General features: G+C 44.1%; 2 protein-coding genes across 4 annotated transcripts; both read right to left on the minus strand.

Annotated features, from left to right (window-relative positions):
* Positions 1-12,639: 12,639 nt before the first annotated feature.
* On the minus strand, positions 12,640-42,408 carry IMPA1 (inositol monophosphatase 1). 3 transcript variants are annotated; one of them, XM_030215944.1, is made up of 9 exons: positions 42,163-42,408; positions 40,313-40,381; positions 33,564-33,697; positions 28,977-29,081; positions 24,382-24,427; positions 22,978-23,086; positions 22,777-22,885; positions 22,070-22,221; positions 12,640-12,874 (listed from the first exon to the last, which is right to left on the minus strand). In XM_030215944.1, exons 2-9 carry the CDS (start codon positions 40,373-40,375, stop codon positions 12,768-12,770), a joined length of 825 nt encoding a protein of 274 aa, XP_030071804.1. In that variant the 5' UTR covers positions 40,376-40,381; positions 42,163-42,408; the 3' UTR covers positions 12,640-12,767. The 3 variants fall into 3 exon arrangements, with proteins under 3 accessions (XP_030071804.1, XP_030071795.1, XP_030071812.1); XM_030215935.1 differs by having other exon boundaries at positions 42,328-42,405; XM_030215952.1 differs by lacking the exon at positions 42,163-42,408 and adding an exon at positions 42,140-42,162.
* A 6,686-nt stretch (positions 42,409-49,094) lies between these two features.
* Positions 49,095-50,522, minus strand: SLC10A5 (solute carrier family 10 member 5). Its single transcript, XM_030190182.1, has one exon. It carries the CDS (start codon positions 50,471-50,473, stop codon positions 49,187-49,189), a length of 1,287 nt encoding a protein of 428 aa, XP_030046042.1. The 5' UTR covers positions 50,474-50,522; the 3' UTR covers positions 49,095-49,186.
* Positions 50,523-57,903: the final 7,381 nt, after the last annotated feature.

The raw sequence follows: 57,903 nt of genomic DNA on the forward strand, positions 1-57,903 counted from the left end.
GACGTGGCGTCACCCACTTGTGAGAATATCAGCCTGCTTGTCTTTGGAGAACTCAAGCTACACTTTAGTAAAGGACCCCCAAAGTGTTTAAATAGCCAGGAGAGGCTCCTGGCCACTTGTGGGCGCTGTAGAGGCGGAGATAGGCCACAGACAGAGCACTGTGGAAAGCTAACTAGTTAGCAGAGATTTTCAATATGCTAACCAGCTGAGCAACTGAATAAAGTTAGGACAGAAAAAAGGCTGTCCTAACTTTGGAGTCCTTTTACCAAGCCACATTAAAAAGTGGCCAGTGCAGGTATCAGCGCATGGGTTTCCTACGCTCTACAGCCACTTTTAGCATGGCAGTTAAAATGGCCATCGTGCTAATTTCCCTATTAGCACATGGTCATTACTATGGTGGGAGCCCTTATGGCCACCTATTCAGGAGGCAGTAAGAGCTCCTACACTACTACCCCCATGGTGATCAGGTAGTGCACAGTAATGTGCCTGTGCTACCCGATTAGTGCAGGCATGCCTACTCTCCTCCCATGGGCACGCCTCCCACGCTAAAAAATAAAAAAATGTTTTCCAGTGTGGGATTAGTGCATGCTAAGTGGGAAACTACCATAGGATGCTTCAGTGCATCCCATGGTACTGCCCTTTTAGCACACGGTAGGCCCACATTAGGCCTATACACCTTAATAAAAGGGCTCCTTGATGTGGTGAAGGCAACCGGCATTGGTCTGAATATTAGCTGGTTTCCAGTTATCAGCCAGGTAGCAGCTCCAGCTGCCTCACATCCCGAATGCCCCTCCCCTAGCCTGATCCCCCTCCTACCCCTGAAGGTAAAGGACGACAGGCCTGGGCCCTCCTGCTGCATCCCCAGGAACCAAGAGGCAGGCAGAGCTCTGCAGTCTCAATGTGTGGTTGAGACAATGGTGCAGGGATGAGGGGTTTAGATTTGCTAGGAACTGGGTAACATTCTGGGAAAGGGGGGGAGCCTCTTGCGAAGGTATGGGCTCCACCTTAACCGGGATGGAACCAGGCTGCTGGTGATAATAAAAAGAGAGATAGAGCAGCTTTTAAACTAAATTGGAAGGGGGAGGGGCAAGTCACCCAGGAGTGCATGGTTCGGTTTGGAGTATCTTTGAAGGATTCTTTTGAAAAGGGATCTTTAGGGAATCCCAATAGCGAGATTTCAATAATGGTGAAAGAAAGCCAGGAGTGTTTAATGAGAGAACAGAGTAAAGGATGCAAATTATCCCTATCAGCTTCAAAGCAACTTGTTGATGCTAGGAAAAACACAATTTGAAGTGTCTATATACAAATGCTAGAAGCCTAAAAAAATCATCTTAGAGACCTGGTGGAAGGAGGACAATCAATGGGACACTGTGTTATCAGGGTACCAATTGCATCACAATAATAGAGTGGATCAAATTGGAGAGGGGGTTCCACTACAGTGGGGGAAATAAGTATTTGATCCCTTGCTGATTTTGTAAGTTTGCCCACTGACAAAGACATGAGCAGCCCATAATTGAAGGGTAGGTTATTGGTAACAGTGAGAGATAGCACATCACAAATTAAATCCGGAAAATCACATTGTGGAAAGTATATGAATTTATTTGCATTCTGCAGAGGGAAATAAGTATTTGATCCCCCACCAACCAGTAAGAGATCTGGCCCCTACAGACCAGGTAGATGCTCCAAATCAACTCGTTACCTGCATGACAGACAGCTGTCGGCAATGGTCACCTGTATGAAAGACACCTGTCCACAGACTCAGTGAATCAGTCAGACTCTAACCTCTACAAAATGGCCAAGAGCAAGGAGCTGTCTAAGGATGTCAGGGACAAGATCATACACCTGCACAAGGCTGGAATGGGCTACAAAACCATCAGTAAGACGCTGGGCGAGAAGGAGACAACTGTTGGTGCCATAGTAAGAAAATGGAAGAAGTACAAAATGACTGTCAATCGACAAAGATCTGGGGCTCCACGCAAAATCTCACCTCGTGGGGTATCCTTGATCATGAGGAAGGTTAGAAATCAGCCTACAACTACAAGGGGGGAACTTGTCAATGATCTCAAGGCAGCTGGGACCACTGTCACCACGAAAACCATTGGTAACACATTACGACATAACGGATTGCAATCCTGCAGTGCCCGCAAGGTCCCCCTGCTCCGGAAGGCACATGTGACGGCCCGTCTGAAGTTTGCCAGTGAACACCTGGATGATGCCGAGAGTGATTGGGAGAAGGTGCTGTGGTCAGATGAGACAAAAATTGAGCTCTTTGGCATGAACTCAACTCGCCGTGTTTGGAGGAAGAGAAATGCTGCCTATGACCCAAAGAACACCGTCCCCACTGTCAAGCATGGAGGTGGAAATGTTATGTTTTGGGGGTGTTTCTCTGCTAAGGGCACAGGACTACTTCACCGCATCAATGGGAGAATGGATGGGGCCATGTACCGTACAATTCTGAGTGACAACCTCCTTCCCTCCGCCAGGGCCTTAAAAATGGGTCGTGGCTGGGTCTTCCAGCACGACAATGACCCAAAACATACAGCCAAGGCAACAAAGGAGTGGCTCAGGAAGAAGCACATTAGGGTCATGGAGTGGCCTAGCCAGTCACCAGACCTTAATCCCATTGAAAACTTATGGAGGGAGCTGAAGATGCGAGTTGCCAAGCGACAGCCCAGAACTCTTAATGATTTAGAGATGATCTGCAAAGAGGAGTGGACCAAAATTCCTCCTGACATGTGTGCAAACCTCATCATCAACTACAGAAGACGTCTGACTGCTGTGCTTGCCAACAAGGGTTTTGCCACCAAGTATTAGGTCTTGTTTGCCAGAGGGATTAAATACTTATTTCCCTCTGCAGAATGCAAATAAATTCATATACTTTCCACAATGTGATTTTCCGGATTTAATTTGTGATGTGCTATCTCTCACTGTTACCAATAACCTACCCTTCAATTATGGGCTGCTCATGTCTTTGTCAGTGGGCAAACTTACAAAATCAGCAAGGGATCAAATACTTATTTCCCCCACTGTATATGTTAAAGAGGGAATTGAGTCATACAAAATAAATATTCTACATGAAATTGATAGCAGTATGGAACCCTTGTGGATAGAAATTCCATGTGTGAAGGGAAAGAGTATACTGGTAGGGCTGTTGTATCATCCACCAGGATAGAACGAACAGACAGATAAAGAAATGTTTACAGAAATTTGGAAAGCTGGCAAATTGGGCAACATTATAATAATGGGTGATTTCAATTACCCCAATATTGACCGGGGAGAGCTAGGGAAGTCAAATTCTTAGATGTAATAAATAACTACTTCTTGGACCAACTGGTCCAAAAACTGACAAGCGGGGGAGCTATTTTAGGTCTAGTCCTTAGTGGAATGCAGGGCATGGTATGAGAAATAATGGTGTTAGATCCACTGGGAAAAAGGTGCCGGTACTCATTATCGGTGGGGTCACCACATATGGCTCCACCACTGATAGCCACACCCCTTATACCAGCCATGACGCATATAAACAGGTGTTTGATATGAAGTCCATGAAGTGTGATTGGCAGTCGTACCAGTTACCTGGAGGTCTATAAAATAGTACACAGTTTAGGCAATCAAGCAAGGTTGTGTGGTGGATTCTGAGGCGATTTCAAGTTGGGGTGTTATGGCTTCGGCTACAGTTTCTACAGTAAAGTGAGATCTATGAATTAGTGCTATACCTCCTCCTCTTTTTTCTTTCCTTGTCCAGTGAGTGATTTTGTAGCCTGGGGGGCATAGATCTAGAATTATGGGGTCCTTTTGATCGTGGATCCAGGTTTCGGTTATGAGTAGTAGGTCAAGGTTGTCTGCCGTGATCTAATCTGTTATTATTGTTGCTTTGCTGATCTGACATTTATGTATCCCATTTTATTTTTTTGGTATTTGTCATCTGTGATCGGCGTTGTATTGATTTTTTATTAGTTGTCTGTTCTCTTTTGATCTGGGTTTGTTGTGACTTTTCTTTCCTTTGTGTTGATTTTGTCCTCGTGGTGGTCTTCTTTTATTTTGGTTGCTGTTATTTTGGTGGGATGTATTGTTATTTTGGTGGGATGTATTGTATCTTGACAATCTGTTGAAGTTGTGTGTTGTGGGTGTTATGTTGGTTTCTGTGAGAGGGGAGGTTACTGTATAATGGATCAGGGATTGGGAATAAGTTATTAAGAGCAGTTTGACGGTGTTCATTGTGTTTGCTTTGTGTTACTGTATAACCTCTTTAATGGTTGTTTTGTTGGCTTTGTCCTTAGGATATTATCTTTAGAGGTCAGAAGTGGCTCTGAGGTTCAATTATGTTGTTGAGCGGGTTAATTGGTTAGAAATGATTGATTTACTACTCACAGGGGTTCCGTCTGTCGGATCGGTTCAAGTCGTGGTCGGGGTTCCTGTGCCATGTCTGCTGGCTCGGGTCAGGGTTGGGGTCCCTGTACCGTGTTTGCCATGCACGGCCTTTGCTCGGGCACGGAGCTCGTCAGGGTGTGGCCTTGCTATGTCGCCATAGATGGTTTGGATGGTATAGATGGTTTACTCACATTTAGATGTTTGGAAGTGATTCTGTTCAATATATTTGTGAGTGACATTGCCGAAGGGTTAGACGGTAAAGTTTGCCTATTTGCGGATGATACTAAGATCTGTACCAGAGTGGACACCCCGGAGGGAGTGGAAAACATGAAAAAGGATCTGAGGAAGCTAGAAGAATGGTCTAAGGTCTAAGGTTTGGCAATTAAAATTCAATGCGAAGAAATGCAAAGTGATGCACTTAGGGAATAGAAATCCACGGGAGACGTAGGTGTTAGGCGGGGAGAGTCTGATAGGTACGGGCAGAGAGAGGGATCTTGGGGTGATAGTATCTGAGGATTTGAAGGCGACGAAACAGTGTGACAAGGCGGTGGCCGTAGCTAGAAGGTTGTTAGGCTGTATTGAGAGAGGTGTGACCAGCAGAAGAAAGGGGGTGTTGATGCCCCTGTATAAGTCATTGGTGAGGCCCCACCTGGAGTATTGTGTTCAGTTTTGGAGGCCGTATCTTGTTAAGGATGTAAAAAGAATTGAAGCGGTGCAAAGAAAAGCTACGAGAATGGTATGGGATTTGCGTTACAGGACGTATGAGGAGAGACTTGCTGAACTAAACATGTATACTCTGGAGGAAAGGAGAAACAGGGGTGATATGATACAGACGTTCAAATATTTGAAAGGTATTAATCCGCAAACAAACCTTTTCCGGAGATGGGAAGGTGGTAGAACGAGAGGACATGAAATGAGATTGAAGGGGGGCAGACTCAAGAAAAATGTCAGGAAGTATTTTTCCACGGAGAGAGTAGTGGATGCTTGGAATGCCCTCCCGCGGGAGGTGGTGGAAATGAAAACGGTAATGGAATTCAAACATGCGTGGGATAAGCATAAAGGAATCCTGTGCCGAAGGAATGGATCTTCAGAAGCTTAGTCAAGATCAGGAGGCGGGGCTGGTGGTTGGGAGGCGGGGATAGTGCTGGGCAGACTTATACGGTCTGTGCCAGAGCCGGTGGTGGGCAGCGGGACTGGTGGTTGGGAGGCGGGGATAGTGCTGGACAGACTTGTACGGTCTGTGCCAGAGCCGGTGGTTGGGAGGCGGGGATAGTGCTGGGCATACTTATACAGTCTGTGCCCTGAAGAGCACAGGTACAAATCAAAGTAGGGTATACACAAAAAGCAGCAAATATGAGTTATCTTGTTGGGCAGACTGGATGGACCGTTCAGGTCTTTTTCTGCCGTCATCTACTATGTTACTATGTTGCTTCAGGTGCTGAATCACAGTAATGTTAAGAGCTAAGTTTGTGGTTGGAGGTTGGTGTGATCGGGGTTCGGGTGTGTTGGGACTCCTCAGCTCAGTAGCTGTTTCTTGTTTGGAGTTAGGGTGAGAGGCAGTCTCAGGCAGATGGCTCCCGGAGTTCAATTATTGTGTTCCTTCTATTCTTTTTGTCGCTGCCGCTGCTCCATTCATTGATCCGCATGATACCGTTGGCCGGGATCCCGCCAGTTCCGTCAGTCTCCCTCAGGGTTCACTTGCGTTTCATCCACTTCACGCCGGCTTCCACTGGATCCGGGCTCCTCGGTTTTCACTGTCCTTCCACCTCGGTGAACGGATAGAGCGGGCTGAGGTATGGAGAGGTTCAGACGCCTATCGTTGCGTCGGATGGGAGGTGTGGGGAGGCTCAGACGTCTCTTGTTTTGCTGGTGGGAGGCAGGCGAGCAGGAGGCAAGTCTGGATGATGGGGAAATTCTGTGCAAAAGGACTACAAATGACGGTACACAAATTTTACACAGAATTCCCTCAGGAGTAAACAGTGTCAGCATGATACAAACATGACAGCTCTTGCAGAGTATTTAGAAGTGCAATGGCAAGTAAAGTACATGACAGCCCTTGAGAAATTCTCTTTGAATCTATCAGCCAGCCCCAAATTTTGGAGCTAGCAGCTAAAACCTTTCTTGCCACTCCATCCTCTCTATTGTTGCCTCCACCATTGCTGCCAACCCTGTGGATGCTTGAGCACCCCCAATACTGAGCAAACGCCTGTACTGTGACTAGGGAGCATTCACTTGCGTTGAGTTTAGCTCCCCCAATCATTTGATACCTATGGCCTCCACTGAAGGTTAGGGTGAGGGAACAGGCAGCCATATGACTCACTAAGGCAATTTTCCCATTTTCTGTCTACAGGAAAGAAAGTTTACCAAATCAGACCCTTAATATGCACTGCAAAGCACTGGCAAAAAAACAGCAGCCTCCCCCTCCCACCTCTGCAAGCGTGCTGTCAGCAGCATACAAGCACACAGCCACTGTGTCCTTAAGTGTCTGCCTCTTGGCTTCACCATTTAGCTAGACCGGAGTCAGCAAGACCAGTAGGCTATTCCTACACCGCACATCTCAAACTTACCAAGAACTGAGCCACACAGGTCAGATGACAGGACAACCGTGGCAGAGGTGGCCACGATTGGAAAAACTCTGGGCTCCAGGGTCCAATGTCTAGAGGCCATGGTGACCTGGTGCCACCAACAATTTGTTAAGCCCTGCTCCAAGGCATTATTTGGCAATACGAATAGAATTAGCATGATCCAGACCTGAATGCCTAATTGCCTATTTATCTTATCCTTGGTCCCCCCCCCCAAAAAAAAAAAAAAAAAATAAAAAAAAAACGTTGTTCACGATTATGCCATTGAAAACATAGGAGGTGTGAAAAAGAGGAAATGAAGAATAGTTAGAAGAACAGCTGAGTGATAAGGCTGTATGAAAGGAAAGATGATTCAGGACAGAGTATGAAGAGTGGAAAATTGAGGAATGGAGACAGAAAACTGAGAAACATCTTTAAGAGGGTAAAAGGCTGCAGTGAGAGAACAAAATGGTGATAGAAAGTGAAAAACAAAGTGGACAAAAGAATAATAATTTAACATATTCAATTTGTATTCCAATCAATGCAAACTGGTTCCATAATTTACTCCTAACTGATCACATAAAGGTGAAGGCTCTGCCTGTGACCTCAGCTGTGCGAGCTCCTGGTCTGAAAAGGCCCTTCCTCTACCCTTACCAGAGCTCTGCTTGACCAACTGCTGCTTCTTCTTAAATTATGTTTCAACAATTTTTATTGGTGATTCAACCAATTAAACAATCGCCACTTTCAATATGCAATACAAAGATACTTTGTAAACAAAACCATCTAAGTGCAAACAAATCAGTGGTTAGATCATCAAATATTTTTTAATCATTGACGCCCTCCCCCCACCCCTCCCTCTCAACTGTATTTTAACAGTGCTTATCGTAATGTGGCTCTTATCTACCTCTTGTCCCACAATTTCGTGAATTAATTAACCTGGCACATCCAGGCCAACACTGGCCACAGGACCACCACTAGAGAGATACAAACAAGGCAATGGTCCTGGGTCCCACAACACTGAAGGAGAACCAAATTACAGGTGGACTGAGGCCTCTTCCCCAATTTCTGCAACTGGGCCCCAGCATGTTTAACAATGGCCACAAACCCATTCACTTCCAGATCAGCTCCTTACTAAACAAGCTTTCATCATACAGAACATGATCAAGCAGGCCCACTACATCTATCATTCTATACCTGTGTTGCAAATTTGAACTTTTTAACCTTCTTTGAATGCCCCCTTTACACAGATCTCGGGTCCTACTGTCTGGAAAATGTTGGCTTAGGTGCTCATTTTCAAAGCACATAGACTTACAAAGTTCCACAATAATATATGTAAGGCTATGTGCTTTGAAAATGAGCACCTAAGCCAACATTTTCCGTATCTCAAAAAAGATATAGTAGAATTGGAAAAGGTACAGCGAAGGGCGACGAAAATGATAGTGGGGATGGGACGACTTTCCTATGAAGAGAGGCTGAGAAGGCTAGGGCTTTTCAGCTTGGAGAAGAGACGGCTGAGGGGAGATATGATAGAAGTGTATAAAATAATGAGTGGAATGGATCGGGTGGATGTGAAGCGACTGTTCACGCTATCCAAAAATACTAGGACTAGGGGGCATGAGTTGAAGCTACAGTGTGGTAAATTTAAAACGAATCGGAGAAAATTTTTCTTCACCCAACGTGTAATTAGACTCTGGAATTCGTTGCCGGAGAACGTGGTACGGGCGGTTAGCTTGACGGAGTTTAAAAAGGGGTTAGATAGATTCCTAAAGGACAAGTCCATAGACCGCTATTAAATGGACTTGGAAAAATTCCGCATTTTTAGGTATAACTTGTCTGGAATGTTTTTACGTTTGGGGAGCGTGCCAGGTGCCCTTGACCTGGATTGGCCACTGTCGGTGACAGGATGCTGGGCTAGATGGACCTTTGGTCTTTCCCAGTATGGCACTACTTATGTACTTATGTACTTATGAAAATGAGCCTCTTAATCACTGGTGTAAACAACCATGAGTGAAAGGGGTAGGCAGACTCAGGAGTAATGTAAGGAAATATTTCATCACAGAAAAGGGTGGTAGATACACAGAACATTCTCTCAATGGAGGTGGAGATGATGACTGAAAGCATGAGACATGAACACAGGATCTCTGAAGGTGACAAAAGGATGACACAGCTGAGAAGTGGAGGTATGGGCAGACTGGATAGGCCAGATAGCCATTTTCTGCTATCACAGTCTCTCTGCGTATATGTAAAAGCATATGCTGTATATGTATATTATTGTAGCTTACTACAGGAGTATAATGCAATATATACACAGAATCACACTTTTGATAACTTATTCTCCTTGTAAATTTTCATCATCGCCACAACCCATAAGCTTACTGCTGAACTTCTGATAAATATAGAAAAACTTCCTCTTCTTACTGTAAATTTACATAAAAAAATTAAAGCAGCTCTTTACTGTAAGTGGGCGCAAAAGACCAGGGCAGGGGGCATCCAGAAACAGATGGGGTCTTAAATTCTGAGGCTAGATCTAGGCGGTTGCATTAGTTTGGAAAAACCTATGCCCAGTTGCTCACAGTAAAAGTGTAATTACATCTCAGATACAATAATCCTGCCCCCGCCCTTCAAAAGGGAGCCAGCTATTCTAAATTTGAGATCTTGAGACACCCTAACACACTATTAACAGCTGGAAATGATCTTAAGGTTTCCAGATAGGTAAAAAAAAAAAGGATGCTTGGGTGGATAGGGAAAATGACCAGCAGGAAAAAGGAACTGATAATGCATCTATATAAAACTCTGTTGAGACCTCATTTACAGTACTGTGTACAATTCTGGACACCACACCTTCAGAAAGATATAAACAGGATAGCCAGAGGTCAGATACTAAAACAGCATCTAGGGACAGACTTAAAGATCTCAATATGTATACTTCAGAAGAAAGGCTGTCTGAGGAAGATATGATAGACATTAAATACCTCTGTGGCATGAACACACAAAAGGAAGCTCTGGAATGAGGGGGCAGAGGGTGAAGTTGGAATGGGACGGATTCAGGAGCAACATGAGGAAATACGTCTTCACAGAAAGAGTGGTAAATGGCAGAATGGTCTCCCAGTAGAGGAGACAGACTGTATCTGAATTCAAGGAAGCTTGGAACAAGTACATAAGATCGCTAAGGGAGAAGGGGGGACAGTAGATGGGATGGATGGGCAGACTAGAAAGAAAAAAAAAAATGAAGGCAGATGAAGACCATATACCCCATGTTTCTATGAAAGAACCGGGGCTAAAATCAGATTTAATCCTGTGCTCCCCAGGTTCCTCTTTTACCTGATCTTCTAAAAGGTCTTTACAAATGGAAAAAGACTCTAAAGAAGGTAATTTTGTAAAGTCATTTTTACACTGTGGGTAGTGGAGCATGGACAGAGTTCCCACGTACACATGTAAATTACAAAATATGCTAATTTACAAATATACTTAGATAATCTAGGCACAGCCATCTACACCAGCTCTTCAGCACATGTAAGCATCTGTGCCTGTAAGGCAGATGCGCTGTCACTTACGCTAGTATTTTACAGAGAAACATCAGCACCTCTGTTTCTTTATAAAACAGCCACAATCCAAAAAAGGCTTGTGAATTTCACCCCCATGTTTAAAACCCATTCTTCTTATGTGAAATTCTAATTCAAATACACTCTTATCCACTCACGTTGACTCAACGCATGAGAGGAGGAAAAGACTTCGGTGGCTGAATCGGTTTATAACAGTAATTTTCGGATAGCCTCACAACCGACACATCTTTAAGCTGAAAAACCTCCCCTCACTGAAGACCTGATGCTCAAAACTCCAGCTCTGTTCTGAATAGCATTGTAACAGCACAAAAGAACAGCATCCTAATGCTCAATACTACCGAGATGCAAACATAAGCACGCTCATACTGTTGAGCATTAGGGAATTCAGCGAGAAGATTGTGCTTGGTGCATGCGCAGAAGAGTCCACAGTAAGCTCAGCTCATATGCGCATGCACCTGGTAAAACCTGAAAGTGAAGCACACATTGGCGTCTGTTTCCTGTGGCCTAACTATAAGAGGTTTGTTTGTTTTTTTTTTTAGCTTGGACGCTTATATTGAAATGCAGGAAACAGACACCAATGTGTGTTTTCACTTTGAGTGTTTTGAATTTTTCTTTTTTTTTTAGCATGGACGCTTTAAATTTAGATACAGGAAACAGACACCAGTGTATGCTTTCGCTTGGGTCTGCTGTGTAGCACGAGCAGCGCTAAAGAGTTTGCATGGGCTTCCTTCTGCTTCCAGAAGCAATCAAAAACTGCCAGATTTTGCAGAAAGATTCATGAGAGAAGCATGAGAATCATGAGAAATCCTCTCTTCCAACAGCCTAATGTCTGCTCTGACCTGGTGTTATTTTTTGCAGTTGTAAGGAAGTTTTGTTTTAGGCATTCTTTTTGAGCATTAGGGAGGAATACAAAACAACTTCAACAACATGAACTTGTCTACATTAGCATGCTACTTGCGTTGTTCGGCTACGCGCTTGTTTGTTCCCGCGCTCCAGGCCTCTGAACATTCTGCGCAAGTAAATGTGGGCGCTAATATGGCGCTAATGGCCTCTAGCGCTTGCGTTTACTTTTGAGCATTTGGGCCTTAGTTTAGAGATGAGACCCAGTCTTTTTTTTTCTTTCTATTCATTACATGTGCAGTGTCATGGAATTCAATAACTCAAGCGAAAACAAAAAAAGGGGTGGGGAAAATAGGCTCTATTCAAACAATGGGGCAGACGTATAGATTAGTTAAAAAAGATGATTTTTATTGTGACTAGGTGACTCAACACAGCCGTATTTTGGCGCCGTAGAGCCTTCCTCAGGAGTCTTCCGGAAGTGTTTCAATCTTTGAGGTGATTGGCACACTGGGGAAAAAACACTAAGGGATACACAATCCTTTCTTCCAAAGGAGTATTCAATGGTTAGATGGGTAACACTCAGGAAGATAATGGCATAAAGAAATGCACAGTTCCTCCTTAAGAGCGAGCGAGTGGCGATGCAAAAATCTCAAGAATATTTGCACATCCAAAGTACATAAGTAATGCCATACTGGGAAAAGACCAAAGCTCAAGAATATTTGCACTAATCTATACGTCTGCCCCATTGTTTGAATAGAGCCTATTTTCCCCACCCCTTTTTTTGTTTTCGCTTTTTTGTCCTGTGGGGATCAAGTGCACCTCCACACTCAGTGTGGTTTTTCTCTGTTCAATAACTCAATTCACATACAATTTCCACAGAAGTGCTATTCTCTCAAATGAGAAGAAATTCAATGATAAACGTTGAGAAACATGACTAAATAATATGCACTTCTGTGGACACTTGAGGCTCATTTTCAAAGCACATAGACTTACAAAGTTCCATAGGCTACTCTTAACTTTTAAGTGCTTTGAAAATACGCCTCTATGTATATGAACTGTGTCACTGAACTCTATGACATTGGAAACGTAAATAATAAAAAAAAAAAGGCAGAGGTCTCACTTCTAAGCTAAATGAGGGGAGGTTTTCAGACTAAGGATGTCAGTTGTGAGGCTATTCGGCAATTATTGCTATAAGCCAATTCAGCCACTGAAGCTTTTTCCTCCTCTCACGTAATAAGTCAATGTGAGTGGATAAGAGTATTTGAATTTGAATTTCTTTATAAAAATAGTGCATAAGTAGGCTTCTATATGTGCTCTTAAGCCAGGTGCTCCTTTATGAAATTATGCTCCAACAGACTAATGTGTGTTACAGCAACAGAAGATTAAACTGCTCCAGCTTGGACAGCCAACAATTAACAATATATGGCTTTCAAAATCAGTCTCTTTCCAGAGGAATTATCTGAAGCTCTTTGCTTATTCGCTCTCCAAGTTCTCTGCTGCTAGCTGCTATAATTCTTCGTGACATCAGATCAAACTTTCCTCCTACAATAAAACAGAAATGTTACAGCTTCAATAGTTACAAAACTGATGTTCGTTTTAAATAATAATGAATAAAAATCAATACTGAAAGAACAGTGCTACCATAATTTAACAGTAAAGGAAATAATCCTTAGTCACTTAGCATGAGTCAGCGATGGGATTCTAGGCCCCTGCAGTTAAGTTCAAAGCCACGGACACAATGGAGGAGTTTTGAAAACTATACGCTACAATCAAACACACCCACTTTGTTACTAGCAGTACATTAAGCTAGAATTCCATATCTGGCTAATTTGGAAAGTGTAATGCTAATTCTGCTTTTAACTATTAACAGCGCTGCAGGGGTAGGAGTGAATGGTTTGTTTATAAAATTCAAGCAGAAGACTGGCATGAAAACCTGAAATGCACCTATGGCCAACACATGCAATTTCCCACAGACTCAAGAGTCAGGTCCTATGCCCCAATTTCTATATTAAGGAAATACGCATAGGGTTCTTTTTTGTTATTGTTGTTTTTTGTTTGTTTTTTTACTGTGCTCTTCTGAACTTTTCCTTGGGACATCTTTGCCCTTAACTTTTGGCTGTAATTGTTTGTTTGGGAATCCAAGCGGTTTATTTTGATTTACAAGCAGCAAGACATTTGACAACATCCATATAGTTTTAAGCTTAGCTTAACCACAGCAGCCATCCATATAAACACTCCTAAGGAAGGCCCCTGGGGGCCGAAACACGATTCGTGTCGAGTCCTGGATGATTTAATAAAGACGGTTCGGATATCGTCTGCTGCTCTTTCTTTGGTCACCCTTGTTGTGTTTGTTCGGTTTGTGTGCCTACAAGGGTACTGTTCTTCTGTTTTTCTGCCAAAGCATAGAATAATTCACGATACAGGGACTACATTTTTCTATTTTGAGAATCAATAATCCACTGCTATGGGCAGAACTTTAAATACAGACCTTGTCACATCTGTAAAATGAAAGCCAGCATATATTAAGAAAAACAGGAAAACTGAAGAAAGATATTTCTTCATACTGTTTATAATCCTGCAGTTGGATGAGACTAACCAAACATTGACTGCCATGCAGCTTTGGATTTGGATTCTACAGTACAGCTTTTGCCACTCAGGCCAACCAGGAAAACACTCTCATAGCCTGAAGGGGAGGGAAGTCTCAGCCACCAGAGTTCAGACTAGGATAGAACATTATCAGGCTCTGCAAAAAAACACTGTTACGTCAAAGCAAAGGCTGGGCAAAACAGAAGGGGTAGGGGGCAAAACCCTGGGACTTTTCAAATGGAGGCTTAGGATGCTATAACCTCCTTGGAGGGCAATTTAGTTAAAAACTCAAAGGGAGGAAACTGCTGAACCAAAATGAGATCCCGTACTCTACAGCTTCCCAAACTGTGGGTCAAACAAAGCCTGCATTTGGGATCATGACCTGGGAGACCTCTCCATAGTTGCATCTTTATTCAGCACCTCCAGAGGGAGGGAGGTGTCAATTTTATTTGGCCACCCTCATGGGGGGGTCACAACCACAAAAAAAATGATAAGCACTTCCCTCCTCTCCTATACATAATTCTGTCATCAGACGAAAAGGAGACCTCCTGTCCAAGAGCTATGTACTCTTAGCAGAAAGCATTATTCCTAAAATAGGTGGCTTTAGGTTTAAAAAAGGCCCAGCACTTCACAAAAAGAGGCTGCATCAGCAACTGTTTTTAATTCGAATTGGAAGCATATCTAGTGCAAAGGAAAACTGGACCCAACAGATGAATGAGTAGTTGAATCAAGGACAGCTGATTTAGATTAACGCATTAACACCTCCCCCCCTTTTACAAAGCCGTGCTAGCAGCTGTTGCGGTAATGCCAATACAACCAATTCAAAGTGAACGGGCTGTGTCGCCATTAGCGCGCAGCTTTGTAAAAGGGGGGTAAGTCGTGTACATGACCGTTTTCAACGAATTCTAAGGTTCAGAAAAGCACAGCTTAAACAGTTATGAACAGATTAGTGGTTCTAGTTGGTCTTCACTTAGGGAAAGGGAATGGGACTTGATATACCACCTTTCTGTGGCTTTTGCAACTACATTCAAAGTGGTTTACATAGTATATGCAGGTACTTATTTGTACCTGGGACAACTGAGGGCTGTGACTTGCCCAGAGTCAAAGGAGCTGCAATGGGAATTGAACCCAGTTCCCCAGAATCAAAGTTCACTGCATTAACCACTAGGCTACTCTTCCACTTAGAGTTGCTGCTTATGGAAAAGTGGAGGCGAGGGGATCATTACTGTGGAGAAAACGAAAGATTGCACAAATAGTTGTCTCAAAAGTCATGTGAATATACTTCAAAATATACTCAGATGACTGTATGGACTTTATCTGATACCGATCATGAGCCACTGGTTTTAAGGTGAGAGCAAAAGTGGCAAAGTCTTAGTACTATGAGCTTGTGTCTTACCAACAGACTGGGTAGGGGGAGGCAGTGGCCATTGATCTGAAAGCCCATTGTTCCCAACATTTATTTTTTATGTCTATTGTTTTGTGTTCTTAAAAATTTGTATCTTTATTAATCAAATTACACTGGCTTCCCATCAAAGTGAGAATCACCTTCAATTTATGTACCTTTATCTTTCAAATACTAAAGGGCACAGCTCCAGACTATATGGTACCATTAATAAACTTACCTCAAAGAAACACTAATTATGAGGCAAGAAACAATCTCAGACTATACCTCCCAAATTGCAAAAAAGTGATCTATAAAACTGTCCACTCTGCAGACTTCACTTACCTAGGAACCAAATGGTAGAACGCCTTACCACCCAAAATTATATACAGAAATATACTAGATTCCACAAAATCCTCAAATCGTTCCTATTCAAACAAACCCTCACAAAGAGCAGCCATTTTCTCTTTGCTTCATGTACAATTTCTCGATCCTAATAGATTTTCTAAATGTTAAACATCCATAGCTATCCCAGTATGTTTATGATATTGTATTGTAAAATTGGATTCTTACACTTTGTTATGTATTATTTTTTGTTATGTATCCTATTCTGTTTATTGTAAGCCACACTGAACTCAAAATTGTTTGGAATAATGTGGGATATAAATGTCATAAATAAATAAAATCTTTCATTTTTTTTTTCTTTTTCCACAAAAAAAAAAAAATTTCGATTACTGTCCACTATTCCATTCCTGATGCTCCACAGGTGGACTGTATTTGTTTGAAATAATTTTTTTAAAAAGACAATAAGACACTTTGCTCTGACTCCTGTTTGCTGCATGAATTAACTATCATTTTTATGCTAGACATGCATGTATGTATGTTTGTAAATAAGGTAAAATTATGTATAATCATACCTGATAATTTTCTTTCCATTAATCATAGCTGATCAATCCATAGACTGGTGGGTTGTGTCCATCTACCAGCAGGTGGAGATAGAGAGCAAACTTTTGCCTCCCTATATGTGGTCATGTGCTGCCGGAAACTCCTCAGTATGTCGATATCAAAGCTCCATCCGCAGGACTCAGCACTTAGAGAATTACACCCACGAAGGGACACTCTGCCCAGCTCACCACCGCCGAAACGGGGGAGGGGAATTAACCCAGCTCATCCCCACACAAGTGGGGGAGGGGAATCCGTCCAGCTCATCCCCGCGGAGCGGGGGAGGGACACCACACCCGCCGATGCGGGGGGATCTGGCTTATCCTGCAACCGCAACCGCGGGAGGAGCTGACTGACCCTAACACCGCCGAAGCGGGAGGGGTACAAAGCTGCCCTACAGCCGCACGAAGCGGGAGGGAGTGCCGGCAGAATTTTAAGTCTCAATCCAGCCCCGTAAAACGGAGGGGAGAGGAATGCAGCAGCTCACTGTAACACAAACTCGTCTTAACTCTTGAAGAATCCAAGTGAAAAAACTTGAACACGAAGTCTTTCTGAAGTAACTGAAGACTAAACTTGAACCTGAAATGCAACCAGAATAAAAACAGTACAGATATCTGGGAGGGGCTATGGATTGATCAGCTATGATTAATGGAAAGAAAATTATCAGGTATGATTATACATAATTTTACCTTCCATATCATCAAGCTGATCAATCCATAGACTGGTGGGATGTACCGAAGCAGTACTCACCCAGGGCGGGACATTGAAATCCCTGACCTCAACACTGAAGCTCCAAACCGGGCCTCCGCCCGTGCAGCCACAGTCAAACGGTAATGCTTGGAGAATGTATGAGCCGAAGCCCAAGTTGCCGCCTTGCATATCTCTTCCAAGGAGACGGATCCGGCCTCTGCCATCGAGGCCGCCTGAGCTCTCGTGGAGTGAGCCTTCAGCTGGATAGGCGGCACCTTCCCCGCGGCCACATAAGCCGCTGCAATGGCTTCCTTGACCCATCTTGCCACTGTAGGCTTAGCAGCCTGCAGACCCTTACGAGGACCTGCAAACAGGACAAACAGATGATCCGATTTCCGGAAATCATTGGTCACTTCCAAGTATCTGATGATGACTCGTCTCACATCCAGATATTTAAGAGCAGAGTACTCCTCTGGGTAGTCCTCCCTACGAAAGGAAGGGAGACAGAGCTGCTGATTCACATGGAAGCGAGAAACAATCTTGGGCAGGAAGGAAGGCACTGTGCGAATAGTCACTCCTGCCTCAGTGAACTGCAGAAAAGGCTCTCGACATGAGAGCGCCTGGAGCTCGGAAACTCTTCTGGCTGAAGTGATAGCCACCAAAAAGACTGCTTTCAACGTCAGGTCTTTCAGAGATGCCCTCGACAAGGGTTCAAAAGGCGGCTTCTGCAATGCACTTAGTACCAGGTTGAGATTCCACGCAGGCACCACTGAGTGCAGAGGAGGGCGCAGGTGATTAACTCCCTTGAGAAAGCGCACCACATCTGGCTGCGAAGCCAGGGAAGCACCCTTCAGGCGGCCCCTGAAGCAAGCCAGAGCCGCTACCTGGACTTTAAGGGAACTGAGCGACAGGCCTTTCTCCAGACCTTCTTGCAGGAACGCCAACACTGAAGAAATTGGAGCAGTGAAGGGAGAAAGTGAGCCTGCTTCACACCACGCTGCAAAGATACGCCAAACCCTGGCGTAAGCAGTAGAAGTAGAGCGCTTCCTCGCTCTCAGCATAGTGGCGATGACCTTGTCTGAGAAGCCCTTCTTCCTCAGACGCTGCCGCTCAATAGCCAGGCCGTAAGACCAAAGGGGGAGGGATCCTCCATCACCATGGGACCCTGATGTAACAGGCCCTGCTCCACTGACAGCCGCAGAGGATCGTCGACTGAGAGCCTGATCAAGTCCGCATACCAGGGACACCTGGGCCAATCCGGACCCACCAGGATTACCCTGCCGGGATGCTTTGCCACCCGGTCTAGCACCCTGCCCAACATGGGCCAGGGCGGGAACACATAGAGAAGCTCTTGTGTCGGCCACTGTTGGAGAAGAGCATCTACTCCCAGGGATCGAGGGTCCCGTCCTCTGCTGAAAAAGCGCGGCACTTGGCAATTGGCCGATGACGCCATCAGATCTAGGCTCGGCTGGCCCCAGCGCTTCGTGATGTCCAAGAACGCCTGAGCAGATAGCTGCCACTCTCCGGGCTCCAAGGTATGGCGACTGAGAAAGTCCGCCTTGACATTCATGACTCCGGCAATGTGGGCCGCTGAAAGCTGCTCCAGGTTCACTTCCGCCCACTGGCAAAGATTCATAGCCTCCTTGGCTAGAGGGGCGCTCTTGGTACCTCCCTGGCGGTTGACATAGGCCACAGCCGTGGCATTGTCCGACAGGACCCGTACAGGCTTCAACACCAGTACCGGGATGAACTCCAAAAGCGCCAACCGAATGGCTCTGAGTTCCAGGAGGTTGATAGACCACTTTGCCTCTGCAGGAGACCAGAGCCCCTGCGCTGTCCTTCCCAAGCAGTGGGCTCCCCAGCCCGACAACGAGGCGTCCGTCGTGACGACAATCCACTCTGGGGTCACCAGAGGCATTCCCGCAGACAACTTGTCTGTCTGCCTCCACCAGCTCAGCGCCTTGCGCACTGCTGGGTCCAAGGGAAGGCGCACAGCATAATCCTCCGACATCGGAGTCCAGCGCTGCAGCAAAGAGTGTTGAAGCGGTCTCATATGAGCCCTGGCCCAGGGCACAACTTCCATCGTGGCCGTCATAGAGCCCAACAGCTGCACATAGTCCCAAGCCCGAAGGGAAGAGGCTACTAGGAACTGGTCCACCTGAGCCTGAAGTTTGACAATCCGATTGTCTGGCAGGAACACTCTGCCCACTTGGGTGTCGAATCGAACTCCCAGGTACTCCAGGGACTGAGTCGGGCGCAGCTGGCTCTTCTCCCAGCTGATGATCCATCCCAGGGAGCTCAAAAGAGCAACTACCCGGTCCACAGCTTTGCCGCACTCTGCATAAGAGGGGGCTCGGATCAACCAGTCGTCCAGATAAGGATGGACTTGTACCCCTTCCTTTCGTAGGAAGGCCGCGATGACCACCATTACTTTGGAAAAGGTCCGCGGAGCAGTAGCCAACCCGAAAGGGAGGGCTCTGAACTGGAAGTGTCGTCCCAGGACTGCAAAACGCAGAAAGCGTTGATGAGGAGGCCAGATGGGAATATGCAGGTACGCTTCCTTGATGTCCAAGGATGCCAGGAACTCTCCTGCCTTCACTGCCGCTATAACAGAGCGGAGAGTCTCCATGCGAAAGTGCCGCACTTTCAAGGCCCGATTGACCCCTTTGAGGTCGAGGATAGGCCGGACAGAACCTCCTTTCTTTGGTACCACAAAGTAAATGGAGTAACGTCCCTTGCCAAGCTGACTTTCTGGCACCGGAACGACCGCGCCCAGGCGGATCAGATTGTCCAAGGTCTGCTGCACTGCCACAGCTTTGACCGGAGACTTGCAGGGAGAGAGTACAAACCCGTCTTTTAAGGGTCGGCAGAACTCTAGTTTGTAGCCGTCTCTGATGACTTCCAGCACCCACGCGTCTGAAGTTATTGTGGTCCACTCGCCCAGAAACGAGGACAGCCGTCCTCCAATCTGCACTGGGGCGTGGACCAAGACCCCGTCATTGGGTACGAGACCCTGGGGGAGGACCGGAGGGAGCACCTCCGGGACGGCGGTCTCTGCGAAAGGAATGCTGCTTGGGGGAGAAATTCCTCTTGAAGGAAGAGGGGGCAGAGCCCGACTTGCCCGGGCGGTACAGACGGGCTTCCTGCAACCGTCCTCTGGAGGTACCGGGACGAGTACTAGCCCGAGCCCTGACCTCTGGTAATTTCTTGACCTTAGACGTGCCGAGATCGGTCACGATTTTGTCCAGCTCGACCCCAAAGAGCAGCTTGCCTTTAAAAGGCAACCTAGCCAGGCGGGATTTAGAGGCGTGGTCAGCAGACCAATGTTTCAGCCAAAGCCACCGCCGCGCAGAGATTGTCTGAGCCATGCCTTTCGCTGAGGCCCTCAAGACATCATACAGCAAGTCTGCCAAATAGGCTAAGCCCGATTCCAGGGCCGGCCAATCAGCCCTCAAGGAATGATCCGAGGGGGAAGCCCGCTGCACCATAGTCAGGCACGCCCTGGCCACATAGGAGCCGCAAACTGAGGCCTGCAAACTTAAAGCAGCCGCCTCAAAGGACGACCTTAAGGCCGCCTCCTGTCTTGGGCGTCCTTTAGGGCCGTGCCACCTTCCACCGGCAACGCCGTTTTCTTAGTCACCGCAGTGATTAAAGAATCCACGGTAGGCCACAGATAGGCCTCACGTTCACTCACCGCCAAAGGATAGAGGCGGGACATAGCCCTAGCCACTTTAAGGCTCGCTTCTGGGACATCCCATTGAGCCGAAATTAAGGTGTGCATGGCATCATGCACGTGGAAGGTTCTAGGCGGGCGCTTCGTCCCCAGCATAATGGCAGAGCCAACAGGGGCTGAGGGAGAGACGTCCTCCGGAGAGGAAATCTTCAAAGTGTCCATGGCCTGTAACAACAGGTTGGGCAAATCCTCTGGGCTAAAAAGCCGCGCTGCAGAGGGGTCATCCGCTCCATCCGAGCGGGGATCCATCTCCTCCAAGGAATCCGCAAAGGACCGTTGGGAGACCTCAGACACGCTGCCCTCATCTACATCGGAGGAGACAAATTCCTCCAAGGCCTGGGAATCAACCCGAGGGCGTTTACCTCTGGGAACCTCAACCTCTTTACCAGACGAGGGAGCAGGGGCAGCGTTGTGCATGAGGAAGGCCTGATGCAGCAGCAAAACAAACTCGGGGGAGAAACCCCCCAGACTGTGCACTTCCGCAGTCTGGGCAAAAGCCCTAGACGCACCCTCAACCGGCGCTCGCAATAGCGGGGGAGAGACATGCTGCGCATCCAAAATGGCGTCCGGCGCAAAACTCCGCGAAGGAGCCGCGCGGGAAGAACGGCTCTTAACTTTAGCCGCTTCTGTGCCGTCGCCCAAATTAAGGGCGTTCATGGCATTAATGTCTCCAACCTCAAGGGCGGCCCAAGAAGAAGCCGTCCGAGCCGCGTGGCCGGCCAAGATGGCGGAGGCGAGGAGCGGGGGATGGGCGTTTATGGCGGGAAAAACCGCCACGCCGGAGGAAGGACCGGGACATTCATCGGTCACGAAACTGTCACCCAACAAGGGCGAATCAGGCTTTAAGACCCCCGCATCCCCTCTAGAAGCGCTCAAGCGACCCTTTGCGCCCTCGCCCTCCGACGCCATATGCCACGAGGAGAAGAATCGGGGAACCCCCTGCCCGCTATAAAAAGGTAAAAATTACCTGCTGTCCGCTCCGAGTTGTAACGACCTGGTGTCCCAGTGAGTAGCTGCAATAGACGCTTAAATAAATGTCGAAATAAACGCCTTTAAGGACGTTCAAAATTTTTTTTTTTTTTTTTTTTTAACGGAGCCAGCGGGAGGGGGGAGAAAAGGAGGGACCTGGTACCACCAGGTTTGCACTTGCTCAAAAGAGCCCTCAACCCCAGGCACTCAACAAAACCTAAAAATTAGGCTTGGAGGCCTAGCCAGAGCTGCTGCTGTGTGTGACCACCACCTGCTGAGATAGAGAACATACTGAGGAGTTTCCGGCAGCACATGACCACATATAGGGAGGCAAAAGTTTGCTCTCTATCTCCACCTGCTGGTAGATGGACACAACCCACCAGTCTATGGATTGATCAGCTTGATGATATGGAAATGTCAGTGCTAGTCATTGTACCTGATGCATCCAGCACGACACCACCTGCTTCGGTGACAATGACTGAAGCTGCTGCCATGTCCCAGCAGTGAATTCCCATCTCAAAATATGCATCTGCTCCTCCTGTTGCTACTAGGCATATATTTACAGCGGCTGTACCAACTGCTCGAATCCTGCAACATGTACACAGCAATTAAAATTAATGGTAAAGTATCAAAGACTCAACTGCATGTTATTCTAATCTAGTCTTACATTCATTCTCTGCTTCATCGATGCTCCTTGACTGCCCAAATGGCTCATACATAAGGTTATATACATATTTTAAAAATACAAATACAAAACAAATTCTAAATTTACCAATTAAAATAAAAGAGCAACCGCAAATACAAGCAAAATCTCATTCTCTGTCTTACAACTCCTGGGCAGCATGGACTAATAACATCCTATGGAGTGTCTGCCCAGGTCATGACCCCAAATGTGGGTTTCAGAACCCCAATCCAGTGTGATTGGGGTGTTCTGCACTAACTGTTCACCATTTTTGCATCAAGAAGTTCCTATTCTCTTTCTCAGTATAACTTTGTTCCTTTAACACACATGGCACTCCCTTAGCCCCTCCAAAAATGCAATCTTAGAAACATGGCTCCTTAGACATTCATTTTAAAGGCCTTTAAAAAAGAAATACGAGTGTGACATTATTTGCAAGTATAACTTAAAACAATGCAACTTACCCATGAATAGGAATACAGAGAAGTCTTTCTATGTTTGATAGGACAATTTTAACAATTTCAGGGGTACGGTTAGACCCTAATTCTGTTAGAAGAAGGGATTTTGTAATATCTGTCAAAAAAAGAAATATATTTTTACAAACTTGATTAGAGGAAAAAAAGTAAACGTCTCCCATATGCCCAATACTCTGCATTAGATCTCACCTTTCTGGTTGGACACATGAAGTTTCTGCCCATTGCAAAATGCGCCTTTCCCCCTTCTGCCAGTGTACATTTTGTCTTCCACACAACTATAGACCACACCAAATTCAATCTGTAACAGAAGGTATCCACGAAATCAGCAAACTTGTAAAAAATATTTTGATTGCATAATGCTGGGGCCTCTGCATTCATAATGGTTCCTGTAGGCTGCCTTACTCCCTGCTCAGTAGGGTCAGAGTTCCAGCAGATATACTGATCTGGGAAAGAGATACTTTGTACTGGTTCAAAAATAAATGAGGCAATACATGGGCACTGATTTAAAGTCAGTTCTCTCGTCTTGTAAGATCAAGCGCTATAACTTTGTTTCTGTTGGCCTAATAAAGGGGATTACTGCTAACAAAGTAATTATCCAGGGCATGGATGATTGAAGGGTTGCATGGGATAATGTGGGAGAGTGTGTATGTGTATTGTGGTGGGGGAGGGGGGAATCATATTAATGTTAAAATTTTTCTGTGAAATTTATTGCCCCTAGAACGAGCCCTCCAGATAAGAGATCACCAGTAGGGCAAAGTGGACTGGATATAGATCTTGTTGCAATTGTGGGGAATCTGTTTGCTGTTGTTCTTTTGTGAGTGTATCATTACTGCTTGTTTAACTTTAATAACTGTGTGCCTTGTTTACACTGTAATTCTGCTAAATATATATAAATAAAAATTGTTTTAAAAAAGGAAAGAAAATAAAACCCTTACACAGCATGCAATGTCACTTCATGAGTGAGCAACTATAAAGGAACTTTAATTGCATGTACAAATTTTATTAGAAGAAATTAATTCAACAGATAATTATTGAACACTGAAGCCTTGACTAAATAAATTAAAAATAAAAAAACAGCCTGAGGCTGGGGAAGGGGAGCTTCCAGATGCTGACAGAATTTGTTACATCTGGACCCAGAGAAAATGCTCCCACAACATACATGAATGTGTCTGGGTGTTGGTTAATTTGCTGTAAACCTGACAAAACGCAGTAAAGGGTTCTTTTACAAAGCTGCTATAAAATGTGGCCTGCGGTAGTGTGGGTGTGTCTTTTGGGCACGCGCTGGGCCACTTTTTAATGGGCCGGGAAATGGGTGTGCACAAAAATTAAAACTAGCGTATGCCTATTTACAGCCTGAGCTGTTACCGCCAGCCATTGACTTCGCAGTATTATCCGCATGGTAACCATACAGCGCGTGCCAATGTGGCCACGCTGCTGATTGCCGCTGGAACACCCCGTGGTAGAAACAGAAAAATATTTTCTACCATGGGATTTGGCACGCACCAAATGTCGGAATTAGCACACGCTAGCCCTCCCTGACTTTGTAAAAGGGCCCCTAAAACATTAAGCAGTTGTGTATTATAAGCAACATACCTCTTTGTTTACTGCAAATCCAATTGAAACTGCCACAAATGGAAACCTTTAAAAGAAAGAGATGTGTATTTCCCTACCTTGAATAAGATGACTCATCCTTAGAACAGCAAAGTAATTGTTTAACTGCTAGAGACAGGCAAGTTCCCAGACTGTTCAAAGCAAGGTATTCAAGTAGAAGACCATGATCGGAACACTCTGTACAACCTCTATTCTTCTGGTTTCTGAAACCAAGGCTCAATCCAGATTAAACAATTCAAACGACTGTTGGGACATAACACCTGGACCAAAAAGAAGTCATACGCTCCCTAATTATGTCCCCCCTCAGGTTATGACCCTGCCAATTCACAAATTTACCCATGTTTTACGTAGTATGGTGGTCTCTTTATTATATTCAGAGCCAGAGAGGAATGTAGATTATTATATACAGTGGGGGAAATAAGTATTTGATCCCTTGCTGATTTTGTAAGTTTGCCCACTGACAAAGACATGAGCAGCCCATAATTGAAGGGTAGGTTATTGGTAACAGTGAGAGATAGCACATCACAAATTAAATCCGGAAAATCACATTGTGGAAAGTATATGAATTTATTTGCATTCTGCAGAGGGAAATAAGTATTTAATCCCTCTGGCAAACAAGACCTAATACTTGGTGGCAAAACCCTCGTTGGCAAGCACAGCGGTCAGACGTCTTCTGTAGTTGATGATGAGGTTTGCACACATGTCAGGAGGAATTTTGGTCCACTCCTCTTTGCAGATCATCTCTAAATCATTAAGAGTTCTGGGCTGTCGCTTGGCAACTCGCAGCTTCAGCTCCCTCCATAAGTTTTCAATGGGATTAAGGTCTGGTGACTGGCTAGGCCACTCCATGACCCTAATGTGCTTCTTCCTGAGCCACTCCTTTGTTGCCTTGGCTGTATGTTTTGGGTCATTGTCGTGCTGGAAGACCCAGCCACGACCCATTTTTAAGGCCCTGGCGGAGGGAAGGAGGTTGTCACTCAGAATTGTACGGTACATGGCCCCATCCATTCTCCCATTGATGCGGTGAAGTAGTCCTGTGCCCTTAGCAGAGAAACACCCCCAAAACATAACATTTCCACCTCCATGCTTGACAGTGGGGACGGTGTTCTTTGGGTCATAGGCAGCATTTCTCTTCCTCCAAACACGGCGAGTTGAGTTCATGCCAAAGAGCTCAATTTTTGTCTCATCTGACCACAGCACCTTCTCCCAATCACTCTCGGCATCATCCAGGTGTTCACTGGCAAACTTCAGACGGGCCGTCACATGTGCCTTCCGGAGCAGGGGGACCTTGCGGGCACTGCAGGATTGTAATCCGTTATGTCGTAATGTGTTACCAATGGTTTTCGTGGTGACAGTGGTCCCAGCTGCCTTGAGATCATTGACAAGTTCCCCCCTTGTAGTTGTAGGCTGATTTCTAACCTTCCTCATGATCAAGGATACCCCACGAGGTGAGATTTTGCGTGGAGCCCCAGATCTTTGTCGATTGACAGTCATTTTGTACTTCTTCCATTTTCTTACTATGGCACCAACAGTTGTCTCCTTCTCGCCCAGCGTCTTACTGATGGTTTTGTAGCCCATTCCAGCCTTGTGCAGGTGTATGATCTTGTCCCTGACATCCTTAGACAGCTCCTTGCTCTTGGCCATTTTGTAGAGGTTAGAGTCTGACTGATTCACTGAGTCTGTGGACAGGTGTCTTTCATACAGGTGACCATTGCCGACAGCTGTCTGTCATGCAGGTAACGAGTTGATTTGGAGCATCTACCTGGTCTGTAGGGGCCAGATCTCTTACTGGTTGGTGGGGGATCAAATACTTATTTCCCTCTGCAGAATGCAAATAAATTCATATACTTTCCACAATGTGATTTTCCGGATTTAATTTGTGATGTGCTATCTCTCACTGTTACCAATAACCTACCCTTCAATTATGGGCTGCTCATGTCTTTGTCAGTGGGCAAACTTACAAAATCAGCAAGGGATCAAATACTTATTTCCCCCACTGTATATATAGCAAGTAATTGGTTCAATAGTGTGTCTCATATTTCCTCTCAAATAATTGGGTGCCCACAGAGTGTTCCAAATTCAGCAGCAAAGCACCTGTCTCTATTTTCACATCTAGAGTAAATGGGTTCAAAAGGTGCATTTTACGTAGAGCCCCTTTCTTTCCGAGCACTCTACCAAAACCCTCATCCACACTCTTGTCACCTCTCGTTTAGACTACTGCAATCTGCTTCTTGCTGGCCTCCCACTTAGTCACCTCTCCCCTCTCCAGTCGGTTCAAAACTCTGCTGCCCGTCTTGTCTTCCGCCAGGGTCGCTTTACTCATACTACCCCTCTCCTCAAGACCCTTCACTGGCTCCCTATCCGTTTTCGCATCCTGTTCAAACTTCTTCTACTAACCTATAAATGTACTCACTCTGCTGCTCCCCAGTATCTCTCCACACTCGTTCTTTCTGTTCACCCCTTCCCGTGCACTCCGCTCCATGGATAAATCCTTCTTATCTGGTCCCTTCTCCACTACTGCCAACTCCAGACTTCGCGCCTTCTGTCTCGCTGCACCCTACGCCTGGAATAAACTTCCTGAGCCCCTACGTCTTGCCCCATCCTTGGCCACCTTTAAATCTAGACTGAAAGCCCACCTCTTTAACATTACTTTTGACTCGTAACCACTTGTAACCACTCGCCTCCACCTACCCTCCTCTCTTCCTTCCCGTTCACATTAATTGATTTGATTTGCTTACTTTATTTTTTGTCTATTAGATTGTAAGCTCTTTGAGCAGGGACTGTCTTTCTTCTATGTTTGTGCAGCGCTGCGTACGCCTTGTAGCGCTATAGAAATGCTAAATAGTAGTAGTAGCCCCTCCACCAAAGAGCAAGGTAAAGATGTGGCATTACGCAGCAGAGCTGTGCTGCTATAAAACTGTGGAGGTTCCCAGGCATATGCTGCTCTGTGTGTTCTGTATGAGAGATTTTGAAAGCAAATGAAGGGGGGGGGGGGGGGTCTAAAACCTTTATGCACAAGTTTGTTTATTATTGGATGAATAAAATAAGAACACACACGAGCACCACAACCAGCAAAAAGCCAGGGCTGTTCACAATCAATATAGGCAGGAAAAGCTTGGTCCACATTCAGTTCCATGCGGCCTAAAAGCAAGGAAGAGGGAGTCGGTGCTAAAACCCTTCCAAATGGCTTTATACTTAGTCCCTCCTGCTTGTTCTATCAAAATATCCAATGATCCATTAATAACACTCATTTTTATAAAATTAGTCAGTAGCATTGGGTATAAATGGGTACAAAACATTTGTCAATTACACTCCAGATGGCAAGCTAGATATACATAATACTCCAACTGAACAAAATACTTTAATTTATGAAAAATGTGGAGGAAAACACTTCAATTTTCAATCAGTACCTCACTTGTTCCATGACAATAAAAAAAGGTTACTGAAGTATCACCATCACAAGTGTGAAAAACCTCCACCTCCCTTTATTTCCTGATTTCAATTAATCACTTTTTTCTTTTTTTTATAAAAGTTCTGTTTCTTTTCAATATATTTCATTAATATCAATTTGACGACTGGAAATCATTGTGATAAGCTTTCTCGTCAGAAAGGCTCTATGGAGCCTCTCCGTTTCACAAAATTGCTTCCACAGGAGCTGCTGGCCTAAGTTTTGCCTATCTAAATAATTAAACAGTATATTTAATGGTATCTTTTACACTGGCTCTGTAGCAAAATAGTGTAGAAACAAGAACATAGTTATTCATATTCCGTTTACCTTTGTCTCTCAAGTGCCACTGCTTTACGTTCTTGCTCTCAGATGCATATTTGAAAATGGCGCCCGCTAATTTAACAAAAACGCCGACTCTAAGATTGACATCATGTCCAGTTGTACTCGGAAGTATCTCTGCAGATATACATATCAAGTACGGAAAAAAAATCAATTATTTCAATAAGGTACTGATTGAAAACTGAAGTCTTTTCCTCCACATTTTTAATAAGTTAAAGTGATTTTGTTCAGCTGGAGTATTATGTATATTTAGCCTGTCATCTGGAATGTAATTGATAAATTTTGGCAAGCTAGTTAGCCTTAAAGATTTGCAGTTGTTGAAAGCTACAAAACATTTAATGAAATATGTATTCAACTATTGAGAAGAAAGTTTGCTTTGTTTACGTATAAGAATGCTAATAAGGAACAACTTACTGTTGTTCATAAAGCAAGCATAGGCATGTCCTCAGTGAAACAACTACTGTTAAGATCAGAATTTGTTTAAACTCTGCTAAGAACTGTAATTGAAATGGCTTTTGTTTTATAAGAGTGGCCTTCTACCAGGCAGAGGACACCACCACCAGAGAAACATCCGAAGCTAAAGTTAGGAATCTTAAGGTGAAGGCCAACACATCTAAAGGCAAGAAACAGACTCTGGCAACAGAGCCCTAAATCATCACTCTTAGCCTAAGTATATATACATGTAAATCTCACAGCAGCTGTAAAGTACGCTTTCCCTGTCGGTGCTTCTGGACCCTGACACTGAATGACATGAAGGTGCCATTTTCAGAATACATTTTGAAGTACAGACCGGTGGACAAAGTTGGTTGTTCCATCAATAGGATCAATTATCCAGGTGGGATTATCCGATAAGGTACTCTTCTCCCCAGCCGCTACAGATTCTTCACCAATGAAGCTGAAAAACAGTTTGAAAGACAAGAATGACTGATTTCTGAGCCTTCCTATCAAAGTGCACTAGAGAAGTTCGTGTGCCTGATTCAGGACAGGCAGAAACACTAGCGAATGGGTTTTCAAGAAGGAGCTGTAGGGTGGAAGAGAGGAACCAATGAATGTTGATTGCTGAATCAGAACAATATGAGGAAAGTTCAATGAAATCTCTGGGCCTCTTAAAAGAGCAAATAACCTGGACAGAAATCTGTAAAGTATAGAGAGCTGCATGGGAATGGGGAATGTGGGAATCCCACAGAACCCATGGGATTCCTGCAGGTATGGAAGGAGTTGCCACAGGATTCCCATGTGGATAAAAGAAGTTACTGTGGAATATCCGCGGGAGTGTAGTCAAAATCTCTGGTGACTCCAGAATAAGGCTTGAAATGCACTGAGAGAGGCAACTGGAGCACCAGAATGAGACTTTGAATGTATGGAGAGAGGCAGTTGGAACGCCAGAATGAGGCTTGGAACACTCATTAATTGAGTATGAATACCATCCAAAAAACCAAGGGAGGTTGCTGGGGTTGGGAAGAAACAGAGGGCTGCAAGTAAATAATAACATTGACTCCTGCAGGTACAGGTGGGGATGGAATGGATCTTAGCAGGTACAGGTGGATATGGAGGAGATTAATTGTAGGGATGGGAGGGGATGGAATGGATCTTTGTGATTACAAGATTCCATTGGGATGGGAGGGGATAGGTGAAACTTCTGTCCCCATGCAACTCTCTAGAAAGGGAAAAAAAAACAGTCAGTTTGAAGAGCTGGACTCTGCAGCACTTACTCTGCTTTCTGCCCCCAAAACTCTAAGGACCAGATATATTCAGCCTTTTCCCACAAACACCAAAAGGAGAAAATCCTTTTTGTACATATGCCCCAAAGAATCACTAAACTGCTGATTAACAGGGCCTACTGAAACCTAGTCTAACACACTGCAGTTTGTGATAGTTAAATCAGACGGCCTAGCTCGACTTCCTCAAAGACGTCAGCTTAGCTATGAAGAGTGCAATTCTATCATAGGGGTCTACAGACTACCAGAGTAATCAGGTATACATGCACGTTCCCCCAGATTCAGTAAATGTCGCCTGTTAACAAGCCAACAGGTAATATCAATTATTGCTGTTAACTGGCAACAATTAGAATTTGCACGTGCATCTGGTTACGCATTGTTCTACAACACTGGGCACCCAGATTCTATAGTGTGGGGGTGTGTGGCCAGAAGAGGTGCCATTCCAAAAATTTGTGCACAGTGTTATAGAATACTGGAGATGTGCACCCAAATTAGGTGTAATTCCTGGTGCCCAATTTCAGCAGGCGTAAGCCCTGGCGTCCAAATCTGGGAGCGGGAATGGGAGCTACATGCTATTCTATAAAGGGTACTCAGCCCAGAGTGCCCTTTACAGAATAACGCCGTCAGCCATTTACAGAAGACAGCCCATTATCCCCCAGATTCTATATATGGCATTTTGAGCTGCACGCACAAATTGGATGCGCATCTAAATTTGCACACACAACTTAACAGAATAATGAGCCAATCGGTGCCAGTAATTGGGCAACAACCAACTGGCACTAACTGGCAATAATTAGAATTTATGTACACATATCGTCAGGCATATTTTATAAAGAGGTGCACGTAAATTCTAGTGTGAGGATCCACAAAGGGGGCATGGCCATGGGAAACGAATGGGTGGGTATGGTTTATGTACAATGTTACAGAATTAGGGGGATCCATGCCTAATTGACAATGATTTACACCAGGTTTTCATTGGTATAAATGGTCGCACCTAAATGTAGGGGTTCCCGGTGCTAAGCACTATTTTATAAATCACGCCCAACTGTAAGCATGGTTTATAGAATAGTGTTAAAAACTATTTTGTTTTGGCGCTGATATTTTTTAGGCGCCATTTATAGAATCTAACCTTCTGCGTTTATGTGCAAATACTTGATTATGTGCCTAGATTCAAGAGACACATACATAAAGCAAAGTTACTCAACTGTAGCAAGTGTTCTCTAAGGACAGCAAGCCAAGTATTTTCAATGTGGGTGATGTCATCCGATGGAGCCCAGCGTGGGCACTGCCCATCACCTACTGCTTTTAGAAAATTCTAGCAGCATCCCACCACGCATGCACAGGTGCCTTCCTGCCCAACATGCAAGCGCAGGTCAAACAGTCAAATGACACAGCTGAAGACGACAACTCCTAGGGGAAGTGGGAGGGTATGTGAGAATACTCGGCCTGCTGTCCTCAAAGAGCACCTGCTACAGATAAGTAACTTCACTTTCTCCAAGGACAAGCAGGCCAGATGTATTCTCAGATGTGGGAATCCCAGGTTCACTGAAAACAATGCTAGGACAATAGGGACTTGAAACGAAGAGGCCTTGAAGTCAATTAACCTGAAACTATATACAAACTGGTTGTGAAGGTGCAGCCTGAAACAAAACAAAACCAGGCCTAGGAAGACAGAGTTGGATTCTGGACATCAAACAAATTCTGCAGGATTGTCTGACCCAACTGGCTGTAACATCAGGTATCCTGATCAAGGCAGTAGTCTGATGTGAATGTGTGGCCTGAAGAGCACGTTACAGCTTTGCAAATCTCCTCAATGGAGGTCGACCTTAAATAAGCTACCAACGTAGCCATGGCATGACCCTCAAGAGTCAGTCCAGCCTGGGCAGAGTTTGGCCTCTGTTGGAAGCAGGATACTGCGCTAGATGGACCATTGGTCTGACCCAGTATGGCTATTCTAAAAATCTGCCAGCCAACTGGAAAGGGAAATGGGACTTGATATACCGTCTTTCTGAGGTTTTTGCAACTACATTCAAAGCGGTTTAAATATATTCAGGTACTTATTTTTTTACCAGGGGCAATGGAGGGTTAAGTTACTTGCCCAGAGTCACAAGGAGCTGCAGTGGGAATCGAACTCAGTTCCCCAGGATGAAAGTCCACTTCATTAACCACTAGGCTACTCCTCCAAGTGTGTGTTTGTCGATGGCTACCCCCATCCTATTTGGATCAAAAGAAACAAAAAGCTGGGTGAACTGTCTATGGGCTTTAGTCCGCTCCAGATAGAAGGTTAAGGCTCGCTTGCAGTCTAAGGTATGCAGTGCACTTTTGCCAAGATGGGCATGAGATTTGGGGAAAAAATATTGGCAGAACAAGTCACTGGTTAAGATGGAACTTCGACACCACCTTAAGAAAGAACTTAAGATGTGTGCAAAGAACTAATCTGTTGTGATGAAACTTTGCGTAAGGTGGATCAGCTACTAGGGCCTGAAGCTCACAGACTCTACAAGCTGAAGTGGCCGCCACCAAAAACACAACTTTCCAGGTCAAATATTTCAGATGGAGCTTTCATCGGCTGGGTGAAATCGATGTTGAGATGGCATCACCCACATGGAAGAATACATACGGGCTGCTTGTCCTCAGAGAACTTATAGAATACAGTACCTTACTGCATAAGTGTACACCCCACCCATGTGAGTGCCCACCTGCAACATACATGCTATTGAAGATATGCGTGTACTTGCAGAACAGTGCATAGCCAGACTAGCGTTCACTAGAATACCAGCATTTAAGTGCACACTTGTCCCCTAATTTCAGGTGGCTCCTTATAGAATTACTTCCATAGTATCTATTGTGGGTGTACTCCCAGATTCCCTATTTTGTCGCTTTTTTTTTTTTTATTATTAAATAGATTTTATGAATCTGTCGCTGATCACGCCCATCTTCACAAATCTCTAACCCACATGTCAAACTTCACTTAGGGCCCCTTTTACGAAGCGGTGGTAAAAGGAGCCCTGTGGTGGCGTGGGTTTGCCGCAACCCAGTAAAAGGGAATTTACGGCCGAGGAAGGAAATGGCCATGTGGTAAAAAAATTTGAGGAAGGAAATGGCCGTGCAGTAAGTGAAACACTTGCTGCATGGCCATATCCTGGGGGAGCCCTTATCACCTTCTAAGGCTCCTGCGCTAGCCCGGCAGTAACTGGGCATTGAATGACGCTGCCCAATGACTGCTGGGTAAACCCCCGGCGCTAAAAAAACAAAATAAATTCCGACACTCCAGCAATAGCGCATGGTGGGGGCAGGCACTACTACCAGGCTCCTGCAGTAGCCCAATGGTAGTGCCAAATTGGCGAGTGGCAAGCCCACGGTGGGCTTGTAAAAGGGTCCCTTATTTATTCTGGTCTCCATATGATGCTCAAAACTTGTAATAAGGCTCAGCTTCCTGAACAAATTCAGAATTGTGCAGCTGGTGGAATAAGAGGCACTTTTAAAAATCCTTTCTTGAAGGATGAAATTAAAAAAAAAAATCACAACACGAAAACTAATGAACTTGTTTAAGAGTTAGCTGTGTATGACAAACTGCCAGCATTCATGCTGTATCTTCCGAATGGCAAAAAGCCGATTTCTCTACTGTGTCGAATGTACAAACATGAATTATACAATACCTATGCGAAGGAAATTTCTCCCTTATGGAAGAAATAATCATGGCTTCTACTTTTTGATCAGTTTCTGTCACCAGGTCTGCTGGAGAACTTTTCAACATAACACGGGCTTCGTTCTTCAGCGCATCACAGACTACCTGGAAAAGAACAGAGTTATCAGCAAAGTTTCAAAGAAGAAAAGAGAACATTAACTACAGTGCTCCAGCTGAAAATGGCACCCCTCCCCGGGGAAAATGTATTACAAAGCAACCTATGACTGTCCAAAAGTGACACTAACTCAAGACTCCTGCTGTGTGGTTGTGGCTACTAACCAGAGGAAATCTTTAGCTAACAAGCATGCATAAGCAACACAATGAGAGACTTTTAATTTTTCTTTTAAATAAAAATAAAAGCTGAGTTTTATAGAACATTGCAGGTATTTAACATACAAAGTTGATAACGGCTGATTAGATACAATGGGGCCGACTTTCAGACTGCGGGAGGGAGCCCGGCTAACTCCCACGGTCGGTGGTCAGCCTGGATATTCAATGCCGAGCCGTTTCTGGTGACTGGCATTGAATATCTGGTTTATTTTCAGCTGGTTTCAACTTAGCCAGTTAACTTTAAACCGAACAAAGATATTCCAGCTATTTAAGCGGCCCGATGTGGCTGCTTACAATAGCTGGATATGTGCTGAATATTTGGGGATAGCTGGCTATATCGCACGAAACAGCCAGTTATCTCTTAGACAACAACCGGGAATATTCAGTGGGGGATAGCTGGTTAAGCATCATTTAACTGGCCAGATCTGTTCCTGGCTGGTTAAATGGTTTTGAATATAGGGGGGTGGGGGTGGGGGGGGGGGGAATGAAAAAAAAAAGTTACTGCAATAGTTATGAGTTACTGTACAGGTAATTCATGATAACCTTTCCAATATTAAGACAGGGTTGGTATTTAGTCAACCAACAGGTAATGAAAAGGGATCTTTCAAATATTTAGAAGGCAATGGATATGTAAGTGATACTACAGAATGTATTCAAATAACTAAGATAAGCCTGTGTTAGTAGTGTTTACATGAGGAAAAAATAAGAGTAGACAAAGATGGACTCAGTTTACCGCAAACCATCATGAGATCAGTAAGATTTAATTGATATTTATAAACTACATAATTTTAACAATGTATAAAACAAAAACCAAGTCTTCTAAATTCTAGAATAAGAATGATTAAAAAAAAACAGGAATTTCACCCCATCTCCTAGTTCCCATTACCTAGTGTAAGTAAATCTCTCTCTCATCCATATTCATTGTGGATATCCTGAAAACATGTGATCTAAAAATACATCATTCTCCCATCTTTACCACAATGCTGAACCCTGTTCTAATGATCCGGCACCTCCTGAGACATCTTTACATGTACTCTCGGACCCTACAGCTGCACTCCCAGCATCACAGAACCAGGGCCACCGAGAGGGGGGGGACAGGGGGGACAAAATTCCCCGGGCCCGGGCATCCGGGGGGGTGCCGCCGCTGCCACAGTCCGGCCCACCCTCCGTCGCTCCCTGGCATTGAGCTTAAGCGCCTCACCTTCGAAGGCGCAGCAAGCAGCAGCAGCAGACCACTCCTTCCTTCCGTGTCCCGCCCTCGCCTGATGTAACTTCCGCGAGGGCGGGACTCAGAAGGAAGGAGTGGTCTGCTGCTGCTTGCTTCGCTTTCGAAGGTGAGGCGCTTAAGGTCAGTGCAGAGGGCCCTGGGGTGGAGAGAGGGACTGGCCCGGTGGTGGGTGGAGGGGGGCCCGGCGACCTCGGGTGGGGGGGGGGCCAGTCTCTCGGCGGCCCTGCATAGAACTAAAGAGCCACACAATTTGCTTTTCAGATATTCGAGGAAATGAGATCTCTCAGCACAGGGCTGATTCCTTCATTAGAGAAAACAGAATGTGGTGATGGCGTTATTTACAAACTTAATATCTAAAATCAACTCTTTTAGAAAAAGCAATGCAAGGGAAAAAAATATCTTCACTGGGAGTTGTGATCCTGTATATTTTTCTCATTTCTGAACATCTAATACCCTATTACTTTCTCACATTACCTTAAGTACATACAATTTTAAACTAAAAAGAAATCTCATGAAGATTATGACCTAAACTTTATTTTTAGAAGAAAAACTGCACACTCAGTGGCTTTCCTATACCCGTAAAACCAAAGGGTGTGTCCCAATTTAAAGAAACAAGAAGCCACAATTACATTCAACAGATTACAAAGCAGTGCAACTCACTTAACCAAGCACTGGACTGCTGAAAGACCGAGGGCCAGATGCACAAAAGTCCCTGCAAAAACCCCATTGCTTAAAGATTCTCAGTAAAAGTCACCGAGCTGAAAATAGTGAGCGATTCCCAAACATGGCATGCAAATCAGCTGCACGGACTTTCAGCGAGCAGCTGGCAGGGAACGTGCCTGGCGCATGTGTGCAGCAGTGACCTAAGGGCCTGTTTCTATATATGGGGCCTAAAATTAACATATGTTACGCAATTACACCTAAGCATATTCTAAATATTGCATGTATATGAACTACACCTAAGCATGAATACGCTTGGGTGTAGTTCATGTGACTAAATCCACGCGTGTCCATTTACACCGATGAAAGGCTGGTGTAAATCCATGCATGTAGATTTACGCACACTGGCCCATATTTTATAATGCGCATACATTTTGGAACGCCCACAAAATGCCCATTTCCACACCCCCTAACCACGCCCCTTTTTGCCTGCGCACATTAGAATTTAGGCGCGGTACATTACAGAATACACTTAGAAATGTACGCACATAAATTCTAATTCCTGCCAATTAGTGCTCGTTATTGCTTGTTAAGAGCTGTTAACAACGCTTAACAGCTTGTTAAAACAATTAATCTGCACGTTTAGTTATAGAATATGCCTAGATTTACACATGGAACCACATGGAACTCCAGGCGCGCTATACAGAATCCGGGGGCAAGCGTCGACACTGCACTGTGCACATGCCCAGTTACTGTTGGCTCCAAATGAACTGCCTCTACTGATCTGTGCCACCCTTCTGCTACACATGGCTTCCATACACGCATACAAGCAGTAATGTGCATGTACGAAAGCCGTGTGTAGCTTTTTTTCAAAACTACTTTTTTGTTCTGAATTTGTGGAACACAGCTGACACCCAATAAAAGATCCCCGATGGCTCCTCTAGAGATTGGAAGGACAAAAGTGGCAGCTAGAACCAGCTATGACAACTTGGAACGAGAGCAATGGAGACAGCTACCGGAAACCTGCGAGAAAGGAGAACTGGAGAAAACTGTAAAATTCACTGATCAAAGGGGAACAGCTAAACGCAACCAGACACTGATCTGAAAGATCCTGGATAACACAATTTTACAACAGTTGAGGCACATCAAGCAGCCAGCGCAACAGAGGCGAGATCCAGGAGCCACCGTTATGCTATGGCAGCTCCTCATCTCCCATTAAAATTTCCATATAAAAGGTAGGCGTTTCTTTATGTGCATCGCTCAGGAATGGCTGTACATTGCTCGGAATGCACATTTAAATAGTAATCAGCTTGTTTACATAGGTTAGCATACGATTCCCATTGTCTACTGCCCTGAATAGTAAAAAGCACGCAGAACTCCTTTTACTCCTGCCACAATTCTGTGCAAAAAAAAAATAATAATCAAAATTCTGCAAGTTTATTAGTCATAATTTAACCAATATTACAGCCCCCCTCCCTGTATACAGATACCATCCATATTTTTTCCAGCCCCCTCTCTGCAACCACACACAGCACCCACCTTTCCTCCCTCCCTCCACACATAGAATCCACCTTTCCTACAGCCTCCCTCCCTCTACACACCCACATACAGCCCCCTCTGCCCCACAGCACCCACAACCATATTTTTTTTTCCAGCCGCCCCTGCACTCAACTATGAGGCAGGAGCAGGAGAAGCTGCATGGGAGTACCTCTTCAGGGCAGGAAAGAACACTACTCTTTCCTGCCCACTGACACCGCTTTTTCCAAATAGCCGCCGAGACTTCCTGCGGCAGTCTAATCAGATTACTATTTGAAGTCTAGATAGCCATTTTGAAAAAGCGGCAGCACCGGCCCAGAGCAGCTGTAGTGAACAGAAAAGTGTGGGGTTCTTTCCTGCCCCTGACAAGACAGGAAAGAACCCCCACACTTCCTGTCAGCAAGGCTTGGGGGGGAGGGGGAGCGGTGGAGCCAGCAAGCTTTAACCACAGGCTGGGGAGGCCAGTCAGCCAACTCTTGAAGTGCAGATTCTGCACAAAAGTTGGAATTCTGAGTGGCTGTATTCTGCGCAAATTGTGCACTCCACAGTCGTGCAGAATTCCAGGAGTACACTTTGCACATTCACTAAATAACGTGCTCGCTAAACCAGCTAGAACTGGTCAAAATCACATGTTGCTGGCTGAGTCGGTTTTGTGCGTCAGGGCCTGTCAGTCAACGTCCCCTGTGTGTCCTGAGGAGCCAAAGAACTAAGGATATTGCAGGAGCCAGCACACCCCAGAACAGAAAGATTGATTTTATCAACACAGGTCATTTTACTTCTCTGTGTCCCCTGAGATAGATAAGGAACCCTTTATTACAGAAATGGAGAATTGCACCATACAACAGGACACCTCCATTTAAGTGCCTCAGTAACATGCGGTGAGAACTTATTCTATATGGATACTTAGGGCTAGATTCTAAATATGGCACCCCCCCCCCCCCCCCCCGTCTCTTCTCCAAGCTGAACAGCCTTTGCCTCTTTAACCTTTCCTCATAAGGAAGTCGGCCTATCCCCTTTATCATTTTCATCACCCTTCTTCTCTACCTTTCCTAATGCCACTATCCTGCTTATAATCGAAATAGAAAAACGCCTATATTGTGACCCAAATCGGGAGATAGACGTTTATCTCACAAAAACGAAAAAAGCGGTATAATCGAAATCCGAATTTGGACGTTTTCAGCTGCACTCCGTCGCGGATGCGGACAAAGTTGATGGGGGCGTGTCGAAGGCGTGGTGAAGGCGGAACTGGAGCGTGGTTATCGGGCGATCAGAGATGGGCGCCTTTCGCCGATAATGGAAAAAAAATATGTGTTTTTAGCGAGAATTTAGGGCACTTTTCCTGGACCCTGTTTTTCCACGAATAAGGCCCCAAAAAGTGCCCTAAATGACCAGATGACCACTGGAGGGAATCGGGGATGACCTCCCCTGACTCCCCCAGTGGTCACAAACCCCCTCCCACCACAAAAATATGCCGTTTCACAACTTTTTATGTTCACCCTCCACTGTCATACCCACCTCCCTGGCAGCAGTATGCAGGTCACTGGAGCAGTTATTAGGGGGTGCAGTGGACGTCAGGCAGGTAGACCCAGGCCCATCCCCCCCCCCCCACCTGTTACACTTGTGCTGGTAAATGGGAGCCCTCCACACCGCCCCCCAAACCCACTGTACCCACATGTAGGTGCCCCCCTTCACCCCTTAGGGCTATAGTAATGGTGTAGACTTGTGGGCAGTGGGTTTTGAGGGGGATTTGGGGGGCTCAACACCCAAGGGAAGGGTGCTATGCACCTGGGAGCTCTTTTACCTTTTTTTTTTGTTTTTGTAAAAGTGCCCCCTAGGGTGCCCGGTTGGTGTCCTGGCATGTGAGGGGGACCAGTGCACTACGAATCCTGGCCCCTCCCACGAACAAATGCCTTAGATTTGTTCGTTTTTGAGCTGGGCGCTTTCATTTTCCATTATCACTGAAAAACAAAAACGCCCAGCTCACAACTTGTCGAATAAAACATGGACGTCTATTTTTTGCGAAAATACGGTTCGGTCCGCCCCTTCACGGACCCGTTCTCGGAGATAAACACCCATGGAGATAGACGTTTTCGTTCGATTACGCCCCTCTATATGTTTTTTTGAGATGATGTGACCAAATTTGCACACATTAAGGTACAGTTGCATCGTGGAATAATACAAAGACATTATAACCATTCTCAGATTTGTTCTCCATTCTTTTCTTAATAATTCCTAAATTCTTATCCACCACTGCACACTGAGCAAAGGGTTTCATTGAGGACACCTAAATCCTTTTCCTGGGTAGCGACTTCTAATACGGAACCTTGCATGTAGGGAAAAAGAATCCAAACTATAGTTACATGATGCATCACTTTGCACTTGCTCACATCAAGGACTAGTTTCAGTAAATGACACCCACATTTGGGTGCCGAAAAAAATCAGCACTGAGTGCTATATTATAAATGACGCTTCCTGGGCACTGTTTAGAGAATAATGCAGAGCGATGGGATCCACACCCAACTTTGGGTGGAAGAATTTACACAAACTGAAACCTGGTGTAATAAAGGCGCACAAGCTAGGTGCAGATCCCCCGAATTCTATAATACTACACACATCTTGAGTGCACACCCCTGACCCACCTAAACCCCTCCCATGACCACACCCCCTGTCCGTTGCACGCTAAAAGATTTGCACACTTATCTTTATAGAATAGCGCTTTGCAAGATGCGTGTGCAAATCCTAATCTTATTAGCGCCCAATTTTTGCTAGTTATCTGCTCATTATACAATTAAAATGCACAGGCAAATTGGGAACGCACTCAATTTGAGTGTGCAATTTTGGGCAAACCCAGGGGTAAACATCAACTGCCATTTGGATGCCCAGTCTCTTAAGGTCACTTCCCACCAGCTGCAAATTTTAATATATCTGGCACATCACTGACAAAAGTAGAGTTTTTGTAGGTATACCTCTCCAGCCGTTCTTGCAATAGCAACTGCAAAGTCCATGCATTTTTGCCAAGGATCACCCATTTTCTCCTAAAACACACAAAGAAAATGTTTTAATACAAAATTTTTTTGCATAATTTAGGTGTTAGTACAAATCAAATCAGAAAGCATATTTCAAGCCAATCTGCCGTAATGTTATTCTGAAAAGTGAAGACCTTTGTGGATAACAGGCTGCACATTATAAGCACATAGAAAACTCAAGTTTGGTTGTATGATTGTGGACCAATGAGGGATGCTAGGGATTATCAGAGCTCGCAGTCTGCATCCCTCTGTTAAACCCACAGTATCCAGCCACTGTGCGCCACACTCAGAGTGACAGTTGGCATCATAACGCCACAGAGAGGCTAATTCCTAAGAAGCTTATCATCCCAAATTTACAGACTTAAATTCCTGCTAAAATTTTGTTCAAAAAGCATTTGGAGCAGTCTTCCATATAAATTATTGTGGAAAATGATAACTGCATTACATGTAATCACAGTACAAAAAAAATGCAGAGTAGCCCCTCCCCTCCCCCAGACTACCTTACAATCCCCGGTGTTCTAGTGGTATACTCATGACAGGAGCGATGCCTCAGTCACGACTGCCTATTTAAGAGCAGCAGAATGTGCAGGAGTAACTGGGGATTGCTCCTGTCCGAACTACACCCCAGAGCACAAGGGATTGTACGATAGGCCGGAGGGAGGCTTACAGGTGAGGAGGAAGGAAAGAGGTAGACAAATAGGGCAAGCATAAATTTTTGTCTAACACTGAAAAAGGTTTGGCTAAAACCAAAAACATTGCCTCAAATTTAAAATAACCTTTGGTCAAAACTGAAACAGGGCAGAAAAATGATTTGAGGCCTGTTTTAGTGCACAACTGAAACCAAAATTCAGCCAGCCTCTAATTTTAACAAAGATCTAGATTTCCTATCACACTCTACCACTTTGTCACTTTCTGATCACCCATCCATCTTTCCCTTTTTTCCCCACCCATCCACCCCTACTTTCCCCCTTCAGACTATCAACTGGTTGTTATGATTCTTTTTCCCATATTGATTATTGTCCTGACCTATGAACAATGTTTTAACCTCCAAAAACTGGTGAAAAAAATGTATTGTTGGTCAATTTAACCAACAACTTTATAATGTGTGTTTTTAACCATAAATACATATTATTGTAGATGAGCATTGTATTCTCTTTAAATTAAACTGCATATTAAAAAAACGTATCCTTAAGCATGGCACTACCTATTTATTATTAGGGAATTGAGAGCTCTTTCCCCTGCTCACTATCCTGCAGGCTGCAGGGGAAGTGGGGGGGAGGGGAGGCAAGGAAATTAATTTAGTTTATAATTTAAGTATCCATTTTTCTATGTTTAAGGCAGATCATTGTTAAAATAGATTAGGAACCTTTGCTCCTAAAGAGAGACCCCCCCCCCCCCCCCTGATGAGCAAATGCTGCCTTTTTACCCATGCTGCCACTAGTGGAGTGCAATTAATTAATCTCAATAAAAGCCCAAAAGAATAATGCACAAATACTACTTTAGTTGCATTCCCGTTTCTAAACCGAATAAATAGTACTAAGCTGGCTGCCACTGAGAAGACACCATCTATCTAGCTCGCAGTTATTACAGAAAAAAACACAAGAAGGATCAGTTCAATTTCGGTAACAGATGACTAGAAAGATCAGCACTGCAAGTCACATAGGTTATTTAATAAGCTTCTCCTTGTGATCGTGGGCAAATAATTTAATACTCTATTGCCTCAGGTACACAAAATTAGATTGTGAGCCCTCCAAGGCAGGGACATACCTCGAGTACCAAATGTAAATGACCTTCAGCTATTACTGGAAAAAATGTGAGCAAAATCCAAATAAATAAAATAAACAGAGCTAAGTACACCGACTTCAGGATTTGTTGGCCTGCCTCTTTTCACTACAGGAAAAGCAAAACAGCAGAAACCAGGCAAGATTTAAATAAGACTTAGCCTGCAATTCTACCTAAGTAACTAGTTTCCAAACCCTTCCGGATCCTGCAGCACTGCTTCTTCCTCTCCACAGCTGACTAGTTCTCTCTGCTGCTCTGCTCTCCCCTGTTGGTCCCTCCCTGTGTGTTACAACACAAGTTCCCACCCACCCTCCGGTTACAGACACCCAACCAATAACAAAAGCCTACACATATAAGGCTTCCAGTTCCAGCGAATCCGAATGCTGGTTTTATGGTAACCTGTGGTAAAGCTCGGCCTCTGATTGGTTAGTTTACTCACATTTGATAATTACAGTGGGGGCATCTGATCACAGTCAGCCTTTTGCATAACTTTATTTGTAAGACAAAGTTAATAGAGGGACGTACACGCAGCTAATGCTATTATTAAAAAAAAAACCTCCACATTGGCTTCTAAGATATTTGCTCAGAGTATGCAGTATTTACTCATTTCTTTGTATACAATGTTTAAATTTGAATAGAAATCAAACAAAATAAAACATGGAAAAGAAAATAAGATGATACCTTTTTTCTTTTCCATGTTTTATTTTGTTTGATTTCTATTGATAACCTTAAGAGTGGACTAACACGGCTACCACACTCCTCTACTTTAAATTTGAATAAAGATTCATGGACTCAGAAAAAAAATGATGAACGCAGGCTGATAGAAGGGCTGCTGTGCTGTTCTACTCTATCGGTTGTCCTGGACTACCAACAAGAGCTCACGCAGTGACCGTCCTGCAGAGGGGCGGAAGCTGTAGTCTGTCTCCTCCTCATCTAAACTTCCTAGCTTGCTCACCATAGTGGTTTGTGGGCAATGGAATCCATCCTGCCTAATCCTGTTCAAGAGCAGCGGAATGGGCAGGAGTAACTGGAGATTGCTCCTGTCCAAACTACACCCCAGCAAGCAGCTAATGCAAAAGAAGGCAGCCTGTGCCAGCAGTGCAGCAGGGAGTCCCACCAGACTGCAGAAAGGGCAAAGGTGTTTACAGATCCAGCTGGGCTGCTGGTTCAGGGCTTTGCACTCACTCCCAGCCTGCCTGGGCAGAGGCTGAATTGATGCTCCAGTGCCTCAGATACTGTTGCATGGTGGAGGCCATGCAGATTAGGGAACATTTCTAATGGCTATCCTGGGGGGGGGGGGGGGATCAGTGGCACTCTGATGATGCAAGCCCATCGCCAGAAATTATGGCCCTAGAAATCTGTCTGTCTCCCTCCAATAAGGGAAAATAGCAAGTAGGTGGGGCTCCCTCTTTCTTGGTGCAAGAGTGATGTTAAGGGAAAGTTTGTCCCAAATAGGATTGGAGATCTGTGCAAAATTTCCCTTCCCATTTGCTTCCCACAAGTCTGCTCTCACTGTCTTCTATTTCTTTTGATGTCTATTTTACATATTATGATCTGTGAGGCCAGGATTGCACTGCTGTAGAAAGAAAATGCCTATGTTGAAGTTTTAGGTGTTTGAAGGGCTAGTGGTTAAAGATAGGTGGCAATTGTTTTATTGATCACATGTAATATATGTAGGCATGGGCGTAGTTGGGGGGGGCGAGGGGGGGCATTGCCCTCCCAAACGCAGGGCCAGAGAGCCGGCACAACGCTGCTCCCTCCCAAGTCCTCGTGTGCCCGTCTCTGCTGTCCGCGTGGGCACTCACTGACCTGAAGCCTGCCTTCTCCGTCTCCCTCCTGCAGCACAGGCGATTCAGTCAGCCTTCTGGCAGCGTCGGGGGCCGGGGCCTCTCTCTCCTCAGGCGCGTCCCGCCTACTGTATTGCAACTTCCTGTTTTCGCTTCGGAGGCTGGGAGGGGCGGGGCTTGACCAGTGGGCGGAGCAATGTATAACTTAAAGGCGGGACTGGAGGAGTTAGAGGTAATTTGGGAGGCTGGGAGGGGCGGAGCTTGGACCAGTGGGCGGAGCAATGGATAACTTAAAGGCAGGACTGGAGGAGTTAGAGGGGTGATTTGGGGGGGGGGGGGGTGTTGATGGGGCAGGTTTGTAGAAGAGTTCAGAATCAAGGCTGAAGAAGGTACTCTGAGGTAGGGGAACTGTTATAGGAAGTGGGTTTCTGGAGCCCGGAGGTAATTTTAAATAAGGACCAGCACTTTTTAGTTTGATTTAGGAGTTACCAAGCTGGGGAAATGGTGGAAGACAGCCAAGGGGAGGACTGGGAGATCCCATGTCTCACTCATTAGGAATGTGTCCAGGGCTCAAGTTGTAGACAAGGGGAATTGTAGAAGTGGAGGAGGGGCAGGTGGACGGGCCAGGGGTAGGAGCAACAGGAAAAGAGGGTTGAATTAGGAATCAGGGTGTCTGTTCTGTGCCCTAGGATAATCCTTTCTTCCCTGGTTGGGAAAGGGGTGGGGGGGCTGGAACACAATGCCCCTGCTCCTCTGGAGTCTGAAAAGAAGTGAAGGAAGGAACTGTGTACCAGGCTCCCCCAAGCCACCATCATAAGAGGCAAGTCTCAGTCAGGGCCGGTCTTAGCAAGTGCGGGGCCCTATGCAGACCTGTTTGGTGGGGCCCATCCTAGCCCCGCCCCCACCCTACCCCCACCCCCACCCTAGTTCCGCCCCCACCCTAGCTCCAGCTTTGTGTAAATGGAACTGCAGACCATGACATGGATTTTGAGATGTCACAAGTATTATGTGATATACCTACCAACTGACTTTTTGGGAGGGCTTTTTGCCCATGAATATGAAGGATACTAGATTTATCAAGAAGAGCTGTAGCCTGGATAGCTGTTCTGCATATATTATGAACAACATGAACGGGACTATGGTTTCCAGATTAACAGCATGGCTACACAACTGTTTAACTAACGGAGTTTTTCCATCACATTACTATTATTGTTTTAACTCCTACTCCTAAAAACCCCAAGGAAAATTTGCTAATTACTGTCCAATTGCATCTATTTCCTTATTGGTGAAAATAATGGCAGGGTATATTGTTAAATTGCTTGATCTGGAAAAATTATAGTACAGAAAATAGTTGCACAGGGTAAATCTTTATTAAGTCTAGGTCAAAATGCGATTGTTATACAATGCAATCTATCCCATGCGTTCAATTTAGTCGACCACAGGATTTTATTATTTAGGTTAAATGAATTAGGTATCACTGTCTGGTAGCATATTATCTTGGTTCCATGGTTTTATTATCCACCTTATAGAAAAGCTAATAATCATCATACCTGGCTTGGCTTTGAATGGCAGTGCAGGAGGCAGTGGCACAAACTTGCTCCAGCTGACCAGCTCCACTTCACTTTTAAGTCGACTCGCACCAGGCACCAGCGATGGCGATGGCTCACCTCCAACCAGGCTCCAGCTTTTCCCTTCCCGCTCAGTGACTCCCGCCTGCCCTCGCGGAAACAGGAAATACCTCATCAGAAGGAAGACGGGACATTGAGCGGGAAGTGAAAAGCTGGGGTGAGCCGTTGCTGCAATTCTGACTGTCGGGGGCCGGGGCCATCACTGCAAGCCTGCAACTGTCTGTCAGGGTCCTGGCCATCACTCCTACTGTCTGTCGGGGGCGTCGCTGCAACTGTCGGGGTCCTGGGAGGCGGGAGCTGACGGCGGGTTCAGCGGCGGGTGAGCACTGGACCGGTGGCGGAAGCGGAGCGGCCGAGCGAGATCAAATCATGATGCGGTCTGAGCGGGGGTCAGTCGGAGAGGCAGAGTTGAGGCGGGGCCTTATGCGGCTGCCTTGGTTGCCTCTGCCTAAGACCGGCCCTGGTCTCAGTGCAGAAAAAGCCAAGTTTTCCAACCTGTGGGAGAGCAGCCTAGTAGTTAGACCACCAAGTTGACAACCAAAAAAGCCTGGTTCAAATCCCACTGCTGCTCCTTGTGGTCTTGGGTAAGTAACTTAACCTTCCTTTGTCTCAGGTGAAAATAAGTGCTGAGATAATTGGTGTGTGTGTGTGCACTACATGCTATTCTATAAAACTGACCTGGCATAAGCAAGTGCACAGGTGCCTTTATCAAACTGGTGCTCAGTGTGCCCAATTGTGGTGCCCAGTTATAGACTTGCCCTCTTAGATTATAAACCCTGCAGTGACAGGGAAATAGCTAGTGTACCTGACTATAGCTCACCTTGAATTATTACTAAAAAAAAAAGCATGAGGTAATATCCAAATAATATCCCAAAAAAAGCCAGCTCTTGCTCTCTTCCTTCCTTCCTCCATATTAGCAATCATATTGCTTACTGATTCAGTCATGGGTTGAAAATCAGGATTGTCTTTGATGGAAGGAACAGTGTCACAGCAGCTCAGAAATGGTGTCTGCCACACAGCCAGCGCCACACAGCCTGTGCAGACTTGAGAAACAGGTTATTTTTCAGGTTGCGGGGGAGAGAGGAACGCCCCCGCATTAAATGGAGATCCCAACTGAAGTGGTTGGTAGAAAACAAAGCAGTCTCTAATGAAGTCACTGAAAAGTCTGATGTTCCCCTGTACCAAACTTTCATGTGTCTCATTACACAGGCCACTGTCAAATAACACATATTATGTAAACCTAGCCCCCTGTGGTCTCGTGGCTTCTGAATAGCAGATATTGGGAGTCAAGCTCTCCATCCCAGCCACAGATAGGCCTGGCGCTCTCTGTGCAACAGGCACGCATCATTGGCTTTCAAATATAGAGGTAGCATCTGAAACACATAGGGCCATTGTGGGATTATAATCATGTTAAACTAATTGATACAGCCCATCAATGAGATAGGACAGGAGCGCTAGAGACCCAGGGTGCCACGCAGTTTATGTAGCAATGGATAAACATTATATACATAAAGCTTAGGAATCAGAACCCCTAAATATTTAATATATTCAGATGCCCAGGAAAGAGGGAAGTCTCCCCTCCGTTTGTGTCAGAGGCTAGGGTGAGTAGGAAGGGCCTGTGATTTTTATAAGTTTAAGCAAATGAGAACGGGTCACCATTCAGATTCCATTGACCAGCAGGGACGCACTTGGACCTGAGTAAAGAACAGAAATCGGGTATGCCCAAACTTCCAGTCACAGCATTACTAATGCTTAACCAATGTACTACAGCTAAGGAAACCCAAGCAGCTATTAGAGCTCTCAAGCTATACTCCTTTCCTGGCCCCAATGGATTTTCAGGGGAATATTACAAGTTTATGCAAGCAAAACTTATTACCCCCTCATTGATTATTTTAATGCTGTAGTGGAGAACCAACAATTCCCCCAACACGATAACTTGGCACTTATAAGCCTTATACAAAAGCCTGGTAGGCCCCCGATACAGCCTAGTTCATACCGTCCTATATTACTTATTAATGTAGACCTAAAGATTTTTTCCCATATCTTGGCAGACAGACTGACTGGATTCATCCCTGATTTAATACACACTGACCTGGTGGGCTTTGTGAGGGGATGCCAATCATTGCTCAATATTTGTAAACTGTTGTTGGCAATGGAGGTGGGTGCCTCTCCTACTGACTAGCCTGAATGCACAGCGTGCCTTTGACAGAGTAGTGTGGCCATTCTTATTTAAGACCTTAACTTATGTGGGAATCTCTCAATGGTTCTCTTCTCTTGTCTCTATTTTCTTCTCATAGCCCATGTCCTTCTCTTCTGTCAATCACAACCTATGATTACTTGATTCCTTACATGATCCTGCTATCAATCCCACTCCATCCTCTTCCCATCAGTTCTTTTTCTCCTCTTCCAGTCAGGATTCCATGTTTCACTTCCTTCCTAGACCCTCACATTATATCTCCCAGCTCGTAGCCTCTTTTGCAGCTAGTTTGCCCTCTCTCCCAGCCCATTTATCAGCTCCTCTGCCAGAATCTCTTTAAAGCCCCACTACCTCTCTCTTAGCCTTTCCCAATTCTTCCATCTGCTCTTCCTTCCCTTTCTTATTGCCTTTCCTAATGCCTCTATCAGCACCTTTCCCTGTTTGTCTCCACCGTTGATGCTTTTTTCTCCTCCTCCTGAAGTCCACTGATCAAGCATTCACTAACCAGCCAACAAGCTGCAAAGGGAAGCAGGAACATTAGCAGAGACTTCATCACCAGAGGGCAAAAGTGCCACAGAAGCAATTTTTGACTGAAATGAGATATATTTAATTTCTGTACCTTACAGCTGTGTTGTTTTGATACTTTACCATGTTACTATTAAAAAAATTAAAATCTGAAATAATAAAATAAGCACATTAAAACTTCACTTCTCATTTTATGTTTCACATCAAGCATTCCTACAACACAGTTTCCTTCCTGCCCTGCACAGAGCTCTCAGCTCTTTACCTAAGGAGGTAAAGGCAACACTTAGGAGTGATCAAGTACCCACAGAGCTGGAATCTATGCCTCCACATGTCCCATCTTAAAATGTTTCCATGCCTCTATTATATGAATATTCTACTAGGTCTTAATGCGACCTGTTCCATGGATGCTTCACTGTGTTGTGTGTACTGTGCTGATTACTCTGATTTAATTTCCAAGTCTACCTTGCTGTTCCAATTGTTTACTATACTAATGCCTTATTATAGTCACAGTCTCTACAATTGTAAATTGCCTATGTCCAGTTACATTTCCTGTACATCACCTTTGGTGGATTTCTTCAAAAGGTTATAAATAAATTAATTTTGGAAGGTGAAATGGCAGAATTGCATTGTTAATGTTTTTTTTTTTCAACCTGTACTCCAACTGCAGCCAAATATGCTTCTGCTGCTATCTCTTCCAAAATCCCAATCAAGCCAGAGGATGTGGGTAGTAAAAAAAACTGTTAGTGTAGCTGGATTAAAAAAAAACAACAACAACGTTTGGACAACTTCCTGGAAACGTCCATAAATCATTTTTAAGTGCACTTGGGGAAATCCAGTGCTTATCCCTGGGATTAAACAGCATGGAATCTTGCTAATTTGGGGGACCTGCTAAATATTACATCTTTTTCTTCCTGGTACTGTAAAAGAATAACACCAGTATCATTTCACAAGCACAGCACATTGCAACCAGAAAGGGAGCAACAGAAGTCAGATCAGCCTCGGGCTGTGGAAAAGAGAACTGAATAATGACTAGGGCCAAAAAGCAGTTTTGAACTCCACACTCAATGGCTACTGTTTTGCAGGCTGGAACTGGTAGTTTGAAAAGTCTAGCTGAAAAGAAGTAACCAAATGATAATCCAAATGCAGGGACCAGGGTTCCCATTAGAAGCAATTTCATATTAACAGCTTTTAGAAACACAGACCCCATCTGGCAACTGAGGTAAATGCCAACAAATACAATCACCAAGCTAAAGGGCCTAATCACCCTTTCAAGATATTTAGCACCATTGGGCAGTCTCTGTTTCACTATTATTCCACCTGATATAGGTATTGCAATTGAAAGCAGGGTTAGCATAATTTTCAGGAATGGAATGTGCAATGAACTGGACAGCCCTAAAATTCGACTGTAGAGTGATGAATTGATGGGCATCATGAATAAAGCTAAGAATGTTGACGTGCATGCCATAGAAATAGCTAGTGTAATGTCTCCTTCCAAAAGCAGGGCATAAAGATATCCTCCTCCCCCTCCCGGACACGTGCAGGCCATAATAAACCCATAAGACAGCAATGGAGAGAACGACATGATCCGAGTTACAAGAAACCCAAAAAGCGGCATCAGGAGAAACTGTACAGCTGCCCCAAGGACTACTGGTGAAGGTTCCTTCCAAAGATTCTGTAGCGTTTCCATTTCAATTTTGCAGCCAAATGCACATTTATTCAGTAGTATCAGAGGCAAGAGAAAGAGCAGAAGGTTTGTAGCAAACTTCTCCTTTGACTCTGAAACATGCCTTGGTGCAGTTTTGGTAACCACCTTGACTTTGGTCTCTTTGGATTCTTCTATAAGGCTCCTTAGTCCTCCCTGTAGATCCCAGAGTTGGACTTTCAGTGTTGTTTCCCCTTCTTCTCTAGCTTTTACCCGTACAGTAAAGCCTGGCACAGCAGAAGACATCCTGGTTATGTTCATTACCCATAGCTGATCTGGGTCTCGACATTGCACAGTAAGGTAGCTCTGTGTCTGTGGGCTCTCTTTATAACTGGACAACACAGAAAATGTGCTTTGCATCCCAGAGAAAAGAATAATTTCATTGTGTTCATTAACAGTAAGATAATGAGGAGGCAACTTCCTTGCCAGAGTCAGGTTCATGAAAAACAAAACGCAGATTAACGAAGGCTTTGCCATCATGTTCAGTAACTGGGGAGAATCCTCCTCTGCAAAAGCACTTTAAAGCACACAGTTGAGGGCTCAACAATTATACGTTAACAGTGTAAGATACTAAAACAATCAAACGGAACATATCTTTACTGTTTTCCTGGTATCAAAGTTCACAAGTTCAATAACCTGCAGTGCAAATCAGCTCAGGATATTACAAAAGCAGGGTGATGAAAGAGACTAAAAACCATAGACTGGTAAAAGAATGCAATTCTTTTGTCAAATCACTTTCTATGTCACACACTAAAATGAACATAGGCAATATTTCAGCTCTTTAAAATATTCTCTGTGCAACCTTTTGTATATCTTGATTTCTTTTAATGGGGGTCTGTTAATAGCGATTTTACTAGGAACTATACAATTAATACAAATCTGCAGGAAATACTAATGTATTAAGCAGGATTAAAGAAGTTTTCAGAGTGGTTGGGAGCATCATGTGCTGCACAGTTCACATCTAGTATTGATTCCTCACGACCTTCGTATATAGGAAATTAAAAATTCTTACTGTGCTCAAATCACAATCAAAGCTGCATCAAACATGAATTTTAGCTTTTACTCACCACTGTATGATCCTCCATGCAGAAAAACTAGTACAAATAACATATTCCCACTTAAGTAGAGGAGTGTGGTAGCCGTGTTAGTCCACTGTTAAGGTTATCAATAGAAATCAAACAAAATAAAACATGGAAAAGAAAATAAGATGATACCTTTTTTATTGGACATAACTTAATACATTTCTTGATTAGCTTTCGAAGGTTGCCCTTCTTCGTCAGATCGGAAATAAGCAAATGTGCTAGCTGACAGTGTATATAAGTGAAAAACATTCAAGCATTGCTATGACAGTCTGACAGGGTGGGAGGATGGGGGTGGGTAGGAAGTATGCATGGGGACATCAAAGTATACCATTGGTATTCTAACAGGGTGGGTGTGGACAGGTGAGGGGAGGGTGATCAACAGAGACATACAGCTTTATGGTTTATAATGGGCTAGGAACCCCAGGTCCTTGTTAAGTCCTTTCTGTTGGGTGTTAAAATATTCAATCATTCTGACTTCAAAGGTCTTACGTTCTTGTATGGTTTTAAAGTTACCTTTGAGGATTCTCACTGTGAAGTCACTGGTGCAGTGTCCTGGTCTTGTAAAATGTTGCCCAACAGGCGTGGGAACCCTGCTGGCACCAGCATTGTTTATATGATGTCTATGTAAATTGAATCTTGTCTTAAGCATCTGGCCTGTTTCTCCAATATAGCATCCTTCATTACATTTTTTACACTGAATGATATATACCACATTGGAAGATGAGCAAGTGAAAGATCCCTTTATGTTGAATGTCTTTCCTTTGTGGATGACTTTGGGGTCCTGTGAAATATTTTGGCATAGTTTGCAACTGGATAAATTACAGGGAAGTGTGCCCTGTTCCTTTTCAGTCTGTGAAGGCAGTTTACTTCTGATTAGCTTGTGTTTTAAATTGGGTGGCTGTCGGAAGGCCAGTACTGGTGGGGATGGGAATATCTCTTTCAGTAATTCATCCTCCTGGAGTATAGGTTGTAGATCTCTTATGATTTTCCTCAGTTTTTCCAGCTCTGGATTGTATGTCACTACAAGCGGGATTCTGTCTGTGGATTTTTTCTTTTTGTACTGTAGCAGATTCTCCCTGGGTGTTTTGAGGGAGGAGGCAATATTCTTGGAGATTATTTTGGGGTTGTAGCCCTTCTGTTTGAAGGATTCAGTCAGGGTTTTAAGGTGTCTGTCTCTGTCCCCTGGGTCAGAGCAGATACGGTGGTATCTTGTGGCTTGGCTGTAAATGATGGATCTTTTTGTATGTGAAGGATGGAAGCTGGAGTTGTGGAGATAGCTACATCTGTCTGTGGGTTTCTTGTATACAGATGTTTGTATACAGCCATCACTGATTGAGACTGTGGTGTCCAAAAAATTGACTTTTTCTGGGGAGTAGTCAATTTTGAATCTGATTGTAGGATGGTATGTATTGAATGCAGAATAAAATTGTTTCAGAGTTTCTTCACCCTCCGTCCAAATCATAAAAATGTCATCGATGTACCGGTAGTATTTTAGAGGTTTGGTCTGGTGTGTATTCAGAAATGTCTCTTCCAGCTCAGCCATAAAAAGGTTGGCATATTGGGGTGCTGTCCTGGTGCCCATCGCAGTGCCCATTATTTGCAGATAGATATCATTGTTAAAGTGGAAGTAGTTGTGAGTTAAAATGAATTTGATTAATTTTGTAATAGTTTCTGGAGAGTATTGATGGTCCAGTGTGGATTTTTTTAGGAGTCTTCCACATGCAGCTATGCCATCCGCATGTGGAATGTTGCTGTATAGTGATTCTACATCCATCGTGACCAGAAGGGTGTTAGGTGGTAGTTGCTTGATATTTTTCAATTTATTCAGAAAGTCTGTGGTGTCTTGTATGAAGCTGTTAGTTTTGTGTACGAGAGGTTTCAGAATTCCCTCTATGAATCCAGATATTTCTTCCGTGAGTGTGCCAATACCTGATATGATTGGTCTGCCAGGGTTTCCCAGTTTGTGGATCTTGGGTAGCATGTAAAATGTGCCTACGGAAGGTTGATTTGGTATGAGTTTCTTCAGGTGAGGTTGCGCTTGTATAGGAAATGTTTTGATAAGGTCTTTCAGCTGTTTTGTGTAGTCCTGTGTGGGGTCCTCATTCAGTGTAAAAAATGTAATGAAGGATGCTATATTGGAGAAACAGGCCAGATGCTTAAGACAAGATTCAATTTACATAGACATCATATAAACAATGCTGGTGCCAGCAGGGTTCCCACGCCTGTTGGGCAACATTTTACAAGACCAGGACACTGCACCAGTGACTTCACAGTGAGAATCCTCAAAGGTAACTTTAAAACCATACAAGAACGTAAGACCTTTGAAGTCAGAATGATTGAATATTTTAACACCCAACAGAAAGGACTTAACAAGGACCTGGGGTTCCTAGCCCATTATAAACCATAAAGCTGTATGTCTCTGTTGATCACCCTCCCCTCACCTGTCCACACCCACCCTGTTAGAATACCAATGGTATACTTTGATGTCCCCATGCATACTTCCTACCCACCCCCATCCTCCCACCCTGTCAGACTGTCATAGCAATGCTTGAATGTTTTTCACTTATATACACTGTCAGCTAGCACATTTGCTTATTTCCGATCTGACGAAGAAGGGCAACCTTCGAAAGCTAATCAAGAAATGTATTAAGTTATGTCCAATAAAAAAGGTATCATCTTATTTTCTTTTCCATGTTTTATTTTGTTTGATTTCTATTGATAACATATTCCCACTGAAACTACCCATATGGAAGGGGTGTTTCCCGAGCTTGTACGTCTAGCCTGTCCTTGGCCGTTTTCAAATCCAGGCTAAAAGCCCACCTCTTTAATGCTGCTTTTGACTCCTAACCACTACTCACTTGCCCTGTACCCTTTTATCTATAATTCGCTTACCTTTTAATTGTTCTGTCTGTTTTGTCTGTCCTATTTAGATTGTAAGCTCTTTGAGCAGGGACTGTCTTTTTCTTGTTTGTACAGCACTGCGTATGCCTTGTAGTGCTACAGAAATGATAAGTAGTAGTGTTTTTCTAGTCACACTATTGGACGGCTACATCCTCCCACTTATTCTCCATAGAGCTCCTCAGTCTTTAATATGTATTTGCTTGTGAGGCCAGGTCCCAGAGGCTTTTCCACCTCCTCCCCTCTCTCCCCCCCCCCCCCCCCCATTGGAGTCTCTCTTCCTTCACTATAGTGTGCCTGCAGGGGGATGTCAAGTGTCTGTTTTCAGCTCCTACTGGGTCCTAAGACTTATCTATTAATCACAATTCCTGTTTGCCACAGTCATTCCTTTTCAACCTTCCTGTGCCTACAATTCAAACTGATGTTATCGCAAACCACAGGTCAGTAGGTGCTGCAGTTCTGATGGGGATATTAGGTCACAGACAAATGGCTGAATGAATAAGGTTTGTCTATAAGCTATTCTTTATTACTTTGTATAAAGTATACCTTAAAAAACAATATTGCTATATTTCCTCTTAATTTTTACACTTTGTATTTTGGTTGGTTAGAGACAATTCACCTTCCTCAGTCACTCTAATTTAAACCTCTGCTGCTGAAACATAGTTTTATGTTGAACTCAGTTGCCTAATATCCAGTAGCTGTACTTACAGACCCCCCCCCCCCCCCCCCACACACAAATTGCATCATTGGAAAGAGGTAGATATAATCTGCTAGCACATTTTACCTGTGAAGTTTCAGGTCACCGATATATAGTTTAGTTAAGTGTATTTACTCAGATACACAATATGGCCAGGCTCACCTTTATCCACGTTTGTTCACCCCTTCAAAGAAATATAATAGATTGGCAAAGCAAGATTTACCTTCACTAAATCCATGTTAGCTTTGTCTCATTAATCTATGCTTTTGAATATGCTCCCTAATTTTGTTCTTTATAATAGTCTCTACCAACTGACATCAGGCTCACAGGTCTATAATTTCTCAGATCACCTCTGGAACTTTTTTCAAATATTGGCATTACATTGGCCACCCTCCAATCTTCCAGTATCATGTTTGATTTTAAAGAAAAATTACATATTACTAACAATAGTTCTGCAAGTTCCTATTTCAATTCTATCAGTACTCTGGGATGAATATTATCTGGTCCAGGCGATTTGCTAGTCTTCAATTTGTCAAATTGCCCCATTACATCCTCCAGATTTATAGAGATTTCATTCAGTTTCTTTGACTTGTCAGCTTTGAATACCATTTCTGGCACTGGTATCTCTCCCAAATCTTCCTCGGTGAAGGCCGAAGATAAGAATTTATTTAATCTCTCTCTTATGGCTTTGTCTTCCCTCAGTGCCCCCAGGTCATCTAGTGGTCCAACTGATTCTTTTGCCGGCTTTTTGTTTTAATGTACCTAAAAGATTTTTTACTATGTGTTTTTGCCTCCAACGCAATCTTTTTTTCAAAGTCCCTCTTTGCCTTCCTTATCAGCACTTTGCATTTGACTTGCCATTCCTTATGCTGTTTCGTATTATTTTCAGTCAAATCCTTCTTCCATTTTCTGAAAGATTTTCATTTAGCTCTATTAGCTTCCTTCACCTCACTTTTTAACCATACCAGCTGTCGTTTGATCTTCCTTCCTCCTTTTTTAATACATAGAATATATTTGGCCTGGGCTTCCAGAATGGTATTTTTTAACAGTATCACGCCTGATATAAATTTTTGACCTTCGCAGCTGCTCCTCTGAAGTTTTGCTTCACTGTTCCTTTCATTTTATCATAGTATCCTTTTTGAAAGTTAAATACTAACATATTGGATTTTCTGTGTACTTAATCCAAAGCTGATATCAAACCAGATCATATTATAATCACTGCTATTAAGTAGCCCCAGCAGCATTACCTCATGCACCAGATCATGCGATCCACTAACAACTAGATGTAGAATTTTTCCTCTTCTTGTTGACTCCTGTACCAGCTGCTCCATAAAGTAGTCCTTGATTTAGTCAAGGAAGTTTACCTCCCTAGCATGCCCTGATGTTACATTTTCCCAGTCAATGTTGGGGTAATTGAAATCACCAATTATTATTGTGTTGCCCAGTTTGTTAGCCTCCCTAATTTCTGATAACATTTCTACATCTGTCTGTTCATCCTGGCCAGGTAGACAGTACTACATTCCTATTGCTATCATTTTCCCCTTTACACATGGAATTTCAATCCATAGGGATTCCAAGATGTGTTTTGTTTCCTGCAGAATTTTCAATCTATTTGATTCAAGACCTTCCTTAACATCCAATGCTACCCCTCCACCAATTCAATCCACCTTGCTACTATGATATAATTTGTACCCTGGCATGACAGTGTCCCACTGGTTATTCTCCTTCCATCAGGTCTCAGAAATGTCTATTATATGTAAATTTTTCATTTAGTACAATATATTCTGACTCTCCCCTCTTATTTCTTATGCTTGTGGCAGATCACAGGGGCCAGACAGCTGGTTTCAGTACCCACAGCCATAGTCTTTGCAAACTGGCTCTCTGGCCCCTATGATCTGCGATTGGAACAATATTTTCTGCAAGATTATAAGCAGAACATAAAGGTCCCACAAACAGAGGCAGAACTCTGTTCAGATGAAGTCCTAGGGAATGTGAGTATCCCTTCTCACATTCAACTCTAATACTTCAATGACAGTTTTTTTGCAATAATAGCTTTCAAGTTTTGTATTGTATCCAGATGTCATGGCATGAAAATGTCTTTTAACTTAATTCTTTAAAAAAAGACATTATGAAGCCGAAATACCTTTATGTAAAACTATGGAATCATGTGTTCCAGTTTCTACAGTCACTTTAGGTTGACTTGATTACATTTGGATTGATTATGTCACTGTTTGGCGCAGGGACTTTGGACTGTACATCTTTCAGTGCTGGTATCTCTTGATGTTATATAAGTTTGTATTTCACTTGGTGTTGGAAACATTATGTACTTTATACCTGAGGACAAATTATTATTTTAAAACTCCATTAAGAAGGGTAGGACTTGGAATAGGTTTCAACCTATAAGAGGTCCCATAAACCCATAAAAAATGCTTTTCAGCTGACTAATTTCCTCTTACTATACACAAAAAATTAAAAAAAAACTTTTATTTATAGACCACAGAACGTTTATCCACATTTTTTAAAATTGTGATTTGTTTTTATCTAAATCAGAATCATTGGTAGTTATAGGATTTACAATATGTTACAAAATATTTACTGCTTAATGTATGAGGCTCGCTGTATTCTTGTGCATTTGCTATTTTTACAAATCCTACTTTTCCAGAATAGCTTCTCACTTGTAAACTCTATCAGCAGGTACAGAGGTAAGGAAACTAGGGGCTAGCCTAGACATATTTACTATATACTCACATTCTAATACCCCCACACTACCAAGCAGCAATTATGTCCATTCTCACCTATGCTACTACTACTACTTGACATTTCTAAAGCGCTACTAGGGTTACGCAGCGCTGTACAATTTAACATAGAAGGACAGTCCCTGCTCAAAGGAGCTTACAATCTAAAGGACAAATGTACAGTCAGTCAAATAGGGGCAGTCTAGATTTCCTGAAAGGTATAAAGGTACTTATATTAAGCTAAGCAGTGGAAACATATTGACTGATCTGGTACATTTCTGTTAACCAGAGCAAGAACATGCTTCCAATATGTATTAAATTATTAAAGTTAATAAGAGATGGCCTGCTTCAATCCCAGCCTACACAACTATTTCTAGTGATCAAAATGGATTCAATGTCCTGCTGAATGGTAAACATATGAGAACTCAAGGGCCACAAAAAAGTATTGATTTTCAGGACATTTAAAAACTAGGTTAGTTTGCACAGCTTCATCCCTTG

This window comes from Microcaecilia unicolor, chromosome 1 (genome assembly GCF_901765095.1).
Source record: "Microcaecilia unicolor chromosome 1, aMicUni1.1, whole genome shotgun sequence".
NCBI classification, from domain to species: Eukaryota; Metazoa; Chordata; class Amphibia; order Gymnophiona; family Siphonopidae; genus Microcaecilia; species Microcaecilia unicolor.

Excerpts from the sequence above, each read along its gene's own strand:
- IMPA1 (XM_030215944.1), bottom strand. The coding sequence starts at position 40,375 with ATGGGTGATCCTTGGCAAAAATGCATGGACTTTGCAGTTGCTATTGCA. Across the intron at positions 33,698-40,312 it reads TTGCAAGAACGGCTGGAGAG|GTAGTCTGTGATGCGCTGAA; the intron begins GTATACCTACAA and ends GTTCTTTTCCAG. Across the intron at positions 12,875-22,069 it reads TGTCGTGCTGGATGCATCAG|GAGGAAAGTTTGATCTGATG; the intron begins GTACAATGACTA and ends GTTTTATTGTAG.
- SLC10A5 (XM_030190182.1), bottom strand. The coding sequence starts at position 50,473 with ATGATGGCAAAGCCTTCGTTAATCTGCGTTTTGTTTTTCATGAACCTG.